Genomic DNA, 65,657 nt, shown 5'->3' on the forward strand with positions numbered 1-65,657 from the left:
AATAGCATATGTATTCAGGGAACTATGAGACGTCAATAAAATGGAAACACAACATTCATACTGGAAATGGTGGAAAATCAGACTGGAAATATAAGTGAAGATCAGTTTGTACTCCTCTCATAAAGCTGGGGATACATTTCTGTGGAAAAAAAGCAGCCAGTTTACCTGGCTAGAGCCAATGGTTCCTCACCTGCATTTTGAAGAGCATTTTGAAGGACAGGACAAATAATGCCTGGGTAAGCATTAGAATCTGAACTGAAGAGTACCTATGAGGCAAGATTAACTTTTTCAGAAATTTGCTGGAATGTCAAAGAAAGACTTGATTGGCTCACATGAAAACTGTCAATTTAGCGAGAACACAATTTAGAGAGGGAAAACGTAGCTCTGCTCACTGACGCATGTGCGAGATGAGATGCTGGCAGTGGAATTGTGTATATATGATAATTTTTCTATTGCAGGGCAAGGGAGGCCGTCTACCAGAGAATTGCAGCAATTAGATGAGGAAAGTGATTGTTCCATAAAACTCAGCTACAACGTTACAGTGGAGCTAAGAGAAATGAAGAATAAAGAGTATTTCCCAAATCAGAAAAGATTGTTTTATTGTCTATTTTACAAGCATAGTTAGGATGTTAAATTGGAAGCAAATCTAGCTGGAAAGCTGTAACATTCCAGATTTGGCCATCAAATTAATTCTATCATAATGAAATGTGAAATTTGACTGAAATGAAGAGGAATTGGATTTAGGTTGCCTATGCTGGTGGCTTTCAATTATAATATAATCCACTTCCTTTTGTTAAACATAAAAATAAATGCTGAGCAAACAGAGGCAACTAGTGAACACGAAACATAAAAAGAGTTGCCAATCCAGAAATTTACAAAGCTTACCTGGGAGGGCATCAGAAAAATGAGATTATCAGAATTGATCATATCCAATGTCATTTACAGCTCTACTGTAAATGACTATAGCCATAAATTTAGGTCTTAGGAGGGAATAACATGTCATAGCATGCAATAAAATATTAAAGTTGGCAGTTTTCTTCTTTATTAAACCTGTTCTAGATGATTCCTGTAATGATGTCATGCTTGCTTCTCCTGCTTTTGGCTATGCTTTCTAAAGATGAAAAGAAACTGGTAAAATTGTAAGTAGCAACCTGTGTAGCCTTTGTAGCCATGGGAACCGTTGGAGAATCTAGGATGTTCATATTACTTACTTCATGTTTTAGCCCTTGAACATAGCATAGGAAACCTATTACTGTTTTCAGGTCTTTTCCCTCTATCAGCTTCTCTCCTTGAGAGAGTATAACTGGCCATATACTTACACATTCTATTTTGACTTCCCCGTACAGGAGTAAGTGATAGAGGAAGGCTGTCCGACCTCATCCAAAGATCACTTTTCAGACCCAGGGCAAGGGAAAAAGAAGCATCAGTTACGCCCTCTGTTATAACTTTTTGTACTGACGGCATGTTAAAATGTTACATGTGGGCAGATGGCGTTAAGTAAAATATAATTAAATTCACTTGTTTTTCTGTAATATGGTTAACTAGGCATTTTTAAATTATATGTGTGCTGTGCATTTCTACTGAACAACGCTGATCGAGACAACCCACAGAATAGGACATTGGCCAACTACCTGGTGACACCGTGCTTCCTGTAGCTGAGGAGCAACAAGTGGCAAGTATGCTGGATGCCTTGGTAGAACACGCAACCTCTAGAATTTGGGAGAGCCTACAAGGGTTTAGGAGCCTGTTACATTGGTGAGGTTCTTAGGAGTCCGGAGTTCTGAAGCATGCTAACATACCCCCTCCAAAGTAAAGGGTGCTTATTGCACCTGGCACCACCTGTCTCTAAAAGACATGTACAACAGTCGTCAGGCCTCTTTCACACTTCTATACAGGGAATATTATTCTCATGAGCTTACTGGATGACATGGAAGGATGTTAATTTTGAGTTAGTCTAAGAACAAGAAGTAGCTCTGTATTAGTCTATAGTAAGAAAGCCCTATAGCTTGGTCCATACAACCTGACAGATCCCATGTGGTAGAGTTAGTACTGAGGGATCAAGTTTGTATCAATAATCTTCCCTTTCACATTTTCCCAGAAAAGGGAAGCTGGGCATGGATGGATTGAATTTAATGTGAAAAGCAAGTAGATCTGATTAATTCAAGGGGGTGAACTGTATTAGATGCTTTTGGTACTTGCCCAGATACCCTTCACTGCGCCAGTACACTCACCCTTTAGGTGTTATGTATGACTGTCACAAAATGCCCCCTACCTGCAGAGAGTTTTCCTTGAATGAATAGAGCTTCCTTTCCCAAGACATCACACTCCTTACAGGGACCAGTCAGCTACCAACAACTGACTAAAAAGGGGAAAAAATGCTAACACCCCTTGCCTCAAGGTGGGACTATCTCTGCGGTACAAATAATGGTCCAGACCTCCCCAAGACACAAGGTTTAAATTATTCCCAGCCACGTCTATATCTTTGCTTAGCTTTTTCCCCTGCCATACCCTGCTTTTCTTACCTGCCATATGCTTTTTCCCTTTCCTCTATTCTCTTAAGAGCACTCTTTTAATAAATCCCTTTAATAAGAATTCTAATCTTAGTCTCAATACCTTTCTGTTGTTGGACAATTAAAATACTGTCTATTGCTCAGTTTGTGCATCTACTAAATGAGATAAGAGATGTAAATCATCCCGCAGGGGCTCACATTTCTCATGGGCTTGGTTTACTCATCAGGCAAGTCACCGACCTAGACCAGTACAAGTGCTAGCCAAGGGGGAGGGAAGTCTAGAATGGACAGTAGACAAGGAATATAGTATCATTCAATCTATATTAAGTTATAATTTTTGTTATAATTTTAAAATAATGAATGCTAGAAAGGGGGCACTAGTGGTAATGTGAAGATATTTCAGGGAAGGCAATGTTAGAGCTTAGTTATAAATGAGTAGGGGTTAGCTAGGAAGAAAGAAGGAAGGGGGAAGATATTACAGGTAATGAGAATAGAATAATCAAAGAGGACACAAAAATAGGGATGTGTGCAGTCTCATCTCACAGTAGCTTAGAGCAGAATTCACCATTTGTGCCATGCAAAACAATATTTAAATTTAGGTTTTACAACATGGAAACTTCTTAAGCAGGAGAAATAAGATGAGATTTATTCTTCTCCTTACTTTCATACTGTAAGTAATATCAGAACAGAGACTGTCCCTGTTATTCCTGTTTCCCTATTGCTTAGTAAATAACATTAATTACTCTGGGTTCTTGCAACTGTTCTACACACCCTGTTCCTAAGTAATTTCATATTAGGCCATAGTTAAAAAAAAATACTGTGTTATCTCTGAAAACTTTAAAATTTCTCTCTTTCCCTGACCTCTAACTTGAACTCTATATTTGTAGACCCAACTGCCTACTTGATATCTCTACATCAACGTCTAATAGGTATCTATTTGTGAAATGGATGAATAACTACCTTCCAGATGAGTTGTTGAGGATTCCAAGGACTGGCACATAGTAGGTGCTCAACAAAATCAAACAAAATAATGTAGTGTGGTTCCAGAAATATTAGCCTATATTCTTTAGGAATGGAGCAAAAACAAAACCAATATAAAATAGTTTAAGACTAAGAAGGAATCAATTATTTTAAATGTGAATCTTGGGAATTCCCTGGCAGTCCAGTGGTTAGGACTCTGCACTTTCACTGCTGAGAGCCCAGGTTCAATCCTTGGTCAGGGAACTAAGATCCTGCAAGCCATGTGGCCAAAAATAAAAAAAAAAATGTGAATCTTATCCTCGTGTATGAACACTGTCATCTATTTTAAACAATGAGAGAAAGGACTTGTGTGCATGAGTATGTGTGTTTGTGTGTGTATCTGTGTTTGGGGAAATTTGGCATCACTGGAAAGGAAGGAGACAGAACTAACACATAGATTTGGCCGGTAGATGAAGCATTTCAATCTAATGTAAAGAATACTAACCTGGAAATTGAAACACTGAAAATGAAATATTTGGTGAAGCACAGAATTTCCTCTTTTAAAATATTACCATCCAAGAAGATGGAACAGATGTACCTTTCTCTGTTACTCCTGCTAGATATAACTGAAAACCTGAGCATTATAGATAAAAAAACGTAAGACTCTGACATGTGGAAAGAAAAAGACCAGTTAGGGACCTCAGAACTCAAGGAACAACATAGTGGTGAGTTCCCTGGGTTTTGTTTTTGCCTCACATATCCAGAATTTGGGGCTTAAGAAATCAGCAAGCAGAAAACATCAATGAGTTCTAACAACAATAACAAAAAGCCTCAAATGACAGATGTAAGCCCTAACTTATCAATAATTACATTAAATATAAATGGTCTAAAAACACCAATAAAATGATAGATTGGAAGAGCAGGGTTTTTTTAATATAGCCCAACTCCATACTGTCTACAAAAAATTCACTCCAATATAACTATCTAGGCATATAAAAATTTAACTGTATAGGCACATGAAAATTTAGAAGATGGAAAAAGATATATCATGAAATATTTATCAGTGGAAAGGAGTGGCTGTACTAGTATCAGATAAAATAGATTTCAGAGAAAAGATTACTAGAAACAGAAAGGAACACTAAAAAGGATAAAAGGGTCAGTTCACCAAGAAGACATAGTAATCCAAAATGTGTATGCACCAAGCAAAAGAGCTGCAAAATAGGGGAAGCAAAAATTGATAGAACTGAAAGGAGGAATAGACAACTCTATAGTTATAATTAGAGATATGAATGCCCTTCTCTAAACAATTGATAGAAGAACCACACAGGAAATCACCAATTCAGCAATAACATCAACCTATAGGACCTAATTAATATATTCAGAACAGTCTACCCAACAACAACAAAATATATATTCTTTTGGAGTGCACAGAGCATGTAACATGTTAGATTATATTCTGGACCACAAACAAACCACAAAAATTTCAAAGCAACTGAAACCATACAGTATGTTCTTTGACAAAACTGGAATGAAAATAGAAACCAATAACAGAAAGACAACAGAAAAATTGCCCAACAATTGGAAACTAAACGCACTTCTCAATAATCCATGGGTCAAAGAGGAAGTCAAGGGAAATTTAAAAAAACACTGAACTTAATAAAAATGGAACTGAATACAAATGAAAATAGACCATATCAAAGTTGTGGGACACCTCTAAAGCAGTGCTGCAGTGAACATTTATAGGAGTAAATGTATACATTAGAAAAGAGGAAAACATCTCCAATTAGTAATCTAAGTTTCTACTTCAAGAACCTAGAAAAAAGCAGAGCAAGATGAGCCCAAAGAAAGCAGGAAGAATAAATAAAGGTAAGGGCAGAAGTCAATGAACTGAAACTAGAAAAACAACAGGCAAACTCAGTAACACAGCTGGTTCTTTGAAAAGAGTTTTAATGACTGAAATACCTCTACCGAAACAAAGAAAACAAAAATTACCAACACTGAGAATGAAATGGGCATATCACTATAAACAGTGCCAACATTAAAAAGATAATAGGGAATACTAAGAATTCTACATATAAATTTGACAATTTAGAAGACATAAACCAGTCTCTCAAAAAACACAAACAACCACAACTCATTCAATATGAAACAGATAATTAGAAAAGCCCTATAAATACTAAGAAAATAGAATTCATAACTAAAAGCCTCCTAAAATAGAAATCTCCAAGTTTGGATGGTCTCATGGGACAATTCTGCCAAATACTATATTTAAAAAAGCAGTGGGCTTCTCTGGTGGCGTAGTGGTTAAGAATCCGCCTGCCAGTGCAGGGGATATGGGTTCAAGCCCTGGTCCAGGAAGATCCCACATGCCATGGAGCAAATAAGCTCATGTGCCACAACTACTGAGCCTGCACTCTAGAGCCTGCGTGCCACAATTACTGAGCCTGCATGCCACAACAACTGAAGCCTGCATGCCTAGAGCCTGTGCTCCGCAACAGGAGAAGCCACTGCAATGAGAAGCCCCGGAATGAGCCCGTGTACCGCAATGAAGAGTAGACCCCACTCGCCGCAACTAGAGAAAGCCACGCACAGCAATGAAGACCCAACGCAGCCAAAAATAAATAAATAAATAAATAAATAAAGCAGTGACACCAATTCTAAATAATCTCTTCCAAAAAAACAAAGAGGAGGGAACACTTCCAAATTCATTTTATAAAGTTAGTATTACCCTAATACCAAAACCAGAGACAGTACCAAAAAAGCAAACTACAGACCAATATTCCTCATGAACATTAGCAAACAATTCAATAACACACACAAAAAATTATACACCCCGGGCTTCCCTGATGGTGCAGTGGTTGAGAGTCCGCCTGCCGATGCAGCGGACACGGGTTCGTGCCCCGGCCCGGGAAGATACCACATGCCGCGGAGCGGCTGGGCCCGTGAGCCATGGCCGCTGAGCCTGTGCGTCCGGAGCCTGTGCTCCGCAACGGGAGGGGCCACAACAGTGAGAGGCCTGCGTACCGCCAAAAAAAAAAAAAAAAAATTATACACCATAACCAAGTAGGGGTTAATCCCAAGAAGAAAGGCTCATTGAATATTTGAAAACCAAGGAGTGCAATCCCCACGATTTTCAGACTAAGTAAAAAAATATATATATATGATCATATCAATACAGAAAAACATGTGATATAAGTCAATAGCCATTCACGGTAGAAGCCCTCCAAATACATAGTGAGTTACTTCCTCAACTCAGTAAAGGGCACATAACCTATAGCTAGTACTATACTCAGTGGGAAAGACTGAATGCTTTCCCTCTAACATCAAGAAAAGGCAAGCATGTTCCCTCTTACTACATCAACACAGAGATGGAAATTCTGGCCAGTTCAACAGGTGGAAAAAAAAAAAACAAAGAAAAATGAAAAGAAAATAAAGTACATTTCTATATACTAACAATGAACATAAGGATACAACATTAAAAACAATACCACTTCCAACTGCCCAAAACATGAACTGCTTAGGTGCAAATAAAAACATATCCAAGACTTTTATGCAGAAGATGACCCAACCTGATGAAACTAAAGATCTACATAAATGGAGGGACATGCCACGTTCTAAACTGAAAGAGTCAACATAGAGAAGATGTCAAGGCTCCCATATTTACACACAGGTTTGATGTAACTTCTACCAAATTTCAGCATAATTTTCATAGATACAGATAAGATTATTCCAAAATTTATACGTAATGGCAAAAAATTAGAACAGTCACGACAATTTTGAAAGAGAAGAATAAATTGGGAGGAACTGTTCTACCCGATTTCAACTGTTGTTATACAGCTACAGTAATGAAGACTATGTTGTGCCACCTCACACCAGTCAGAATGGCCATCATTAAAGTCTGCAAATAAACGCTGGAGAGGGTGTGTAGGAAAGGGAACCCTCCTACACTGTTGGTGGGAATGTAACCTGGTACAGCCACTATGAAAAACAGTATGGAGGTTCCTCAGAAAACTAAAACTAGAGTTACCATATGATCAAGCAATCCCACTCCTGGACATATATCTGAACAAAAGTATAATTCAAAAAGATACCATGCACCCCTATGTTCACAGCAGCACAATTCACAGTAACCAAGATGTGAAAACAACCTAAAAGTCCATCGACAGATGAATGGATAAAGATGTGGTGTATATATATACACAATGGAATACTACTCAGCCATAAAAGAATGAAATAATGCCATTTGCAGCAATATGGATAGACCTAGGGATTATCATACTAAGTGAAGTCAGAAAGAGAAAGACAAATACCATATGATATCACTTATATGTAGAATCTAAAATATGACACAAATGAACTTATCTATGAAACAGACTCACCAACATAGAGAACAGACTTGTGGTTGCCAAAGGGGAGGGGGTGGGGGAGGAATGGAGTGGCAGTTTGGGGTTAGCAGATGCAAACTAGTATATATAGAATGGGTAAACAAGGTCCTACTATATAGCACAGGGAACTATATTCAATATCCTGTAACAAACCATAATGGAAAAGAATATAAAAAAGAATCTATGTATATGTATAACTGAAACACTTTGCTGTACAGCAGAAATTAATACATTGTAAATCAACTATACTTCAATTAAAAAAAAAAACACTATGTGGTATTAGCTGAAAGACTGACACATTGGTCAATGAAACAGAATGCAGAACCCAGAAATAGACCCACATAAATATACCCAACTGATATTTGACAAGGTACAAAAATATTTCAACAGAGGAAAATTAGCCTTTTCAACAAATGATACTGGAGTAACTGGACATCCATAGGCCAAGAAGAGGGGGCAATTTCAACTTCAGTCTTACATCTTACAAAAATTAACTGAAAATAAGCCATGGAGTTAAATGTAAACTGTAAACCTATGAAAATTTTGGGGAAAAGAAAAGACGGAAGAAAATCTTCAGGATTTAGGGCTAAGCAAAGAGTTCTTAGACTTCCCACTAAAAGCACAATCCATGAGAGGAAATTCTGATAAGAGTTCATTTACATTAAAAACCTGTGAAATACTCTGCTGAGTGGATAAAATGACAAGCTACCCAAGTGGGAGAAAATGTTTGCAAACCATATACCTGACTAAGGACTAGTATCTAGAAAATATAAAGAACACTCACAACTCAACAGTAAAAAGCAAACAGCCCATTAGAACCTGGATGAAAGACATGAAGGAACATTTCACCAAAAAAAGATACGTCAAATAAGTACATGGAGATGTTCAACATAATTAGCCATTATGAAATGCAAATTAAAACCACAATGAGATCATTGCACACTGATCAAAATGGCTAAAATAAAAACTAATGACAATCCCAAATGATGACAAGGATGTGAAGAAAGTGGATCACTCAAACTTTGCTGGTAGGAATTTTAAATGGTACAGCCACTCTGGAAAACAGCTTGACAATTTCTTTTAAAAAAGCAAATATGCAACTACCATAGCTACCATAAATGCATTCTTGGGCATTTACCCCAGAGAAATGAGAACTTCTATTCACACAAATACCTGCACACAAATGTTTACAGCAGCTTTATTTTAACAGCCTAAAACTGCAAACAACCCAGATATCCTTCAACAGGTGAGTGGCTAAACTGTAGCGCATCTAGGCCATAGGATAATCCAGCAATAAAAAGGAATAAACTATTGATGCACATAAAAAGCTGGATGAAATTCCACAGAATGATGTTGACTGAGAAAAAGCCAACCCCAAAAGGTTACCTACCTACATTGATATGACATTCTTGAATTGACAAAGTTATAAATAAAGAGAAGATTCGTGGTTTAACAAGTTAAGGAGAGACGGGATGAGGACAAGTAGGTGTTCTATAAAAGAGCAACTGAGAGATCCTCGTGTTGATGGAAATGCTATGTATCTTGGATTCTGTGTTAATATCCTGGTTGTAGTATTGTACTATGATTTTACAACAGTTTACCATCGAGCGAAACTAGGTAAAGGATACATGAGCTCCTCTGCTTTATTTCTTACAACTGCAGGTGATTCCACAATTACTTCAAAATAAAAAACTTAATTAAAAAATATTTGGGGGCTTCCCTGGTGGCACAGTGGTCGAGAGTCCGCCTGCCGATGCAGGGGACACGGGTCCGTGCCCCGGTCCGGGAAGATCCCACATGCCGCGGAGCGGCTGGGCCCGTGAGCCATGGCCGCTGAGCCTGCGCGTCCGGAGCCTGTGCTCCACAACGGGAGAGGCCACAACAGTGAGAGGCCCGCGTACCGCAAAAAAAAAAAAAAAAAAAAAAATAATAATAATAATAATAATAATAATAATAATATTTGGGAATTCCCTGGTGGTGCAGTGGTTAAGAATCCGCCTGCCAATGCTGTGGACACCGGTTCGAGCCCTGGTCCGGAAAGATCCCACATGATGCAGAGCAACTAAGCCCGTGTGCCACAACTACAACTGCGCTCCTGCGCGCCTAGAGGCCGTGCTCCACAACGAGAAGCCACCGCAATGAGAAGCCTATATGCCACAACAAAGAGTAGCCCCTGCCCGGCTCAACTAGAGAAAGCCCGTGTGCAGCAACAAAGACCCAACGCAGCCAAAAATAAATAAATTTCTTAAAAAAAATAAAAATTAAAAATATTTAAGCAAAGTCCAGATCAACAGCAATCGTGGTTGCTATAAGGGAGGTTAGCACAATGGGTCATGATTGTACTAAAAAGGCCTGTGATGTTCCAGCCAATACAAAGGTTCATAAGGCAATCATTTTATGAGCAATCAATTCAGAGTAATTTGAAGACTCAAGAGAAATTACTTTCTTTGGCACCATATTTGGAACATAATTTTCATAAATACATGCTGAATGAGCACATATGTTTCATTTTATGAATTTAATTGAACTACACATATCTACTGGAAAACTATTTTAAATTATAAAATATATAATTATTTTATAAAGCGTTGGGCACTGACCAAGTGTCAGCATCATGATTAGTCACTTTGTGTAAAATTTTTCATCTGATTTTTACAGTTATCCTTTGTGGTAACCCTGGTAACTTTATGAATAAAAAAAACAAGTTCTAGAAGTTTAACTTTTCCAAGCTGATACAACCTTGTAAGTAGCAAACCCTAAATTTGAGCCCATGCTAATCTTGCTACATCCTATAGACAAGCACACAGCAGCTCAATAATAAGAGATGTCCTCTTATAAGCCAGGATGGTCATGAAGAATAGTTAGTATGCAGGTAAATAGAAAGAATCAGGAAGCACTCCTGATGGATGGACCAAAAATGAGGGAAAAAAAGGAAAATCAAAGATCTAATTGGAGGACAATGTTTGTACTCTGTGGCATGAGGAGAGCATTCGTACAAAGAGAAGACGGAGATGAGCAGGCAATGGCAGTTAACTGGCTCCTGTGTCCCACGAAAAGCACAGTTCTAATTTTTTTCAGAGTGGCAAACGCCTCAAACAGGACTCATTATACTCCCCCCAGATCTACCCTTCTCAGCATTCTCTATTTCATTAAGTGTTCCCACCATTTATCCAGTTGCTCATGGCAGAAGCCAAGAGCTAAGCTTGACACTTTTTCCTCCTGCAACTCAAATATCCAATCATTAAATTCCGTAGGTTTTACCTCCAAAATTTTTTTCAATTCCATTTCTATATTTGTATACCCACTGCCCAGTTTCTCTCCTCCTGGGCTGTAAGATCCTTGATTAAATTATGTGTTTCCTATTTACCTGTAGCACAAAATTTGTCATATAGCAGGCAGACGCCCCACTGCTTCTGTGTACTTCCACTGTATCAAGGTACAATTCTAAACACACTTTTAAAGCATTCTCTGTTCATTTGTTGTTGTGAAGATTATTGCCCCTATTTTGCAGACAAGGAAACTAAGGCTTAAAGGTTAAATTATTTGTCCAACTAATACAAGTGGGATCTGAAGTGAAACAGACTAACTCCATTAACTAGCGCTCTTAGCCCCAAATGACATTGCCTTTGCCCTGCACCTGTAGGGCTCATCTCCTACATCATCACCTTCCCAGAGGACACAGAAGGGCTTCCTAAGCCTTTTGGTGGCATCCTAAACCCAAGACTCTGACTCTTTTCCTTTAGGATTTTGATCCTAAATGAGAGATCAGCTAAGAACAAAAAGAATTTTGGCTTTGAGAGGCATCATTCAACCAGTGCAAGCTAATAAAAATGCCTAAAATGGCTTACAATAATCAATATCATGACAACCATGAAAATGTGTCACTCAGCTCTCCTGCCGCAGGAGCCCAAGATGCTATCCTTCTGAGTCTACCACCTATTTATGTAACTTGCCCAAAGTCAGAAAGTTAATAGGCACAGTAATAGTCTGACTTCACCATACAGGTGACGGCTACGCTGAGGCAAGTTGAGACAACCAGGATTAAAGGAGGCATTCACTTTCAGGTGGATGCAGATGCCAGCACTGCACTTGCATAACCCTGAAGATGAGTGCCTCCTTAGATGCTCACCCTCAGTGCCTCTGCCTTATCCTAGTCCTGACCCTGTCACAGTGCAGATGGAAAGATCAAACTTGCAATGATGGTTCCAGATCCTCTTCTTTCAGGGTTTCCATGTTGAATATATCTATGTACACAACGGACATAAAATGAGCGCTATCTCTGGTTTGAATCTTCAAGCTAATCCACCCCTTCCCTGGTTTCAATTGAGAATATGTGGATACGTGAAAGGTCATGGACTCCATCTCAGTATCATTAGTCAAATCTTTAAGATACCCTGTGACACCTCAACTTTCCCAAATGCTCTCCATCTGCTTTCTCTTTCCTCTGCCTTGTTTCTCTTCTCTATGACTGTGATGGTGATTAATTCACACCCACTGCCTACTCCAGCTCTGGCTGGGTCAAAAATGTGAAGCTTTCCTTTCTTATTGTTATTTGAAATCAGGGGAAGAGATTTGTAGCAGTGAACTTTTCTGTTGTTGAAATAAATTACTCAGATTCACTCTCCTTAATATTTTTGAAGTGTCTGATTTAGTGGCACCCCATCATCCATATACCCTAAATATTTATTTCATTACATATATGAATACATATTTATTTATAGATCTGGTTACGGATGCAAAAGGTCTATAACCTTAAACATTTTTAAAGTGGTTACTCCAAACTGAAATTACAAAGCTAGGGACAGAAACTAATGTCTCAACATGCTCGTTGCAGATAATAATCTTTCCTTAACCAATAAAATGACTAGTGAAAGAAGGGTTTCTTAGGCACAGTGATGTTGAGTATATCATGATAGGAAATTTAAGGTTCATGGAACCGCCCCTTCCATGTCTTGCCCCCAGTCTAATACCAAGTGTCTTCAGTTAGATGCTTTTATTATTAAAGTCTTTTTTCCTTTGGGAATTGCAATTCTGAAAGGCTTACGGTATTTTTTTTTAATGGCCTAGCAGTTCCAACTCAATGATATAACATCATGGCTTAATATTTAGCACAGAATATCGAAAAACAACAGAGGGGATAATTAAGCTTACCAAATGAGACACTGGAGTCCTTCATGAGCCAGCAGTAAGATGAAGACTACATTATTAAACTTACATAACAAAAGTTCCAGTCCCCAACTCTAACTACTTGAATATGTTGGCTCCTTTTGGTCATTTTTTATTCGTCAAAGGAAAACAGCCATGAAGTTGATAACGCAGAAAAGAAAACTTTACATATTGGAAGGAAAGTAATAGCACTCTTATTTGCATTTGCCTCAATCAATCATGCAACCTCAGGAACACAATAAATGCACATTGACTGTTTATACATCATTAATATTCCAAAATCAACTACATTATCATAAATTTCCTTTACTTATCTCAGAATATAGTCTCCAAAGACTGTAGTCTCCATGAAACAATTGTCCATCTGGAATTCCTTTGGCCCCCTAAATGAGGCTAGTTACTTTTTTCCTATTAGGAAGCCATCCAAAGTTTGATTCCTTTCACAGTCATGTCTCAAATGTCTATTTCTGAATTTATTTTGTTGCAAGCTTACAGTTAGCATTTGACAAAACTTTTACCTTTTTTATACCCACAATAATTTGACAAAACATTGTTTACCTTTTTTATACCCACAATTTGACAAAACATTTTTTTACCTTTTTTACACCCACAATAATTTTGTCCATTTTCAGTGTGCCAAACCTGAAAGTGGGCGCATCACATCTGCCTTTTTATTTTATTTTCCCCTTATTTTTAACACTAACTTTTCCTCTTCATTTTCTACTTGCTCCACAGGGATTCCTGAAACAATTTACAGTGGCTGCAAACCCATAGCATTGCCTTACAATTACTATATGTTGCTGCTTTGGGATTCACAACTTATACCTCCCCCTTAAAATTTTTAAAAATACCATATGAGAGGGAACGTTTTTCCATGGAGACTCAGTTGTATAAATCATTCTGTGTATATCTCAGGTCATTATGGAATTCTTTGGAAAGAGGCTATAATTTTACCAGACTCTAGTGTTTTCTATATATGCAGTTTATTAGAAGGTAGAACTGACAGTAACAATATAAGCCTCCAGAGATGTCTAGGGACCATGTAGAGGAGGTTGAAAAGAACTCTGAGGGCTAGAAATTTTGTCTGTGAAAGAAAATTTACGTATAACCCAGAGGTTAAAGGACTCTTTCTAAATAGCCTAAGGGCAATAATTATATCAACCTTCCTGAGTACCTTATGCTCTCAGTGCCTAGTATATTCATCCATTCATTCATTTAACAAATATTTTCTGAGCAGCCACAGTCTGAGAGAGCACAAAGACCAAACGTCTCATTTTCAAAACCTTGAAGAGAATGATCTGTGATCCTGTCATTCAACCTTTGTCAGCTTGATCCAGTAAACATTGTTTTGTTTCCCTCAGCTTGGCATTCTTTCCCAATTCTAAACCATTACCCAATAATAGGAATGCTAAACTTCAGGCAAGTTGCTCACTTTTAGGCCTAGTGCTAGTCTTCCTAGAATGTTCTTCCCTTAGTGAGAAATACCACCAAGAGAACTGAAAATGAAGAGAAAGACTGTTTGCTCTCTTCCCGGAAAAACCTAGTAGACAGTCCCCTCTAACATGTAAAAATCAGGTCAAAGAAGAGTATTTTTTGAATGTACCATATGTCTACCACCCTGCTAGGTCTTAAGAGGATTCTAAGAGAGGAATACTCATTCAAAACTGTTTTCTCTCCCAAAGAAGAATGTAAATAATTTGGGAAGTGATGATAATTATATGAAGGGAATAAAGGATTTAGCTGATGCTGATTTTGTCTTCTCTAAAAGCTACAGAAGTTATTCTTTAGAGGTTATATTCAAGCCATGTTTTAATAGTGGGTAAAACTGGGGGAATCGGAATATATGAAGCTGTAGGAAAAAGATAGTTTTGTTTTAATGGCACTAACGAGTATTAGATGTTATGATTTAGCTGAGGTTGGATCCAGGTTTCAGAGTTTCAATTCCAGGAAGATCAAATGGTACATGGACAAACTCTTCACTCTCCTCCTTAGAAAAGAGCAAAGTCTATTCCAGATGACCCATGTTCTCCCCCAACATTGCCATGCTCCCCTAGTAAGCTCTGCTCTGGCCATGACCTTCATGGAAGGAGATAAATAGGAAGAGTGCAAACAAGCTCCAGGATCCAGCTTTCCAACCACAGCTCTGTGCTTCTACTGTGAGTCTAGACAAAGTTCTCAGCTCCTTTAGCTGATGCCAACATTTCAAAGACAAGTTTTGAGTTGTTATACTAGGCTTAGCCTTATGCTGGGAAATGTCAAAATACATAAATGATATTGCCAGTTCCTACCCTTCTAGAGTTTACTTCTGAATAAAGGAGACAAGATATTTATAAAAATAAAGGCAAACATGAATCACACATCAAGGTGATATAGACAGACAGATGCTCCAAAGTTGTAGGTAATCTGAGTCCAATAACAATCAAGAGAAAACTCTAAGAAGCCAAATCTGTTCACTGAAGTCATAAAAATCAGGATGATTATGTATATGTAACAGGACTTTTCCCTTCAAAGAAACAGGCTGGGTGATAAAGCTGTGAGTGTGAAGAATCATCAAGTATCACATGGATTTTTTTCCCCCTCATTCTTACATTAACACCTGAAATCCCTTCACTGAGCACATATTTCAACAGCTATGCAAACAAAGTCAAAGTCATGTGTCTAACTGAATCTTCAATATCCAAGTCAATACCTCACAATTGCCTTTCAGATTGTACCCCGAGTCTTGCTGGAAGCTGCTAATGGTGAGGACTGCTACTGCAGAAGGCAGGCAGTTGGCACAAGTGAAAAGCACTTCACTTCTGACATAGTCTAGCGGAGGCAAAAATGAGCTTGCTCTTTAAAATTGCTGTGACCATCTCCCTCTCAAGTTGCTCTTCTTTTATATATAAATGAATCACTCTCCAGGGATCGCTGAAATGAGTAAAGCAAAAAATCCCCAGCTCGCAATTTCTACAGAGACCTGAATTCATCCTAGGGACTGCTGACTTGACTCCTTGCAGGGAAATAAGGAAGCCCTAACGTCAGTACTAAGAGATGTTTGGCAGTTAAATTTAAGAACGGGAATGGCCCTCAAAGCTTCCAAAGTCTCAGGGGAAGGTTTCTGAACATTCCACTCAACACTTTGGAATTTTACAGTATCACACAATGATCCAGAGCCTTCCTGAGACATCTACATCCTGCCACAGCCTGTGGAAGAGTTATTTAGCTTAACAACATTTATTGACTCTGAACAAGGGTGATGATTAGTTTTCATTCCAGGGGTGAACCAGTGGTATCACCTAATGGCTACTTGTTCTGTATTCAATAAACTACGTCTGCCTTGGAACTGGAATAGGTAGTAACAGGCATCATACTCTGGTTGTCCTATGTGAGAGATTCAGTAATTCAATGTGCCCAATACAAAGGCAATACAGCATTTGGAGATAGAACTTTAGGAACCAAAATGTCTAGGTTCTTACTACTTTCTACATAATTTTTCTAAGCTGGCCTTTCCTCATTTGTAAATGAGGATACTTATATTTTCGTGCCAGGGTTGCTGCAGATTACATTAGGTTAAGGTAAAATAAAGCACTTAGAATGGCACCCTGATGCACTGTAAGTGTCGAACAGTATAATTATAATTGTTCCTTTTCTTCACTATTAACATCTTTAAAATTTTACAGTTCAGCTTCTCAATGCAAATAAGTCATTGTGGCTCTCTTCCTCAACACTGTTGCCATCATTATCATCACCTAAATTTACATTTTCAAAGTATTTTACATTTATTATCTCATCAAATATTTACTGCTTGAACACCTCCAATAATAAGAACAAGAAGACAGTCTCATTCACAGATCAGCCCTTAGGTTACAAGAATTCTTCCTTGTATTGAACAGATACCTGCCATCCTCTAAGTTTCACTTATCAGTCCTTGGTTTCTCTTACCCAAATTCAAGTCTGATACCTCTTCTACATAATAATTCTTCTGAAATCTCAAGGTAGTTATTATTGCTTCTCTAAGAAGTTACACAGAATCATAGAAATTCTCTCATGGCCCCTGTTTTAAAATGCATATTAGAGGCACTGTCCCTTAGACTCAGCAATCGGTTTTTTGCACACACTCAGAATTCTGACACAGCTAGTCCTAAGATCTCACCACTGAAGGACTGAATAGTTTGTTGGATATCTGTAATTCACCTAAGCAGGTTTACTCCCCCTACCCTCTTCACCCTGCTCTGTGTTCTTGGAAGGTGAATCTGGACTATATCGATGCCTCCTTTGGCTTCCTTTGAGGTTCACATGACTGGAAGCACCAGCCGGAGGTCATGGACTCCCTCTCGTGGGTCTCTTCGGGCTGGACCAAAGGACAGCTCCTGTCAGGGGTCCCAGCTCATTCTTTCCGATTTCCAGGGATCACGTGTTTCCGCTGTACCTTCAGATCTCTGGATGAAAAAGACACCCTGTTCTTACTATTCCCAGAGAGCTGCTCTACACCTAGTGATTTCCCTGCACCCTGTCCCTTCTTTGTAAATGGTAACTTGATTAAACTCTCCGTGAAACTACCCAGTTAGATGGTGTTATTTCTTTCTTGCAAGTTTCCTGGCTGATACACTGGTTTAGACAAAGCTGTTCAAATCCCCTCTTCTCTAAGCATCATAAACTTGGGGAGCTTAAGATCCCAAAGCCTCAGTTTCCTCACTTTGAAATGAGGTAAGAAGACCTACATCCTGGAGGAGTCACAAAAATTGAGTACATGTATATGTGAACTGCTTAACCAAGAGCCTGGTGCACAGTAAACACTCGATGTAACTTGGCAGAACTGTTGTCATTCTTTTCCAGTCTAAATTGGACTTTAAACCCAGAGAGGCTACAGGTGAATTTACAAAACATAAACAAATAATTATATCAAAGGAGGAGAAATATAATTACAAGGTAAATAAATAGTTTAAAGGAGATTTCAATCAAAGAAATTAGACAAACATTTTTAGCTCAAGAAATTTCTGAAGCTACAGAAGTCCTTTCCAAGTAAATATTAGATGAGAATTTAGGAATACATTTCATTAAGGAGAGTTAGGATTCTAAATTAGAAATATAACAAGCTTTAGCTGATGTTTTAAAAAGTCCATTAAGATAAGAAGATCCCCAATACTAGTCATATTCATTGATTTAGTTTGATGAAAGCCAAAGATAAAAATGTAGAAAAAAATAAGGATTAGACCAAATCCCATATAATCTTTCCAGTAGGATTACTTACGTGTGAGGGTTTTTTCTCATCTTAAGATAGCACCTTGAAAATTCTGGGCTTACTGGGAACAAGAAGATAACATGAATCCTTTCAAATTTATTTAATTTTTAAAAATAACCCACATTGGCTACATGGGAGAAAGGCTTAGTCTGAGAATAAACCCTGGGGCAACACTAGGATCCACATTCATTGTAGTCTCTGCCAACACCATATCATTACTACAGGTTCAAAGCAAAATCAATAGCAAATCATTTGACTTTGTAATAGCAGAAACACAAGGCGCCACCAGTTTAATCAAAGAAAGCTGTCTGGAAAGAGGTAGCTACATGCACCACGTTTAAATACTGTGAAGGATTTCAGCATCAAGTGAAATAATTGTCTAAAATCTAGCTTTTATATTTGTGTATTATTTAGGCAGCTAAATGCCTTGACATAAATCTTAGTATTTGACAAATTACCTCTCCAGAAGACCATGTGGGTTGTTTCTGCTTTTATCAATTTGTCAAAAGCCAAAGGAACAATAACAACCACCCACCAAACAAGGGGATATATATTTCTCTGAACTGAAAAAGGTACTTTTATGTGCAAGAATCTCATACATGTGAGCAGAGATGGGCCTAGCTTCTGGCGGCTTTAGCAAGTTATTAGCTACTTGCCTATCCCTATTTTGATATTTAGTTCAAATTATTATTTAGTTCACTCATATGATTGAATTATCTTTCTACTGATGCTGGAAAGAAAAGGAAGGGAAGGTTAGCTATCGGGTGGGATTGGCATCTGCCATTTACAGTCTTGTCTGGATTTACAAATGGGCAAACCGGTTAATATTATAAGAAATAAAAAAGCTCGAGTGCCACGAGATACTTGTTTTCTTATCTGCTGAGATATTCCCATAGACTCTCCTCAGATCACAAACGTAGGGTGGACCTCCCATCCTAAGCATTAAGACTAGAAAAGAGGAGGTGGGTGTACTGGTGTGTGGAAAATCATTGGAAAGGTTATGTATTTCACAAAATAATAAATTTTAACTTCAAAGAACTCGAAGTAATGTGCAATTCTCTTTTTTTTTTTTTTTTTTTTTGGTTGGTATGCGGCCCCCTCACTGTTGTGGCGTCTCCCGTTGCGGAGCACAGGCTCCTGACGCGCAGGCTCAGCGGCCATGGCTCACGGGCCCAGCCGCTCCACGGCATGTGGGATCTTCCCGGACCGGGGCACGAACCCGTGTCCCCTGCAACGGCAGGTGGACTCTCAACCACTGCGCCACCAGGGAAGCCCCTCAATTCTCTTTTAAGATGAGGATGCTGAGGTCTGGGGAGGTCCGTGACCTACTAAAAGGCTTATATTTGTTAAAATAATTAAAGCACTTGAGTAGTCTAATTCATTTATTTCTCTTTACTCCAATTGCTCTTACCCTCTGATTAAATTTTTCTTCTCATATGCTAAAGGCATTTGCTCACCATAAAGACTTAGAATATACCGATTATCTTAGTGTGGCAGAGTAGATTAATAAATTTGCATTCTGCTTTTAGAAAACAACCAACCAAGCAAAGCATCCAGTTCAAAATTTATGCCTGAAAAAAGTAAAATAATAAAATTAAGCTATGAAAATCCAAGGTAGTTAGATAGCAAATTTTAATCCACTGGTCTAAGGGATGAGGTGGTGATTATATCCACTTGCTAGGCTCCTAGACAATACACAGGTTTTGAACATGCACTTTGTAGATTCATTCATTTATCCCTGCAATCATCAACCATTGTTGGAACTGCTGTCCTCAAGTCTAAGATGAAAAGGATTATAAAACAAGGGCTCTGCTCAAGGAGATCCAAGTCTGTGGGGCTTCTCGATAAGATCTGATAATGTTTCCACTTCAGAAATGAAGAAGCAATAAGAGGAAGGAGCTACATGCAGCTTCATAGGAAGAGGTGATTTTTTTTTTTTTTTAACTTGTTTTTCACTTATGTTTGAGAGACATTTGAAACTCTCCTTTGGCTATTATCACTAACTTAATGCCATGTGAAGAACGTTTTTACAGTATTTGTGAGGATTTTGAAGCTCCTGGTCTTTCCTACTATGGAAGAATCTGGCTCATTCCTAGAATACTATTATTAGTAAGTATAACACTAATATTTATTAAATGGCTACTCTAAGGGTCCCTCGTGTGTTAATGCACTTAGCCCTCACCACAACCTTGAGGGAGAGTTAAAAAGCATTATCTGGGCTTCCCTGGTGGCGCAGTGGTTGAGAGTCCGCCTGCCAATGCAAGGGACACGGGTTCGTGCCCTGGTCTGGGAAGATCCCACATGTCGCGGAGCGGCTAGGCCCGTGAGCCATGGCCACTGAGCTTGCGCGTCCGGAGCCTGTGCTCCACAATGGGAGAGGCCACAACAGTGAGAGGCCCATGTACAGCAAAAAAAAAAAAAAAAAAAGCATTATCTGTGCCATTTTAAAGATGGGGAACCTGAGACACAGAGTGCTTATATAAGTCCCTAAGTCACCCTGCTAGATCAGAGAACAACCAGGATTTGAACACGTGTTCTCTCTCCAAAGTCTATTTACTGCGCCGTGACATCATGCTGCCTTCCTATGCTCCTTTTGTTATTAAAGTGGTTAAGAGCTTGGGCACCAAGTCAAGCACACAGTTTCAAATTTTATTACCTCTTAAAAGTATAACCTTCAGCAAGTAACTACCCCTCAGCTTACCTATCTGAAAATGGTGATTCAATATATACCTCCCTCAATGGATTGTTACGAAAATTAAAGAAAACTGTATGAAGCCACTGATGTAGAACCAAAGTAAACACTGAATAAATGGTAAAGCTCTTCTTATTGCTATCGTTAACTGTGAGACGTGTTAATAGCCTAAAAGCCAACAGACTTGCAACTACCCAATAAAGTGAGGTATATAGCAATGGGGGCACAGAGGAAAAAATGGATAAATCTGACAGAGACCACCAAAGGGCATGGGAGATTAAGTGAAATACGAAAGGAAAGGACCACCTGCTATAGGAAAAAGAATATAGAGACTACTTCTGTCTTATAACAAATGGAAAGAAAGTTTAAAGAAAAAAAAAAGGTAATACAGCTGATAAATTAGGATCTGTTATAGACTGACTGTGTTCCCCTAAAATGCATATGTTGAAGCCCTATCCCCAATGTGATAGTATTTGGAGATGAAGCCTTTGGGAGGTAATTAGGTTTAGATGAGGTCATGAGGGTGAGGCTTCATGACGGGATTAGTGTCTTTATAAGAAGAAGAGAAGCCAGAGCTCGCTCTCTCAGCTGGAAGGTGACAGTTTGCAAGCCAGGAAGAGGGCTCTCACCAGAGCCCGACCATGCTGGCACCCTCAGACTTTTAGCCTCCAGAACGGCGAGAAAATAAAATTCTGTTGTTTAAGCCACCCAGCCTCTGGTATTTTGTTATGGCAGCTGGAGCTGACTAGGAGAGGGTCAAAAATCTGGAAGGCCAAGTGTAACTGAAGAGATGGTAAGAGTATCTGACAAGTAATCTTGACAAGTAATCTAACACGTGGCAGATGTATACTTTAAACATTCTGTTACTGTTCTAGATGTGTTAGTGTATTGCCTCTCTTCTAGTAAAGGGAGCTGAGATGAGAGACAGGGTAAGTTGTTTTGTTTTTAAGATACATATGATACAGATGGCCAGGAGAGTGAGGAACCTAATTCACTAACACGGCAGGGCAGAATGATTTGTTTAAATTGGTGCCTTCTATTTTTTCCTCCCTGTTTTCATCTTTTCGTTCACCAGCCCTTTGTTCAAGTCCCAGGTGTTGGAAGGGTAAAGAAGAAGCAATCTGAAGTCACTGGCCCTTGAGACCAAGCTGTATACCGCAACGTAGCAGGCAGGGTCCCTGCAGCAGTATGACAGCACACTCAAACTGGTCCACTGAGAAGCACTTAATGAAGACTGCTTGTTAACATCCAGGCAGAGTTTAGGGAAAATCACCATGATTAGTGCAATGCACCAAGGCTAGCAAAAGTGTGGAACTATTACCATGCTTAGGCTTTCAAACAGCCGAACAAAACACAGAGTAGGTAGCTTCATGGAAGATCTTCCCAAGAGGAGCTGCGGCCTTCAGTAGAGTGATGTAGCCAACCCATAGTAATTCAGCAAGGGCAGAACTGGGGGAATAAATACCTTAATCTCACTTCCCTTCCATCCCATTCTCTAATCTCCTGCCAGAACATCCATTGATAGCAGATGCTGGCCATATACATCAGGCTTCTAGGATACAGAGCAGGGTAGACAGGGGTAGAAAGTGGATTTGGAGGGCAAATAGAAGATAATCTACCACAGGAAGACAGAAAGAAGGGGGAGATAATAGCCCACTGAGAAAAGAGATAGTGCTGTAGGTTCCTTCAGCTCCCTGACAGTAGGGGAAGTGGTCCCTGCTTCCTGACAAGTGCCTCAAGGAAACTGCAAGATTTCAGAGTGGAAGTCTGCCTGCAAGCCTTAGCTAGTCAGATCTTAAACACAAGGCTTCAGAGTCCGCCAAGAGTGTGGCTTAGGAGTCCAAACGATCAGGAATGTGAGACATCTAGGGGCTTCAACAATGAGAATATCTTTTCCTGTCTTATGGTGCAGAGAAGGTAAGTCATTTGCTCAGATCACACAATCATCAATTGGAGAAACTGAGCTGTGTCAGTTCTGGTTTGAATGACATTTTTTCCCCCTTGTACCAATATGCTTTAGAAACATAAGCCCTCTGGCCTTTATCTTCATTTTCATAAAAATATTTTTACAATAATTTATATAACCATATCCTGTTTGATCAGTTGAAAAGACTCAGTGAAACATCTACGAAAGTGAGAAATGTATATTTGGCTGTCTTTCAATACTGTCAGCCTCATTCCCCAGAAAGAGACAAGTGATAAGTGTGGGTAAATTACATGACATTTTCTTCCTAATAAAATTATTTATCTGGATACTGTGAATTCTTAACTGAAGCAAAAGGATTCAAAATACTTTTTGGCAGCTGGATTAAGAGATAGATTCTTAGATTTATGATCTACAGATTAAACCTTAACAGGATTAACAGATTTGTCCAAATAGTACTCTAGGCTTCTGGAATGGGGATGAGAATAGAATTAGAAAACTTTGCAGAAGTGAAGATATTTTCTTTGGGAAAAAGCATTGAATATTTAGAAAAGGGCAAGAAAGATTATTGGGTATCCTTTCAGAGGAGTGGGGACCCTCTGGGGATTATCTGATTCCATAGGATAAGCACCTTTGATTGTCTTTCAGTTGGCTTGTTTATACTCCTCTATAGTGGTAGGAGTTGTAGAAAACTGAATGTCATGCAAATAATTATTGTCCACAGCGATAAAAATGAATGTTGTCTAGTAAAGATAAAATCGATTTTCCAATCTGTAGAAAAGATGACTCCAAACATTACATTTTATCACCCAATAGCCTTTTAGCCAGTTTTGCACTTATTAAATTCATTTCTGCATTTCTGTTTGCCTGATTATATCTGTCTTCCAAATTCACCTGTGAACCCAGTTTTAGCATCTTCCTGGTTCCCCATTAATGTTACATACATCTTTGACAGGTTTTCATTTTACATATTTGTATAGGAGTCATGATATAACCTTCTTATAAATTTTACTTTAAAATTTTATGCAATCACTTTAAAGTTGTTTAGTGATTTTTGAGTAGCATTTATTTTTATTCAACAGGTACTTATTGAGTGCCTGCTTTGTCCCAGCTGGTGAGACTCTGGGGACACAAACAGTGAAGAAGACAGCAAATATTCCAGCCTTAATAGATGTCACAGTCTACTGCAGATAGGCAGTGGAATAATTTTTTTTAAACGTACAAATAAAATTCTGGTATATGTCATGGAGGAAATAAATACTGACTTTTAAGGGCAAATAATAGAAGAACTAGACCTGGTAAGGCAGTTCAAAATGATGTTCCTACTGTTTTGAGCTGATATCTGGGGAAAAGTTTCTAAGCCACTGTGAGGTAAGGATGAGTATGAAGGAGGATATTTCCACATAGAGGATTTAATGCATGTAAAGACCTAGGCATGGAAAAGGAAAGTCACTTTTGATTAGAAAGCCAAGAATAATGTGATGTCAGAAGGAAAAAACATAAAGGGCCTTGCCGCCCATGTTAAGTATTTTGGTCCTAAAAATACGAATTGTATATATATGCTTAAAACTCTACAGTAGATTCCCATTGCTCCTATGATTAAGAGAAAAATCTTTGTAGCAGTATAGGGAGGGTGGAACAGAAGGGAATAAAACAGATGTGGAAAGTGTGCTTTTGTTTGGTTTTGTTTAATGGGAACACTGAATTGGATTTCACATAGGATGAGTAAAAGACACTTTGAGATTTTCTAATGGGCACTGATGTAGGTCATTGTACAGAAAGGTCAGCCTGTTAAAATGAGCTAAGATGAAAATTGGATGTAACGAAAAGAAGGAATCCAGTGTAGACACATTCAGGAGCTCTGACAACTTCAATATTTGACCTATTAATCCTACATGTAGGCAATTCTTCACATATTTGAAAGATTTGACCAATTTAAGAGCTGAATTTGAAATTATTTGCTGTTGTGTAAACAGCGAGGCAGAGAATGAACTCAGCTGCAAGGAAGCCTTGTGATATCAGCACTATCTTAAAGGGCACAGTACACACAAGCAGGAAGCGTGGACAGTATAAGCATCCCCTGAGCAGTTTTAACGCTCAGGTTGGATGACGCAATGCAAGGTGACTTGGAAGTCTCTGTTAATACAAAATTAGCTGTGGCATTCCTCAGTTTGAGGGAATGAGGATTATTCAATCTTCTAGTTTCTCACAGCTTCAAATTTTTATACCACATTAGAGCTTCAAAAAGTTATTTGGCCTGAGTTATGTTATACAAGTTCCCCCTAAGCATGCTTCTGCATTGTTTTAATAATCTTGGCCTTGGCCACTATACACAAATATATATTCTTGATTACTGTTGATATAAAAAGGCTTTGACCAATATACTGGCATTGTTCACAAAACCAATGTCAGTGACAACATGGTCCCCTTTGTGTAGAAATTTTCCTTCCTTTTTCTTTTTTTTTGGCCACAACGTGCAGCTTGTGGGATCTTAGTTCTCTGACCAGGGATCGAACCCAGGCCCAGGCTGTGAAAATGCCAAGTCTTGACCACTGGACCACATGGGAATTCCCAAAATGGTCCCCTTTGAGAGGATATCTTAAGTTCTTTTCCAATTTCTTCTTCAAATAAATGTATGTCTGTCATTTCAAAGAATAAGGAGAACTACTGAAACTGAATTTTTTACTTTCCCAAAACAGAAGTTTAAAGAAAAAACCAAATTACCATTATAGTTATTAACTTGTACTAAATGGTTTGTAAAACAATAATATAAAACATATCAATAATAATGACAGTTCTTAGTATAATACTGATTACTAGACATATGTTAAATAAGCTTTAATCTTTATTTGTATTTGTTAATTTACAAGTAAATACTGGTCTTGTTTATAATGTGATTTTACTAATTTATCAACATATTTATTGCATGCCTTCCATGTGGCAGGCTCTGACTTAGGTTCTGAGAATTTTTTAAAAAAGAAAAAAGGTCTGATACATAGTTCCTAACTGCAAACATTTTTAAATTTAGAACTGAGTTCCAGCTGCTGGAAATAGGTGAAATAAAAATTAATATTTTGAAATATGATTTAAGGCCACTTCCTCTTCTTATAGTATATTACCCAGAAATTCCTAACCTTCTAAGAATTTCTGTTAGAACTCCAGATTCCCTTCTCTCCCGAATAAGGGCCAACTTATTAAAATAATTCAAGCAAGGAATAGAAATCAAAGAGAATTAATTGGATATTCCTTAAGTAGTGTATAGGACATATTGAAACCTTCTAAAAACACAAAGCCTTTAGTGCAAATATTATCTATCTCAAAGTAAGGAAATGAAGATTCAGAAAGGCTAATTGTCAAATGCCATGCAGCTTGTTAGTTCAAGAGCTAGAATGTAAACCACATCATCTCTTTTCAAAGTCCGTCTTGCTTCTCCTACACCATGTGGTCTTATGTTGCTATGAAATTATTTTTTAGGGTTCCTTTGAGGAAGATAATGTGGAATCAACAAACATTTTAGTAAAAAGTGGCCAGCCGCCTGCTTTAATCTCATGTGTCATCTTTTCTTTCAGTTATAGCTGTGGTGATATTGCCTGGAGCTTCTGACCAAATACCGCAACAGCTCCTAAAAGAAATCACATTATAGGGAAGTCTGCCTGTTTTGAGAAAGCTGTTCAGATGATCCCTTACTAAAAGGAAAATTTACAATCATGGAATCCCCAGACACTGCAACTAAAAGCAGTGTCTACAGCCCTGTTATGGAGAACTATGGTTGTTTGAAGTGCACTGTTAACTGTGAAGATGAAATTGATCATGTCTTTTACTTTCCTGTGGCCTTTCCCATTTTTTTTTTTTTTTTTTTTTACAGGTTATCTAATTTGCTAGACCAGTCTCTCTCACACACATACCAATCTAAATGTGTTCATGCAAACACTCTTTATACTAATTTTTTCTTCCTTTTTTTTCCAGTCCCATTATCTTAGATTATAATTGACTCATTAGTGGGGAATATAGACAAATTATCTGAAATCCCTCTGGTCTAGAATTGTGGTTTGCTCGTTAACATTTTTTTTTTTTTTTTGTACGGAACGCGGGCCTCTCACTGTTGTGGCCTCTCCCGTTGCAGAGCACAGGCTCCAGACGTGCAGGCTCAGCGGCCATGGCTCACGGGCCCAGCCGCTCCGCGGAATGTGGGATCTTCCTGGACTGGGGCACTAACCCGTGTCCCCTGCATCGGCAGGTGGACTCTCAACCACTGAGCCACCAGGGAAGCCCACTAACATTTTTTAAAAGCCTGAGATACTGAATAAATGTTAACTGAATGAACAAAGAAATGAATGAATGCATCCTTTTGGATAATGTAACGTGCAATGCCAAGTCACTGAGCAATTTAAATCAAGGACAACATGATTTGATTTATGTTGTAATTATGCTGTATTTTAAATTCACTTGAAGTGGGGTGACGATGGTAGGAGTGAAATACTAGAATATTATAATAGTCCAGGTGAGAGAAATAAGGCGCTTGAGGTAAAAATTCTTGTTACGTATAAAATTCATTATTAAGAATATATCTTATAGTTTCTATGTGATATGTGTAAATTTATCTTCATGAGTACCACCAAGTATTTCATGGTAGATAATTATACCCCCGTTTTGCACAAGAGGCAAATGAGGCTCAAAAGTTTTAAATAATTGTCTCAAGGTCTCACAGCTAGACCTCTGATCAAATTCCAGCTCTGCTGCTTTCTGCTTCAATGCTGAAACCCTTGGCCTGTCAACTGTAGTTAAGTGCCTACAGTAATTACATAGGAATGCATACTAAACCCGAGGCCGGAGACCTCAGCAAGGGCTAGGTTCTGGTCCACGTAATGATACTCTTGATAATTTATTTAAACTACATATATTATCAACACTTTCAGACTTCCTTTATGCTAAACTCATTTTGAGGGACCATCTCAGATTACTTTTCAGTCCCCTGAGAAGCAGTTAGGTTGGCCTTGATGGGGCTATTATTCAAGGGACACTTTTACCTGACTGTGGCAAGCAGAATAATGGCCTCCCAAAGATGCCCAAGGAACCTAATCTCTGGATCCTGTGAATATGTTGCACTACGTGGAAAAGGGGAATCATGGCAGCAGATGGAGTTAAGGTGGCTACTTAGCTGCCATTTAAGTAGAAAGATTATCCTGGATTATCTGGATGAGCCTCATCTAATCACAAGGGTCTGTTAAAAGTGCAAGAGAGGCAGAAGACACAGAATGAAAGTGATATATTACAAGAAACACACAACTGGCTGTTGCTGGCTTTGAAGAGGGAAGGTGGCTACAAGCCAAGGAATGAAAGCAGCCTCTAGAAACTGGAAAATGTTAAGAAACAGAGTCTCCCTAGAGCATCCAGAAGGAACCAGCCCTGCTGGTACCTTGACTTCGGCCCAGTGAGACTAACTTTGGACTTCTGACTTTCGTAATTGTATGACAATAAATTTATTTTGTTAAAAAATGAGAGTTTGTGGTAATTTATTACAGCAGCAATAGGAGACTCAGACACTGACTCTGATAAAACTGTTGAAAATGAAAGATTTTTTTCCTAGGAAAAAGCACAACGCAACAGGCTCAGTCCCTTACAGGCCTGCATTCAGCCTATCTTCTACAATCCACCATCACCACCCCAACTTGCTGAAAAGTGACTAAGCTAAACTCAATGGTTAGTCTTTCTGGTATCAAATAAGAACATCTGGACACAGGTAAGGAGAGATTTTATTCACAAAAAGTATTCTAATAAGGAAAAGAGGATTATAGCAATAGGGAGAATGCTCTGGCCATAGCATCTGCAAGGATCTCAAAGGTCAGACAGAAAAGGGTTTTTCTTTTATAGGGAGGAGTAAACAATTTTATTGATCATATCTTCCTATTCTGCATTTCTGATGCTTTGTTATCTTGAGGACTTGCTGATCTTGCAGAGACTGGCCCAACTAGGGCTAGCCAGTTCCTAGAGATAGTAAACCATTTGCCTGCTAGAGAGTGAATGCCTTTCATATGCAAACCAACCAACGTAGAGCAGAGAAGACACTCGAAGGCTCTGGGGCTGGTGAGCAAACAAGTGTGGTACCCACAACTGAGCCTACTGTGCTCACTGCTTTTCTCATCAGTCATGGAATTTGAAGGTATGTTTTTTTCCTTGATCTGAGCTCACGCCCTCTTTGCATTTGAAGCTCTCCCCTTTATTTGGGCTCTATTTTAAGGTTTTGTTCTTGCTGGTTAGGGCTTTGCTCTGTAACCAAGTACTCATTTGACACGTTGGTCTTGCTTTTGAGATCAGCGTTTTAACCAAAGTTGGCTGAGAAGCCATCAGCCATTTCTTCAGGAACAAGGGCTGTTTCACTGAAACTGTGCTAGTTTTTCACCTTTCTGTACATTCCTTTGGAATAGGGGCTGTTCTCCAGATACTGGCTGAGAAGCCTTTAGCCTGGTTCCTCTCGGACCAACCTATTTCCTAAGAACTGGCTGGTGTTAGCTTGTGGGCTGCTTGAGTTGAAAGCTGTTTGAATTGAACTGCTTGATCTATAAGCTATTTGAAAATTATTCTTTGACGCTGGAGAAAAACCGCTTAAAAATATGATCCCAGCTATCTAAATATTTTAACAGCCTCCCCCCCAACACACACACACAGGGACTCTGGCTGATTTTATGTTTAAGAACTGCAGTCCTTCCTCATGCACATTTCTAACTAAATGGACCCACCTGACCTGTCCAAAGGCAATTTAACATATCAATGGTCATTATGGAGAACTTCTGAAATCTTCCAACTTAATTTTCTTAAACTCAAACTGGACTACAATTGCTCAAAATTTTCCAGCACTGAGTGGAATGCTTACTTTGATTAGTGTTTCGAGGCTTCCAAATGTTATCAGGGGCCAAAATTGTCTCTCCGCAAAATAAGATGTTAAGATGAACTGAGGCAAACAAATAATTAAAGGTAAAATGGCTCCTGAAGGCTCAGCCTCTTCCTCCTCGACTTGTCTCACACTCTGCCTCCAGTGTCATCTTCCTTCTTCCCTTCTATGCTGCACATGCCTCCACTGTACCCTCAATTCCCCCCACGCTAATTCTCTTGCTAAACTCCCCGTGTTCTCTCAAACTCTCCCCACTCCTTTTTCCTCTGAATTTATCAGAAACTGTACCTTTAAAATTAGCTGTCTGAGGATCCAAAAGCTAATTCCTTTCATTTCTTATATTCTCTGGATAAAGCTGAACTGTGAGCCAGTCAAAGGTTTTCCCAAAGTAACAAAAGGTCCTCAAAGATTTGCTGAGGAATTTAATAATATAATCATTCAAACTCATCAAGCTTGTTTCTCAGCTAGTTCGTATGCTTGTCCGTGAAGGACAGGGCCAGCAATTGAATGAAAACCATTAATTGGGTAAATACTGAAGGGTCCCTAGAATTACAACCAGAGGACCAGCCCACTAACTCATATGATCAGGCTTCACCGATCACCAGACGACTTCGCTGATCAATTCCTAGGGCTTTTCCAAAGTCTGTTGACTGGAAAAAAAAATTCAGGCTTGCACACACAAATCTGATAGACCTGTTCATGAGTATTACAATTGACCTCAGTTTGTAAAGTAAATTCTGGTCTTCCTTCAGATGTTCATTCATCCAGGCAGCTTTTAACTCTATGTTTATTAACGGGCTGAAACGAGAACTTTCCCTTCTAGTAAAAAAAAAAAAAAAAAAAACGACCAGGATGGAATGGGAAACTGTCCACTGCAGAGTTAATGTAGCAAACCAGCTTTCTTACACTCTTGATGAATCACCTCAAAGGAAGATGGCTAAAATTCTTAATCTTATACTTCAACTCCAGTGACTAAAGGCTCCTAAATGAAGGTAAAACCCTCCTAGTTTCTGCTATTATTGCAAAGAGCCAGGAAATTAGAAAAGAGATTGTTACAAATTCAAGTGCTTCAGGTACCTCCAGCCCTCTAACTAGCTTTCCCAACATCCTCCCAATTCTCAATGATGGGGCTCCAGGAACAACAGGGGCTCTTCCCAATCCTCCCTCTTAATCAGCTCGGAGGAACATTTCTCCAGAGGGGATGAATCTCTTCCAGTCCTAATGGACCTGGAGTCATGCTTTCAGTGCCTGACCCCACTACTATAAAGCAGCCCCTGCCTCAGAGTACCAAAACAGCTCAAATAGTGGGGCTCTCTAACGGACCTCAAGAGGTTCCTGCCTCTGAATGTTTTCCCTTCTTTCTAGACCCTTTGATAGATACACACCCTTTTCTCCTTAGTTCCTATGCTCCTACCCATTGATTAGGCTGAGACTTAGAGAATTATGGAAGGTGAAAATAATTCGAGAATTTGATAATAGTCAAAGTAACCAGCCAGGTGAATAAATGTCCCTTTGATATCTTTCGTTTGTTTCATCTCTGACAGTACTAGAGCTGATTCTTGAAAAGCTATCATGTGTCCCTACTGAATCAGCTATCACCTTCCTTATGAGCAAAATCTACAACCGATATTGGCAAAATTCACAGCACGTCTCCCATCAAGATTCAAGTAGACCCCTCACCTCTTCCCACAATTAATCAATACCCTATAAGTAAAGAAGCTCTTTATGGCATAAAACCCATAATAGATTACAAGACTCAAGGCCTCACCATCCTTTATACAAGTCCCTGTAACATTCCTATTTTACCAGTGAGAATCTAAGGGCAAAGGATGGAGGTGTGTCCAGGACCTCTGAGCAATAAACAACATTGTTATCCCATGACACACTGTTGTTCCTAACCCTCACAAGTTACTAACATTCATTCCCACCAAAAGTAAATTCTTTACTGTAATTGATTTATGCAGTACATTCTTTAGTATTTCAGTTGATGAAGCTACCCAATATGTTTTTGCTTTCACTTGGGAAGAAAAATAATTCACCTGGATAGTAAAGCCTCAGGGTTTTACTGAGAGGCCTTCTTATTTCTTGTAAATCCTACAGGCTGATCTGGATGATATAAAGTTCCCTGGAGGTTCTATTTTGCTGCAATATGTGGATGATTTGCTTCTTTGCTCTCCTTCTCAAGCCTTCTCACGGGAAGAGAGTATCCACTTGCTAAAGCTTTAGCCTTAGAGGGACATAAAGCTCGCCAAAGAAAAACTGAAGTTTGCCCAAACCCAGATTCAATATTTAGGATATCTGAAACCAGAACAAGGCCTACTCCTAGATCCAGATAAGCTTCATGGTGTCCTAAGCTTCCCCAAACCCAAAACTAAGCACCAACTGTGAGGTTTTCTTGGGCTAATTGGTCATTACTGAAAACTGGATCCCAAATTTCTCTCTTACAGCCAAACCTCTGTATGTTTTACTCATCAATAACAATCCCAACCCAATTTTATGGGAAGAACTGAATGACATAGCTTTTAAGGCCTCAAAGGAGAGTTTGATGAACCCACCTGCCGTTGGGCAGTCCAATGATCAGATCCCATTCTTCCCCGTTTATATCCGAAAAGGAAGGGAATGCTTTTGGGGTATTCACCCCAAACACAGAAACCACCATCAACTCATAGCCAGCAACTGGACCCTGTGGCATGGGGATACCATGCCCTTAACCACTGCCCTTTTGCTTAAGGCCACCAAGAAAGTGATCATGGGATCCCCTTTAACCAGCTGTGTCCCTCATACAGTAGAAGATCTTCTGAATTCTCAACACACTCAACATTTCTCCAGCTGCCTCATCTACCATGCAGTCCCTTGGTAAACTGGTCCTCACATAACTCTTTTACACCGTAGTAACCTTAACGCTACTACTCTTTCCTCCATCATCAACAAAGTCCCTCACGACTACTTAACACTGACAGACCACATGCTGACGCCACCTGGTATCTACAAGAAAGTCCTCTGGGTAACACTGACTTCTCATGGTTCTCTGACGGTTCCTATTTAAAATGTGGCAATGGCAAATACTGTGCTGGGTGTGCTGAACTGCCAGTATTTACATTGTTAGTATACGTGCTTTTGAAGGAGCTCATGATTTGGGGATGCTGTGGGAGCAACATGATTTTCTTACTTTCAGCAGAAATAAAATTTTAAATGGCCCCTATGTTTAGCAATTATAGCGTGCAATACTTTTACCTGCCACTTGAGCTATTATTAAGATTACGGGGCATTCTCAACTTCTCTCTGGAAGTTTAGAGAGATCATGTTGCTGCTATTTCCACAAGGAATGCTGCCCTTCAAGGGGCCAACAGCAGTCAAACCTCTGTCATGGTCCAAAGGGATATTTCCCCAAATGATAATTTAGAAAAACTGGCTAGAGAAGCCCAACAATTGGCTTCAGAAAAGGAAAAACAAGATTGGAAATTCAACAACTGTTGGTTTGATAAAAAGAGAAAGCTCTCGTTTGGACCAAATAACTCAGTCTTACTGGAGACTCTAAAATTCCCACTCCTCGCCACTGTACATGCATGAAACCATGGTCTACTAACTCATTCATGAGTTAATATTCGTGGGGAAAAATTAGCAAACCTACAAAAAGTGCCTACCTCACTTGTCCCACTTGTCTGAAGTACAACCCAGGGAAGCCTCTTCACATGCTCCCAAATATTTCAAACTGCCTAACTGACCATTTGAGTTCTGGTAAGTGAATGTCATACAACTTCCTCCTCCATCTAATGGATAAACATGTTACAGTCACAGTTCATATGTTTTCACACTGGGCTCAAGAACCTTTCTTTGCAGATAGGCTACTGCCTCTTTTGTGGCTCATGTCCTTTTGGAAAAGATTATCCCCACCTGGGGAACTCCTCACAAACTTCAAAGTTACTGAGGAACCCATTTTACTGGCCACGTGTTTCAACAAGTTTGTGCTGTTTGGCCAGTTTTACAACACTTGTACCATGTTTACACCCTCCCTCAATCCTCTGGTTTAGTTGAACGCACTAACAGCATTATTAAGACTCAATTGGCAAGATTTGTAGAGGTCCTCCAAGTACCCTGGCCAAAAGCATTTCTGTTGTTCCTTCTAAATCTCAGATCCATTCCTTGTGGAAATCCAACTCTCCTCTCACCCTTCGAGATCGTCACAGGACACCTAATGCATTTGGCTCCTGCTTCTTTTCACCCACAACTGACAAAAGGAGAGATACTCCAATACTGCAAAGGCCTAATTGCTTCTATTAAAAATAACCATGTTTTGGTGGAGCAATCTTTTCACAGCATGCTCTCGGGGGACAAAGACCTTAAGCATCATACCTTGTAAACCTGGAGATTTTGTCTGGTGGAAAGGACACCTCCAGAAGAACCCTGCTCAGCCTTACTGGAGAGGCCCCTATCAGGTACTGCTAACCAATCCTTATCCCACCAAACTTCAAAGAACAGACTCTTGGATTCATGTGACACACCTGAAGAAAGGAGAGAACGCTGACTGGACCTGCAAATCACCTAGTGACCTGAAAATAAAGATTTCCTGGAATTGAAGCAGATGATATCTGATGAGACAGCTTTCCCAAGATATCCAGACCAGGCATGTTGGAAGTTTGTTGCCAAACCTTTGACGATGACATAACACTTTCGATAACCTCTAATGCCTATGACCTTGATAAGATATGGACTTTAGATTAAAAGTGCTCAAGAGTTCTCCCTCCTACCCCCTTTTACTCAAATGTGACCTCAATAGGTTTACAATCTGTGTACTTTTTCTCTGATGTGAGACACTACACTTAGGAAAGGTCCTTCCTGGCACTGAGGGACAGAAGCTGCTGAAACTAGAAAACCTGACTCTTGATCAACAGTGCTTTCAGGGAAAGGTCTTGATCAAAAGGGGTAAATATAAAAAAAAAAATTAATAAACAGAAACCTCAACCAAATATAGTCAGGGGACCAGAAGGGGGAGATCTCATGCCCTGCAACAATAGCAGACCCCAAGGAGGAGAAGAAAGACCCCTCTTCCTTCCCAGCAAGGACTCAGCCAATTAAAAAAACATGGACTCTTTCTTTACTATAACCCTCCCAACTTTCTTTATCCCTCTGTAAAAGAGCTATCCTTCCCTTGCCATGCAGGGACTTGCACATGGCTCACCATGGTTGCAGACACAAATAGCAATTCTCTGTTAATCCCCAATAAACCCATCTTTGCTTATTTATTTGCTGTAGGTCAATAAACCCATGTCCCAACCACCTCCTTTATCAGGCTCCCCTCATAGGACTTATACTCTGGGCCACTTACTCCAGGGCCAAGTACCAGACAACTAAGAACAGCCTCCATGCCCCAGAGCATGCCGAAATTATTCATACTAGCCAACTCTAAACCTGTTTACCTACTCCACCCATTCCTTCTTGCAGAAATCACTATAAAGTCTCTTGTTCACTCACTCTGCCTCCTGATTGACCCTGGGGCTTCTCTGCATGGCCCTGCATGGCATATCATGCTTTTTGTTTCCTGTTTCTAAGGAGCTGTAAGTATAAAAAACTTCTTGCAATGACAGTAAGTTACATGTCTGTGTGTCTCACCATACTTGATTAAAGCAAATGCTGGGCACTCTTTTAAGACAAGGCTAGAAAGAATTGGATGTGAGGGAGTGATGAGTGTGTTGCATGACTGGACAGTTGATCAAGGACCATTTAAGTGGGGACCATTTAACTTCAACTAATCATTTATGAGACAAAGGATGGGAATTTAAAGGGTCTATAACTAGCCTTGTTATAGATACATAAAATTTGAAGATAACTTCTTGTTTAAATCATATGGTAAGAGTGGATCTCTGCAATAAACAATTTCCAGAAACACAAAAAGATGGGGGAGATTTCTTGACTGTTCCTGTTTTCCAGGAGAACAGGGCTCAGGTAAAGTTCCATGATGTCACTAGCCTTTTTAGAACAGAATTCTTATCATGGCAGGTCATATTGTTTAACTTTTTTTTTTTTTTTTTTTTACTTTTTTCTCTACCCTTGTGAGCTTTAACAGTGCTTTTGGAGTGGGACAATATAAAATTTGAGTGTCAATTATAAATATTGTTTGAGATTCCATTAGACTCAAAACCAACTTTGCTGAAACAAATAACTTAGGGTTAATACAAAACAGAATAAAAATTCCTTCGTATAGTGATTATTGCGCTCTGTCTCAAAACACTTGTGGAATATTAACTCATTCTACATGTTATCAGACTGGGCTTCAAAACGTTAAAACAACCTAGATCATTACTGAGATTCTTCCAGGGTCTAATACAGATGATTCTAAGATAAAGATGCCTTTATGTTTCTAAGTCCCTGACCCATTAAATTCCACCATGGTCTGTCTCCGTTCCATAGAACACTATGCCTCAACCCCTACCCTACTGAGAAAGGGACAGTTGGTGAAGGGGAAGAGGTTGAGAAAAGAGGATGTGCAAAGAATTAACTCTGATGTATGAACTTGCTTCCTACAGGGTCTCAATCACAGAACAGAGAGGAAATCATAACATAATAAAATCGCATTCATGCATATTCACTTAGAAAGAATTGTATTTAATATTAACAATATCTTAAGTCGTCATGATGTAGCTAATAAACCAGCAAACAGCAATTCATATTGGAATTGTTTGACTTCCTGTCAAATAGCAGCATTCTTGTACATGTAGAAAGAGTGAGATAAACAACTTAGCTGAGAATTAATGAATTAAGAAATACCTGAAAAGCTTTGTCTATGATCTGGGTTATTGGAAGAACTCCAAGGAGTAGTCTTGATTGTGATTAATATTATAATTTATCTAGTTAAGGAAGTACCTCATAAATACTCATGAAGCATTTTATTAGATGACTGTAAATACTTAAAATCTTATTTTGCAGTCCTTTTCATCACAAAGAGGAACAGTCTGTGAGCTGTATATCATTTAGCCTTGTTCACTGACAGCCAAAGTCACACTGTTTTAAAAACAAGATGTTTCAATACTCATGCTGCCTTTGCATAAAGTTGGTGTTCTTATAGATCTGCCCTTGTACTAATGTGATATATAGAACTGAATTCTGTGATGACACATGCTCTCCTACACCCTCTAGTGGCACATTTTCCCGAAGGCCATCCCAATGATGAGCTAAGGACAGATGGGGTCTATTTACAGCAACTCAGTGGACATTTGATGGCCCAATATATGCCAGCAGCTTGGAGAGAGAAGGGCTAAAAGCAGTATCTCAAACCTACCTCACAGGAAGTAAGGCTCTGCAAAACTTTTAAAACTTTCATCCATCTGCCCTTCTCCACTTTGCAATAACCATCATCTCTCTGCTGTCCAAACCGTACCACCACAACAGCTAGTGCCCTCTGGTTTCTCCTCTCCATAGCTACACTCTCATCATCATAATAGTACACATCATAACACAAAAAAGCAAACACTTTCATTCATCTATCAAAGGGAAAGGAGTAATGACTTTCAGTGATGCCGCCCATCTACAGAACAGGTGCACTTTTGATATGCCGGAACTTACAGATCTTCCCAATCTCCATTTACAATCCCACTGCAATTTCATGGACATTTTCATGCCAGTGATACTTCTGTCCAACATCCATTTATAAACAAGCATGTATTAGTTGAAATTCATCTGAACCTTTTTTTTTTTTAACTCAAGCCTTTTTGGGTCTTCCACACACTTTCCACATTTTCAAGCAAATATCCATAAAATCTCTGCTTTCTCAACTCAATCTGATCCACTAAGCCCTATAAGAAACCTGACCCTTCCACTCAATCCAATTTGTTCACTGTATGAAAAGTCTCTATAGGTTCTAGGACCGATTTGAGAAATTATCCAGAACATTCCTTCCATCTACAAGTTTCCCCAACTTGCTTTGTCCTAACCAGCAACTGAGAATGCTTATTCAAAATATAAATCCCAAGGATTGACATCCACAAGATGACAGGAATTGTTTTTTTAAAAAAAACATCCTCAAATAGAACATTGATTTTAACATCCACCCCTACCTTTGTAGGAGTCAAGGAGTCCAGCGGAGAAGTTTCAGCACACCACCAAAGCAAAAAAAAACCCTGAAAATAAATGCATTGAAGAAAGTGAGAACAGTTTCAATTTACCCATATCAGTCCTCCCCCAAGGGGACACATCTCAGTGCCAAGAGCAATTTCTTGGCCCCCAGCAATTTCTCCTACATGGGAAAGTAACAGTGTAGTGAGTGCCTTGCTTCCCTGGCTATGTGAGATACTGCCCAAGAGGCACCCTTCTTTCTCACCCAAACCAGAACACTAAGGTGATCAGCACCACCAAGGGACTGAGAGAAGCTAGGAGCACAGTAACCAAGACACAGAACTCAAAGGACTTTGAGTCCTATGACAAACTCCATCAGGAAGATGCCCCATAAGCCACTTGGGACACCTGGCTTACAGGTCCCCCCAGCTGGCCCATGGATGCCCTTGAAGCTCTGTCTGCCTCACTCACCCGAATCCTCTTCCCCACCACCCACACGGCGGGCTCCCTAAGCATGCGCTGGTAGATTATGAATGCAAGTTTTTGCAGAAGGCTTGTGAGCACGTGCATAAAGTCAAGCTGACTGCAGGACTGGAAGAAGGCACAGTTAGGGCACCACCCCCAGGGAAAACGAATGGGAGGCTCTCAAGCATCTGGCCTGGCTTTCTAGAATTCAGAGAAGGCACACAACTTTAGTAATTCACTCCCAAGAGGGAACAACAGATGTAGAGCGGGTGATTCCATCGAGAGCCTCAGAAGCCTTAGCCAGACTAGTGAAACTATTTTTCTCCCGAAGCCAGTCGTCAAAGAATAGAGAAGGCGACTGCTCCTTCAGTAGAAATCATAAAAAAGAACCAAATAAATTCTGGAACTAAAGAATACAATGAAATAAACAGTGGAGTAGAGAGCAAGCTTAAGAGTCTGTGAATTCAAAGGTAAGTCATTTGAAATTATCCAGTCAGAGAAGAAAGCAAGATGGATGAATAAAACCCTGCAATTATTTACTCTCATTATTCCACGACCCCTGCCCTGTCAAGGTGATGACATTATTTTGGAACTATTGGTTCACACAAAAGTGTGGTTGCTTGTTGTTATTGTTTAAATAATTTTGGAAAACCCATCACACCAGACTTCCCTCTGGGATTGTGGTTTTCCATTTTTTTTTTTTTGGTCTCATGAAAATTCTACATTCTTAAAAATAAATGAGGACTCTAATGAGGTTTTGTTTATGGGGGTTATATCTGCTAATATTTAATGTATTAAAAATAAAATAGATGAAAAAATTTAATTTATTGATTCATTTAAAAATAATAAACCCATTACATGTTAACTTAAATAACCTTTATTTAAAAAGAAGAGTGAGAGATGTGGTATTGTTTTACATTTTTTCAAATCTCTTTAATGTCTCATTTAATAGAAGACGGCTGGATTGTCGTATCTGTTTCTGCATTCAGTCCATTGTGTAAGTCATTCTGGTTGAAGTAAATGAAGAACATTTGACCTCACAGAGATAGGTAGTTGAAAAGAGAGGGACCCCACTGACCTCCTGAAAAGGTCTCAGGGAACCCCAACCTTCCCCAGACCACTCTTTGAAAACCTCTAAAAACAAACAGACAAAACCTGTTTAATATCCTTTAACCAACCATTACTAAAGCTATTGGAATAACCACGGTTATTGAACTAAGGACATGCTATGTTGGGTTTGAATTTCAAAATCTTAATTAAGGTTTATTTGCCTTTGTTATTGTTTCCTAAATGGCTTTCCTCTTTAGGCTTGAGTTTGCTCCAGGACTAAGTCACTTAACTTCTCTAAATGCCATTTAGTGTGTTCCTTTCCCCATCTCTACTTTCCTGGGTATAGCAGAGGAGTCTAAAAAAGAATCGGTGCTGCCCCTCTATTGGTGCCACAAGTGGGATCTCCCCAGCCATTTTCTTTGCATCCTGTGACAGTTCATTTGTAGTACATTCATGCTTTTTAGTTCTCTTGGGGAAACATCTCAGCTAGAAACTTAAGCATAAGGTGTGTGTGCACAGACACAGACACTGTTGTTTGCTATTATCTTAGGAAGATGTAGTAGAAGTAAATAAGTTTTATGGTGCAAATATTTTACATTCTGATAAATACAAGTCACTTCCTACTTTATCCTTTTCACATCGACATTCTTACCTGAACACTCTTTCCATAACATAACTAATCTAGAAGTGGTGAGTATAAATTTTGTAGATTAAAACAACAACAGTATGTCTAATTACATATAATTACCCACACCATTATCTGCCACTACCAACATCCTTTGAAGCACAATTTGGAAAATCTATTCTAGACTATACCTAGGAGAACTGCTATTAAGATAGTGCTGGAAATCGCTAGTGGGTCACTGAATGCTCCTGAAATCATCTCATTAGCAAGTTCTAATCTATCCCTCCAGATTCTACATTTCTACTTTAAAAAAAAAAAATGTAGTGATCCATTTTATACAAATTGGGTAAAAACTTACAATAATATTGAAAAACATGCAGAACATAGAATAGATAACAAATTACTAATTTGGTAATTCTTGCCAAAACAACACTCTTAATTTTGTTCAGTTTCTGATGTGTTTAAAAAATAAGCAAACAAAACTTAACAAAATTAGAAAAGATGCCCAATTCGCAAATAGGTATAAGAGGAAAGAAAAATATATTCCTCCTACTGAGAAAAATTTTCTTAGATACCTACATAGGAATGACATATCAAAAAGAAACTATGAAAGACAGGAAAGCAAACTGAGATTAGTTCAATTAGTACGTTGATTATTTCATGCAAGGCACATGTGTACTGAGGGATTCAAAGCAAAATAAACTATGGCCTGTGACCACCTGGAGCTTATGATCTACTGAGTAATATAAGACTTTACACAACTCAAATTGCCAAATCAGATTACTACTATTATTGCAAATATTAAAGTATACTGAGTGAATAAAGAGGAAAAAATAAGTAATTCCAATGAGTTCTAAAATACAGTTTATAGAGAAAGTGACATTCAATTAGTTTTTTATAAAACAGACTGAAGTGTGACCAGTGAATCTTCTAAGTTAAAAAAAAAAGATGGGACCAGAGGTAAGAATGTAAGAAAACGCAGGGTATGTTTAGGTGTATTTGGGGAAGTTTCTGCTTCAAAGAATTGTTGATTATAGTCAATGCATTATAAAGCATATTTTCCCTTATGACCTGTATTCACTCACAGATTAAGGTCTTTATAGGTCAGAAGTCATTCGAACTCAGTACGGATGAGCAGCTGTGGAAAGTTAATAACTTGCACGGATTATTTATGATCCCACTGAAGTTTCTTTAATTAAGCGAATTTTCATAATCCCTTTCTAATGCTTATCAACTTGATTTTTATCTATGTAACCACTGGCTGCCATAGACCAGGGGACCTGTTATGAGACTCAAGATGATACCAAAGAATTTTAGACTTAAATGAACAATTGATGGCTAGCTACCCACTCAGCAGTGGTTAGGGCAAGAATGGGTCTGACTAAAGCTTTCTATCCTGAGCTTCTGGTACATAACGTTCCACTCCTGAAACTGGATCAGCTGTCCTAACACTGCTAGACAATCCTTTGCCCCGTCCAATGCATGGACTTAGAAGAAATCGTCTTAACCTCTTGACTCTATCAGGCCATCATCTGTACATCCTTTTCATACTTAGTATATTCTCCTCAGGAGGCCCAATGATGCCCTCTATCATGAGTTTAGTAACGTTTGGCAAACTTTTTCTGTAAAGAGCCAGATAATATCAACATATATTTAGGCTTTCCAGATAATAAACAGTTGGTCTCTGTTGCAACTGCTCAGCTCTTCATTATAGCACAGAAGCAGCCACAGACACTATATACAAATGAATGGATATAGTCAGATTTCACCTGGGGGCTGGCTGTAGTTTCTGATTCCTGCACTAAGGTGTCTGATTTATGGAGGGAAACCCTTATAAGATCCTGGTAAAGCAAAATTAAGAGGGAAAGAAAAAAAAAAAAAAAAAAACTATAAAGGTACAAAGAGGGGCTTCCCTGGTGGCGCAGTGGTTGAGAGTCCTCCTGCCAATTCAGGGGACCGGGGTTCGTGCCCCGGTCTGGGAAGATCCCACATGCCGCGGAGCGGCTGGGCCCGTGAGCCATGGCCGCTGAGCCTGCGCGTCCGGAGCCTGTGCTCCTCAACGGGAGAGGCCACAACAGCGAGAGGCCCAAGTACCTCAAAAAAAAAAAAGGTACAAAGAGGAAGTACAACAAAGAACTTTTAGCTGCAAGCAACTCATACTCGAGAGAGAAAGAAAAAGAAAATACAATTAATACGTGTTCGGCCGCAGCCCGCAGGCCTGCAAGCCTTGTAGTTGCCCAACCCCGAGACTGAACAAAGAGCCCCTAGACAGTGACAGAGACATAAACGGTTTATGGAGTAGGGGGGCTCTTACATACCCGAAGGAAGGTCCCAGAGCTACACCCCACCGTGTGAGGCAGACTGCGAGCAAAACATGGCGTCAGTCTTCATTACTCAAGGGAGGGGCCAGGGCAAGGACGCTACCATTTATAGGGGGAATTGGCATCAGATGCGCTCAGTTACCAGGGATTAACTAGGCCCTATAATTAAGAGGATTGGATAGTCATGTGAGTGAAGCAGGGCCTGGTCGAGCAGGGGACGTACAGAGAGCCAGAGAACAGCCACGTTGAACGGGCTGACCATACAACAGGTAACACAAACAAAAGAGAAAAAGTCATTGTGCCTCATCACCTTCATTTCTATGCCTCAAAACAGAGTTTGCCAAATACCCCCATCTTAGATTTGCCTGGGAGTCTCTTGAGACATGTAATCCTCAGGCTCTAACGCAGGCCTCTTGAATTAGGGTCTCCAAGGTGGAAGATTACCATGTTTAACAAGATTCCAAGGTGATTCTCATATATGCTTAAGCAGAATTGTTGTATAGCTTCAAGAACTTTCTCTGCATTCTTTAGCTCCCTAATTAACTCTTCTCTTTATCACTGCATGAAGTCTCAGTGAAGAGGAGAATGTATTATCAGCTCCCTTTGAATTGATGCCTTGGTCTGTAGCTTCCTAAACTTACTCTCACCCCTTAGACATAGGTCTTTGATTCTATTCGCTGTATTTAGGGATCACCCCCACTAGCAGACACACCTGATGCTGATCTCCAGACCCAATCAAGATCAGAAACCCGTGCTTTTCACTTAATAGGATTCCTCCTGTTATATGTGGGATGAGCATTAAGGAAACAACTTGTATCAAGATTCTTAATAACACTGCTTTCCTATGTAAGTCTCTTCAAAGTAATACAGTTTGGATTCTGGAAATGTCCCACTGGCTGAAAAAATATCAGGAGAAAATAAAACTTCTAGACAAACATGAACTGTAAAACATAACAAAATAAAATCCTTAGAAGGGAATGCTTTCAGTTTTAGGCTTGAGGCAAAAACAAATGTATATCCAGTAAAGAGACAGGAATTCTGTCTTATCCTACCTTTAAGTCAACAACAAACTTGCAATTTTGGACGACCTCAGATGTGTTATTTTTTTTTTAAATAGACAATCACCATGTAACTAGACACTGAGGATACCAATTTAGAGACTTGGCAATTTATAGAAAAGTGAAATTATCAAGTGGATGGAATCTTAGATAATATTTTTTGAAAGAATTGACAAAAGACTTATGAATAATGGTAAATTTTCTCATAATCTGGTATCTTCCTGCCAAAGTGAATTTATATATTCTTTTAAGCCAATTTATTCTTAGAAGCAAAGTTCAATACAAATTGGGCTGAAATTTAATTTCCTTTTGTCCTAGGGATGGATTTTAGAAGTGACTTTTGTTTTCTTTGATTTCAGAATGGCTTTGAATGATTTCCTCTTTAAGGATTCAGAAATGGCTTTGCAGTCTTCTGTTTCTTTGTTAATCCCCAAAGACTTGTGAATTCTATGTTGGTTTTTTTTTTCGCTGTACACGGGCCTCTGACTGTTGTGGCCTCTCCCTGTTGCGGAGCACAGGCTCCAGACGCGCAGGACCAGCGGCCATGGCTCACGGGCCCAGCCACTCTGCAGCATGTGGGATCTTCCCGGACCGGGTCACGAACCCACGTCCCCTGCATCAGCAGGCAGACTCTCAACCACTGCGCCACCAGGGAAGCACAAATTCTATTATTTTTAATCTCATTTTTTTCCTTGTCCACTTTTCTCTGTTGGACTTTGGGATTTATGCAAATCTCATCAAAAGTGGACCATCCTGCTTAAGAATAACACTCCTTTTTTTTTTTTTTTTTTCCTACTTCTGTTTCAGCCCGTTTCTTGATCCAGTCACTTTTGGTCCAGAAGCTCAAGTTCATCTTGAAGAAAAGTTATGTATTTCTCAGGAGATATGATTATATTATTTTTCTCTCTCCTCAAATGACCTGTTGAAATAGATTTCTGGGGACTAATTTATATTAGTTCCAAAGTATGACTCTGAGAGCACGAGCATTAATTGAAAGACTATTTTTATCACCTTATGCTCTCCTTTAAAAAATAAATGACATTTTTCCTAGATTTAATTCAACTTTCACTTTTGACTAGGATATTAAATGTCAGGAATTATACTTCTGTATGTATGTATGTTTAATAATTCTCTAAGGAATGCAATTAATATCAAGAGAATCAGGTTATAATGCATTTCCTTTAATACCACAAAATTAAAAAGTCACTTTTAATGAGGTAGAAGGTGCCTGGAAGTACGTTAGCCTTAAGCAATGAGTAGCTCACAAATACACATACCTATAAAAAGCAGACATTTTTTGAAGGCCATGAAAGCAAACCTTTAAATAATTTGGATTTAAGGTATATGGCACAAATGCATCAAAGAATTATGACTGATATACAAACCTTTAGCTTCAACTAGAAAAAGTTATAACTGTTATGCTAACATTCGTCGAGTGATTACTAAGTGCCAAGCATGGTGCCCATTTGATTTAATAATTACAAAAACTTTATGTAGATATTATTATCCTTAATTTATGTAAACTGCCCAGAGTCACACATCTCATAAGTGGTCGAGCCAGAATTCAAATTCAAGTATTTTAATTCAAAAACTTCTATCTTTAGCCCCACATTATACTTAGATATATCACAAGGAAAAAAATTTTTTTCAATTAAACCAGTGTTCCTCACAACTCTACCCGTCTCCAGAGCTGAACATGTTTGTCTGCAGGAGAGGATTCTGATGATGGCATCTATACCAGATCAAGGTGTGTCACATTCAAACTTGGTTAGATAAAGAGTTCGTTCTCACCAGGATTCTGCTTTGGAACAGCTTTTGCATTATAAGATCCATTTTATCTGTAGAACTGTGATGCTACTACCTGCTCATCATCTTCTTTGGACTTCGCTTCCAAAAAAATCACTAAATTCAACAAATATTTATTCATGAATGATTGAAAAATGAACTCATGAAATAACCAATGACTACTCAAATGAAAATATCCAAAATGTATATACCCAAATCAAGGTAACTGGAGAAAAAATGCTGGGTAGGGTATTATCTTTTCTTCCTCAAAAAGTAAAACTACATTCTATCATTTCATAGCTCAAGAGCCCTTCTTTCTGCTCTCCTTATTCACACGCACATACATACCCACACACCTGTCCACACGCACGTGTCAACAGGTGCTCAATCTTAGGGGAAGTTCTATTCTATGCAGGGAACTGTGGCACACTATGTGCCACTGTAGGGCATGTTTCCAGTTTATATTTATGTATTTCTGGTGTGAGGAGTTCTAGCATCTACTTCCACCAAGAACACCACTACTAACCTCTGCCAGAGCAAGAGAGTAGTCATATTAGTAGAATTCTAGGATACAAAGCATTGAGATTTTCATTTCCTATTTTCTCCCCTGAAAGTGGTGGTATGTCAATTCTTTAAAGTCTCTTTGATATTTAAACATCTGATTTATCCTAATACATTTAAGAATTACAATAAAAGGTAAAGTTTCTTAAGAATCCTAGAAAATCACAAATAGTCTGAGTACCATTTAACCACTGAAGACATTTGGAAACTTAGGTGCAACCAACCATGTTAATTTGCTCCATGTTTATTTGTGAGATTTTATTCAAATTATCTGATAGACGAAAGCCTAAATTTATCAACCTCAGGGATTAATCTGGTGCCGTTGGAGAGAAGGAAAAAAATTAGCCACGAATTCCATTCATACTCCTGTACGCAGAATTCCTGTGGGAACACATTCTGCACATCCAAGTCAACCAAACTCACTTTGAGGTCAAGGACTACTTCAGGTGAGTTTCAGCAGAAATAATTTTGCCATCTGTTTGATATATTATTCATTTTAAATATTCAGAGAATTGCAAATGCCAACAGAGGACATTAGATTGAATGCAAGCCCTCCTAAGCATATTCAAACAGCTTTATATATCCTTCATGAGCCAAAACAAAGTGACTAAATGAGAAGGTACAGAGAATAGACCATGGTGAACAAAAGGATGCATGAAGTCTTCCGTGTGAAATCTAAATAACATTAGGCCAAGGCAAGATCTTCAAGGTCAGGTATAATAAAGAAATTTAATTTTGTACCAGGTGTACTATAATCTTCTAAAAAGTTTTTTTCTATATATGAGTTAAGCTATGACTTAAAATGTAATTTTTGTCAGGTCTTCAACTTGTAATGTGCCAAAGGATGCCTTAAATTTTTCAGTTTTAAGGCCTTCCAAGAGATTTTATATTTGGAAATATTTTCTGTCCTATATGATCCTCAATTCAATAACCTCAGATATCAGGTTAACAGAAGAATGAAGACTCTGGCCCAAGGATGCACTGCTACATATGTGTGTATATGTGTTTGTGTGTGTGCACGTATATTCATATGTGTATTTATATAAATGTGTATTTATATAAATGTGTATTAAATGTGTATTTATATGCACGTATTGTGTGTGTGCATGTAAATGTGTATTTATATGCATATATATTTTTATATGTTTTAGATTAATGTATATGATTAATAGATAAAACCACAAATTCAATATAACTGGCAGAATAACTCTCTTAAAGACTGTCTTCATAAAATAGCCCATTGTATATAAAATATGACAGTTGGATTGTATATTAATTAGCCACCTGTAAGGAGGATAATACATTTGTACGTACAAAGCTAAAGTGAACACTGGATCTTAAAAAAAAACAGCATCCTTAAGCAATGAAATACGTATCTTAGTTTGTTTCCCTACTTAACTATTTTGCTCTCTGATTTCCTCATGAAAATTTCCAAGTCTACAGTTTGTACTTTTTTCACAAAGGGGCAGTAATGGCTGTAAAATCATTCCAGGTCAAAGTAGACCACTTTTTCTCACTTTCCTTACCAAATATCAACTTTCTTCTTTCAACTAAAGTGGTTTTACCATATTTTATTTACTTCCTTATCCAAATATTATTTGTCTAGCAGTCTCAAACCTATGGACCCACAAGAAGTAAAAAAATAAAACTATGGACAGTGAAAATAGTTGTCTCAAATCCCATGCAGATGGACTTTGATGCATTCATGCAGAAGCTTATGACGCATCTCAAACGTTCTTTGGGCCAGCTGTGAATAATGGCAACTAAGAGCACCAGGAAACTAGAAATATCCAGCATGCTGTGCTCCCTGAGAATAGAAGCAAATCCACCCTACTGAGCGATAAACCCAACAGGTGTTCCAAATTATGGAATTAGAATTCGTAACAATGTTGACCCCAGTCTGTGAACAACTGAAAGAATTTACTGAGGAATTGTGTGTTTGATGCTCCACTGTAGTCTCAACCTCTGGAATAGTAAGCATTCATTAATTTATTTAGCAAATATTTATTGACCTCCAGTAACAAATAAAAGACTCTGTCTTAGGTATATAAGACTCTGTCTTACATTAGAATGCAGAAGAGTGTGCATTTGTGCATGCACAAATGTGTTCATGTATATGTACATACATATATACATATTACATGTACATCTATATATGTGTGCATGTATGTACACATATATTTGTGGGTCTGTTTGTTCTGTGATGTTAAATATTTCTTCTTCATATAGAATATAAAGAAGAGATAAACATCTGTCTCACAAAGAAAACACTGGTTTTTTTTCTTTCCTTTCTGGTGTTTTGCTAATGCATTGAAATGATCAAAAAATCAGCAGCCAAACTCTTGTCTAATGTGAACCATTAGTATTACTTAAATTATTTCCTGAAGTTCCGTCTCCAGGATGATCAGTGATCTCTAGCTTGTTCCCTGCTTGCTTCTAGCTGGCAAGGTTTTTCATGATAATTACCCTCTTGCCTTTTTAGCTTTCAGCAACTTTAGAATTTCTGCACTAATTTATCTCTGTTTGGGATGTAAATTGCATGATATCAGTAATAGCTATGATTATAGATCTGATAGTACTTTCAAATCCAGTCTCAGGATTTGGTCTGATTTAGCTGGATTTCTGGGTGTCCTGCACTGTCTGCTTGACAAGTAGCCTATGTCTAAGCTGTGCTGGACCATGTTCTCTGATAGATGTATTATTCCTATAAATTGAAACAGACTTCTTTCTTGCCAGAGAGACTTATTTTGAAGTGTCATGGCTTCTACAAAGGACCCATGTGCTCAGGGAATGAGACCTTCTGTTTAAACAGGAATAAATATAATGCTTGCTATAATTGTCTTCCATTATGACTTATCTGCATTTTTTTTTTTTAAATCATGGGTTCTTACACAGAATTTGAAGCTACAATTTCCTACCCAATGCCTGAATTTCCTCTGCTAATTCTCCAACCAAAGGTCATGCAGCCTTCTGCTTGACCACCGTCTGTAATGGGGCAGCATTCTTTTCCTCGCAGGAGACAATCTGTTAGGCTATTTCCAAAGATAAAATCGTTAGATTGTAATTCTTTAATCAAATGAAAATGTGCCTTCCTTTTTGACTCAGGTTTTTCATTCTAGTTCCACACAAAATACATCCTACCCCTCCATTCCAGAATAAATCTTACTTCACTTGGTTAAGCACGACCTTCACTGAGAAACACCTATTGAATTGCACCCCAGTCCTCAGCAGGATAGGCAGACCCTCCTCAGAGATAGCTAACTGGGGAACAGGACCACAATTTAGCACTTACGTTACAATTTAGTAGAGAAGCCATTGGTACTCTGATACTTTGTATGTCTGTTAAAACTCAGAGAAACATATAAAAGGCCTGATACTTGGAACTCTGGTTATACTCATTATCTCCTTTGTCAGAATTTTCCCTTCAGCAAGTTCTTAAGTGAGCATAAGAAAAAAAAAATTAAATAAATAAACAAGAACATCCATCATCTAGGTGGGCTATATCAGGTGCCCTAGTGAAGCCATCAGAGTTCTGTAGTCTTCATTTTTCACCTCGACTTCCTCAGTGTGTGAGTTCAATTACGTCAAGTGCTTCTTCCATGCAGTCAGGGAAGATGACCATTGGAAACTCCATGCTCACAGCCTGTGACCCCAGCAAATGCACTCTCTCTCCTATTGTCCAGATGTTACTACATTGCCTGAAAGGACCCTGATTAGCCCAGGCAAAGGACATGGAGCTACTGGACAGGCCCAACACAGCTGCATGGGATGGAGAGGGAAAATTCTCAAAAGGAAAGAAATCTGGGCAATCCACCTAGCTCCATTACAAAAGGGTGAAAAATTTTAGAATACATGAATAAACAAGCAAAGGCTGTCACCTGTATCTCATACAGTCCTGAAATCTGGCTTTGGTAAACTAGTGGGAAAAGTGAAACTGCCTTTTTCTTTTTGGAAAGTTTGACAATGGACAGCAGCTCAAAATCTGTAGAAATCCCATTGTCCTTTAGTCTCCTGACATAATACCAATCTCATTTCTCGCACCTGGAAGACTTTCCATTCAATAAAGTCAAGGAGAGAATAAAGAGTAAAGCGGTCAGTCTCAAATAATAAAGGAGCTGGAAGATCACAATTTAGCAAGCCTCTGGCATGACAAAAATCAAGACCAGACGAGTGTGCAAGCAAGGATCTGGAGGTTAGTACAGGATTACATCAGAGGAGGTTTTAAAAAATTCCATGTATGGCATTAGGGCCATACAGAACACATAGGTGTCCCTATTACATAGGGACAAAATCAGTTTCCACAGAAGGATTTCTAAATATTTTGTATTCTACCACAATATGTCTATCTTCCCCCATCCTAAACACTGGATTCTTTTAATCCATAAAAGGTGATTTGGGTTCATATACCACACTCTATTAAAGTATATACACAGAGCTAAGCCTAGGAGATAAGTGCCTTAGGTACCTGACCTGGTCTTTGCCATCAACAGTACTTCACTCAGCGATTGGCCCACAGTATTTGCTCAGAAAGTGTTAAAATAAGACTGAAAATCTTGGACTAGTTGACTTTGAAAATCCTGACCATTTCTTAGTATCTATAGTTCTATTTGTGCAATAGTAAATCAATCCATGAAATTTGTATCAGATCCTTTTTACTGTTTTGGTTTCTGCTTTGTTTTAGAAACAAAGCACATTTTCAGAGCTACAAATTGGTGAAATATATTCTAATGCCATGCTATGGCCATGTTTAATTTTTCAAAGAATTCCCATGACATTTCTTCCACGAAGCAATTCTATCTTTGTAGTGGATATTATTGTTGTGTTTTTCAGATGATGGAATGGGTTCACTATTGGGCCTTAGGAAAACTCCTAAACTACTGAATTTCAGTGATTCAGTTGGAACTTACTTCACTCTCCTCTTCCAATTTCTGACTGGGAACAATGTTCAAATGCCTTCTCTGCGTATAATATAGGGAAAAAGATACTGTTGACAGAAAAAATACTTCCTGTCTAAAACCAGTGCCAAACAGGAACAATGACAAAAAGAATGCCTAATTATGTAAAGGTTACTGCTTCGTTTAAAAGCCTTTCTATTGTACAGGATCCTTTTAATTACTGCGGTGAACTGCTATCTCCTGTGATCTTTCACGTACACTGCCATCTGTTTTTAAAATATCTTATGATATTGAAATAACATTGCATGTAATTTGCTGTCTTTTATTCGGTCTACCAGGACAATGTGAAGGACCCCACACAGTGTGACTGGGAATCTCGGGGCTTTCTATGAAAGAAGGAAAACGAAGTCAACTACAAAAACCCAGTATGTTCTCAAACTTCATCTGGACTGCAGCATCTGGATCAATAAATTATAAAAAACAGTCCTACCACTAATTAGCTATATGACATTAGGTAAGTTAATGTATTGTGCTGATTTTCAGTCTTCTCACTTGTGTAAAGAACAGATAGGCTAGATGAAAACCAAAGGACTTGTGGCCTCCAGTATCGTGGAGCGTCGCCTAATCATCTCTAGGAGCTCTTGCTCTGCCTGCAAACACACACAATTAAATCAAAGCTTTGTCATAATCACAAAATAATATCTTTGCTCAATACTTAATTCCAGGCTTGGTTTTACAACATCCAGACTTTCTTTGGCTGCTGAAATAATACTGTAGCGGAAAAACATGAACAAAAGTAATCCTAATGCATTGCACAAAAAAATACTCATGTGTGTTATTATGTTATTGTACATGTTTATGTTATCTGGCATATGGAGCATAGGGAATCATTAACTCAACAACAATGGAAACTCAAAACTCAACTATATTGAGTCCATAAGGTGAAGGAAGTTGGGCAAATCCAAGCTTATGTCTTATTAGAGCTTACAGCTTTGCCTTGCACATAGTAGATGATACATAAATATTTACATGGAATTTCTTTAGAATTTTATGATTTCATGATAATAATTATTTGAGTGGAAGAGGTAAGTTAATACATAACAAAACAGTGCAGTCTGCTCAGTACCTGATACATAGCAAAACTGAACTTTTAATTAATTAATCTATTGATTTGAACAAAGAAAACTTGTCAAAATATTTTTCTAAAAGACCTAAGTTTTTATTTCCATCTGAGATTATATTATGAACATTTAAAGGAAATAATTGAAAAATATGCAAAAGATATATAGATAAGAATGATCAACCCAAGGATTAATAATAGCAAAATATTTGATAGGTTGTTAAAAATTGGGTTGATTATGGTAATCATGGGGCATCTATATGATGCATTCTTAGAAGGGTAATAATATACATAATAGTTAAGTAAAGGAAAACGTAGAATAGAAATTGTATAATTATTGCCTGACACTGATTTAAATTTATTTCTAGAAATATGACATAATTTGTTAAGATAAATACATTAATGTTTTATGTATAGTAAAATATTTGGTTATTTTATCATATAAATATTATATTTATTGCATTTAACAAAATTAATATATTATATATAATAAATAATATATAATAAAATGAAACACTATGTGACAAACTAAAATTCTTTAATATTAACAGCTATCTCAGGTTCTAGAACCATGGGAAGATTTTATTTTTCATAAGCATTATAAATTTTCCCTGCATAAATATTAAAAATAGATTTTTTCCCCTATTCTCTTTTTTTTACATACTTTTGTTTTAATTTTAGTACTACTACTCATTATTTGTGGGGCTTAAACAACTCAAGTTTTCTCCTGTTTCTTCTCCATAAAATGCAGGAGATGCTCAACTGAAAATTGCTTGGACCAATGATCTAATCAAAGATGTGAACCAGCCAAATGCAGCAGGCTCATCACCCAACCATTATACAATTCTTGTGGAAACACAGCCTGAAACACCGTATTAATTCCAGAAGAATGTTTGAGCTGCACAGGTAAACCATCCATTCATTATAAGGCCCTTTAATGCAGAAAGAACAAACTTAAATGTCAACAAAAAATGGAAAGCATTGCAAGGAATGCCGAAGATTGAAGCGAGCCCTAAAGCAAAAGAGAGGCCATAGAATTGATGCGTGTGGACGACTGGAAAGTGCACCTTCCTGGTGTCCAAATGGTACAGACCCACGTAGCTTCCATGGCCTGTTGCCAAGTGGGAATGTGGGCTCTGCACTGACAAATCATTGACAAGAAATCCAGAATTTTTGGTAGTTTCTCAGTGCTGACCACCAACTATGTTGGTAACTTTTGTCTTTGCTGTTATTTTTAACACCCTGATGGCCATTATTTTGTGTTCAATCATGTAAGACTACTAACACCAGAAACATGGGAGGGGATGAGAAAGAGGATGTTTACTAGATATGGAAGCACAGAATCCTAAAGACTTGTTTTGACCAAAACAGGTACCTCCAACTGAGGGACAGTCACTCTCAGGAAACATCACAGGGAAGGAGTGAGTAGAATAATAACCCTGACATCACTGCCCTCTCTCCCTCCATCCCCTGGACCTCCAGCCAGAACTCCCCATTAGCCAAGCCCAAAGATAAGCCAGAGATGGAGGGGGCCCATTGATGTGGTCATACAGGTCAGCCCGCTGGGCAGAGAGCAGAGTAAGAGAATCCTCATGTAGAGAGGATATGCAGGCCAAGAGCGGATATTTGGCACAAATCCTAAATTACTATTCATAAAGTATTAAAGCCAGAGTTTATCTCAAGAGTGCTCTGTACCTTTCAGTTAGCCCACATTTTTTCATTCCATCCAGGATATTTGTAACCAAATACAATCATCTGCCGAAGTGTAACCAAAGATAAACTAATGTATGACTTTGTAGCACCACAATCTAACAGGCTGTTAAACAGCATGATCGAATTAGAGGTCCTGAAAATGGCATAACTAATGGCACTGTCTTGGAAAAACAAAAAAATTGTGCTAATGCAGAGGTTCATGAAATGTGTATGAACCGTATAACATATTCATGCCCTATTACTGAGAATTTCAAAGTGTCTCACTGCTCGAGATAATAGGCCTCGATTCAATTCAGTCTGATGTGGCATGAATTTCATGCGCTAATTAGTAAAGCATTTCTTAATGATTAAGGGGGAAAAATCAGATAACGTTTGACTGGAAACACAACTGTCAGAGATAAAACATAGCTACAACTAAGGTTAGAAGGAATGCCATACATTTTGACTTCAGGTGTCTTAATTATGACAATTAATGATTGTATTCTCTCTATAAATGAATTCAACCAACATGGTAAGCATATGGTAATTAAAGTGATTTTGTAGTGCAAGAAATTTAAACAAATGACATCAATAATAATTGTGTCCTTTCTTGCATTTTAAGTTTAGTTTCCTATCAAATCTGTTTTCTCCGTCAGTCATTTATGAGTTTTATATACTGTTAGTACTTTAATAACAAGTATACTTCTAGGAGCTGATATCTGTTAACACTGGATTTCTGGCAAGAATGTAAATTATTTCCCATTCATTGAAGTTATAGATAGTGAACCCTGCTTTCTATCAGTGCTATGGAAGTTTGTTAAAAATAGTGTCGGATTATCAGACTACAGTGCCTAGAGTTAATAAAAAATAGACCATTGACCCAGTAGATATAGGTTAATGTGGATAGCATTACATAAGGATAACTACATAAAATTTGAGAGGTCATTTAAATTCGGAATATTCTGAGTGTAGTCTAATCACAGGAGATGGTTTTAAAGGCTCACATTGTTATTGAAAGCGTTTTCACGCTGACACATTATTGATCCAGACTTCATCACCTCTTGCCTGGCCTGCTGCAATAACTGCCCTGCCTCCATGACCTCACAACTCCATTCCTACACACGTTACCTAAGACTTTTTCCTCACTTCAGTAGATAGTAAAGAGCCTCCATGATAAGACGCCAACCTCTTTTCCAGCCTCATCTTCCACTTTTCTTCTGTTCGTGCCTTACTCTTCTGGTCAATTCACTTGGTCATCTGTAAGTCTTTCACTCTTCTGCCACCTTGGAAGTCCCTTCCTCCTCCACCTGATTTGCCCCCATCCTCTGGAAAGATGTTTGCAGACCTTCAGAAAGACCGTTCAGAAATATCTCTCTGGAATCGAGATATCTCTGATTTGAGTAGCACAGTAAACATATTCACACTTTGCTTCCACACAAGACTATGATACTTGAGTATAGGTGTCCTTTTCTCTCCTCAATGCTTGGAACATGTTTTGACATAAAATAGATGTTCAAACAATATCCTCAGCAGTAAGATGGGTCAATCAATTGCCTATAACTTGATAAAACAAGAAAAGCACCTTTAAGGAATTGTATTATTCACTAGTCAAGAATACATGCTGAGGTTTATTCATTTATATTTAGAACAGTATGAAACTCATTGCATATTGCTCCCATGTGTTGTTGGACAACCATCAACTACTAATCTACTAAGAAGAGAAGAGAATTAATTGCTATGGGAGGGGGAGGGGAGAGCAGGTGACAAGGTGATGATGATAAAGAGATTATGCCCCCAAGCCCCAAAACAAATTTATCTGTAAAAACAAAGAAAAAGTCTAGCTCACAAACAGTCTGTCTGAAACAAGAAAAACTGAAAGACTAAAATTTTATTTGTTTGCTCTTTTGCAAAGAGATCCATTCTTGATTCTGGGTGGCCCAAAAACAGTCATAGAGAAATAGAAGCTGGTCAAAGGAACGGAGAGACTGTTCCAAAGCTGAAGAGAAAGGATGCTGTGACCCTATTTCCTGATGCAGAGCTAAAATTTAAGTAACCACATAATCAAATGAACATATCCCTCAGTTCAAAGTGTAAATTCATTCATTCTTCAACAGAACTTTTGTTGATTATCTAAAACCCTGAGTTGAAGAAAGTGTTTCTGTCTGAAAATGTATCAGGCAAATAACCAATCAGGGTGGATCCCAATGTACAGTGAGAGCCAAAGTTCCAGTATATTCTATGTGTGAAAAATGGGACTCACGTAGATATTCGAGTAGCCATAAGGGGTAGAACTGCAATTTCTCCATTTTCTTTCTATTCCACAGTAAATGTTATCTATTATTAGAATGTTTTCATATGCAAACCACACTAGTCTGTTACTTCAGTCAGGCTGGCCTAAGCCACTACTAAATCCATAATTCCTAAGTCTTGACGTTCAGTAACTACACTTGTTTTTAGCATGTTTCACATGCCTTTACCATAATCTTGTACGAGAGAATAATATTTCTAACTCGATTTTGGAAAACCAGTATAGTGTGCACAAACAGTAACTTATAGAATAGCCCACTTACTCACTTTCAATACAAAGTCTACAGAGAGTCAATACTGATCACTATCCTTATATGGCATGATGATTCTCACTGGGAGAGCAGTAATGGAGACAGGGGGTAGTTGCGATTTATCTTTCAACTGTTCCAGTAAAATACCTGTTTATTTAAATCTACTTCTTTCTTGTCATTCTGTCTGAATGCAGTACAATTTAACCATAGTAGCAATAAGTTCCGGATTTTTGCCACAAAAATTTCATTTTATACTATATTATTCATTAAATGAATAACTTTAAGGTGACAGACATTTCTTCTACTTGTAAGACTTTTCATAAAGCTAAATCTACAAAGCAAAAATGGGCCAGCAGATGCATGTTGGAATATATGGCTACTGTTACTGTTACATAATTTTAATACAATGGAAGACATGTCTATGAGCACACAGAATCCAGAACCTTTTAGCAAAGATGCTTCCAATTCAGAAACAAAAATAAATGCTGATTTGTACCGTGTAGCATTGAGGCCAAAGCTAATGCAGCTCAAAAGCCATCCGTGTTGTATAGGGAAGCAAGGATACGCATTTCTTCAGGCATTTGTGACAAGACTGCCAGTATCCTGACCTCATATGCATTAATCCTATCAAACTGATCACTGAATACATTTTTTTTCTTAATAGTAGAAAAATTCATAAACCACAGAATTCTAAAAATTAAGATGCATCGGTCTGGTGTCTTTTTCTGAAAATAAAAAATAAAAAGAAACAGGAGGAGAGACAAAACCAAAGTCCTACAACAAAGACACAAAAAATTGTTGTTTTCTTTCTTTCCTATGAAGCAGCTTCTATCTATTGAGGTTGCTTTGCAAAGAGAAAAGTATGAGTTAGGGGCCGACAAATTGTGTGTTTTCCCAACTCAGTTCCTCTGCCTTTGCAGTAGGAATATCCCCTGATAGCTAAAGCCTTCTAGAGGCCATAATTCTTGTTTTTCCACCCCTACACACTTTTACATAAAACAAGAAAGACTGCCACTGCATGCACTTCGGAACAGTCAAAACATGGTCCTGGGGAAGTTATTCTGTAGTTTTCTAACTTTCCCTTATCTCTCCTCTGCCGAATCACAAAGTACACATGTTCGGAATTATCGACCTATCGCAATATCTATCTGAGGCAATGTGGGTGGAAGAGGTCGGTGTTGCCTTACATGTTTCACTTTGTGACCATTAGTGACACCATCTTCCTCACCTTCATTTGCTTCCATAATGCAATTGAAACCTTGTGCCCTTTCTTGCCTGAAAAATAACTTTAAGAAATGCTTTGGGAAGATTGGTCCAAGATGGCAGAGTAGAACAACGTGCACTCACACCCTCCTGTGAGAGCACCAGAATCACAACTAACTGCTGAACAATCATCGACAGGAAGACATTGGAACTCACCAAATACGATACCCCACATCCAAAGACAAAGGAGAAGCCACGGTGAGATGACAGGAGGAGCACGATCACAGTAAAGTCAAATCCCATGACCACTGGGTGCGTGACTCACAAATTGGAGAAAATTATACCACAGAAGTCCACCCACTGGAGTGAAGGTTCTGAGCCCCACATCAGGCTTCCCAACCTGAGATCCAAAAATGGGAGGAGGAATTCCCAGAGAATCTGGGACAACATTAAACACACCAACATTTGCATTATAGGGGTCCCAGAAGGAGAAGAGAGAGAGAAAGGACCCAAGAAAATATCTGAAGAGATTAAAGTCAAAACTTCCCTAACATGGGAAAAGAAATAGCCACCCAAGTTCAGGAAGAGCAGAGACTCCCAGGCAGGATAAACCCAAGGAGAAACACGCCGAGACACATAGTAATCAAACTGACAAAAATTAAAGACAAAGAAAAATTATTAAAAGCAACAAGGGAAAAATGACAAATAACATACAAGGGAACTCCCATAAGGTTAACAGCTGATTTCTCAGCAGAAACTCTACAAGCCAGAAGGGAGTGGCTGAATATATTTAAAGTGATGAAAAGGAATAAGATAAAACCAAGATTACTCTACCTGGCAAGGATCTCATTCAGATTCAACAGAGAAATCAAAAGCTTTACAGACAAGCAAAAGCTAAGAGAATTCAGGACCACCAAACCAGCTCTACAACAAATGCTAAAGGAACTTCTCTAAGTGGGAAACACAAGAGAAGAAAAGGGCTTACAAAAACAAGCCCAAAACAATTAAGAAAATGGTCATAGGAACATACATATCAATAATTACCTTAAATGTGAATAGATTAAATGCTCCAAACAAAAGACACAGGCTTGCTGAATGGATACAAAAACAAGACCCATATATATGCTGTCTACAAGAGACCCACTTCAGACCTAGGGACACATACAGACTGAAAGTAAGGGGATGGAAAAAGATATTCCATGCAAATGGAAACCAAAAGAAAGCTGGAGTAGCAATACTCATATCAGATAAAATAGACTTCAAAATAATGTTACAATAAGGGCTTCCCTGGTGGCGCAGTGGTTGAGAGTCCACCTGCCGATGCAGGGGACACAGGTTTGTGCCCCAGTCCGGGAGGATCCCACATGCTGCAGAGCGGCTGGGCCCTTGAGCCATGGTGCTGAGCCTGCGTGTCCGGAGCCTGTGCTCCGCAACGGAAGAGGCCACAGCAGTGAGAGGCCTGCATGCCACACAAAAAAAGAAAAAAATAATAATGTTACAAGAGACAAGGAAGGACACTACATAATGATCAAGGGATCAATCCAACAAGAAGATATAACATTTATAAATATATATACACCCAACATAGGAGAACCTCAATATATAAGGCAAATGCTAACAGCTATAAAAGAGGAAATCAGCAGTAACACAATAATAGTGGGGGACTTTAACACCTCACTTACACCAATGGACAGATCATGCAGATAGAAAATTAATAAGGAAACACAAGCTTTCAATGACATAAGGCCAGATAGATTTAATTGATATTTATAGGACATTCCATCCAAAAACAGCATTTTACACTTTCTTTTCAAGTCCACATGGAACATTCTCCAGGATAGATCATATCTCAGGCCACAAATCATGCCTCGGTAAATTTAAGAAAATTGAAATATCAAGCATCTTTTCCGACTACAACACTATGAGATTAGAAACCAGTTACAGGGAAAAAAAACTAAAAAAGAGAAACACATGGAGGCTAAACAATACATTACTAAATAACCGAGATCACTGAAGAAATCAAAGAGGAAATCAAAAACTACCTAGAGACAAATGACAATGAAAACATGATGATCCAAAACCTATGGGATGCAGCAAAAGCAGTCCTAAGAGAGAAGTTTATAGCAATACAATCTTACATCAAGAAACAAGAAAAATCTCAAATAAACAATCTAACCTTACACCTAAAGGAACTAGAGAAAGAAGAACAAACAAAATCCAAAGTTAGCAGAAGGAAAGAAATCATAAAGATCAGAGCAGAAATAAATGAAATAGAAACAAAGAAAACAATAGCAAAGATCAATAAAACTGAAAGCTGGTTCTTTGAGAAGGTAAACAAAGTTGATAAACCTTTAGCCAGACTCATCAAGAAAAAGAGGGAGAGGACTCAAATCAATAAAATTAGAAATGAAAAAGAAGTTACAATGGACACTGCAGAAATTCAAAGCATCATAAGAGACCACTACAAGCAACTCTATGCCAATAAATTGGGAAACCTGGAAGAAATGGAAAAATTCTTAGAAAGGTATAACCTTCGAAGACTGAAACAGGAAGAAATAGAAAATGTGAACAGACCAATCACAAGTAATAAAATTGAAACTGTGATTAAAAATCTTCCAACAAACAAACGCCCAGGACCAGATGGCTTCACAGGTGAATTCTATCAGACATTTAGAGAAAAGCTAACACCCATCCTTCTCAAATATCTTCCAAAAAATTGCAGAGGAAGGAACACTCCCAAACTCATTCTACAAGGCCACCATTACCCTGATACTAAAAACAGACAGAGATACTACAAAAAAAAAAAAGAAAATTACAGATCAATATCACTGATTAATATAGATGGAAAAATCCTCAACAAAATACTAGCAAACAGAATCAAACAACACATTAAAAGGATCATACACCATGATCAAGTGGGATTTACCCCAGGGATGCAAGGATTCTTCAATATATGCCAGTCAATCAATGTGACACACCATATTAAAAATTTAAGGATAAAAAACATATGATCATCTCATAGATGCAGAAAAACCTTTTGACAAAATTCAACACCGATTTATGATAAAAACGCACCAGAAAGTGGGCACAGACGGAACCTACCCCAACTTAATAAAGGCTATATATGACAAACCCATAGCAAACATCATTCTCAATGGTGAAAAACTGAAAGCATTTCCTCTAAGATCAGGAACAAGACAAGGATGTCCACTCTCACCACTATTATTCAACATAGTTTTGGAAGTACTAACCATGGCAATCAGAGAAGAAAAATAAATAAAAGGAATACAAATTGAAAAAGAAGTAAAACTGTCACTGTTGGCAGATGACATGATACTATACATAGAGAATCCTAAAGACGCCACCAGAAAACTACTAGAGCTAATCAATGAATTTCGTAAAGTTGCAGGATACAAAATTAATGCACAGAAATCTCCTGCATTCCTATATACTAACAATGAAAGACCAGAAAGAGAAATTAAGGAAACAATCCCATTCACCAATGCAACAAAAAGAATAAAATAGCAAACCTACCTAAGGAGGTAAAAGACCTGTACTCCGAAAAGTATAAGACACTGATGAAAGAAATCAAAGATGACACAAACAGATGGAGAGATATACTATATTCTTGGATTGGAAGAATCAGTATTGTGAAAATGACTATAATACCCAAAGCAATCTACAGATTCAATGCAATCCCTATCAAACTATCAATGGCATTTTTCACAGCACTAGAACAAAAAATTTCACAATTTGTATGGAAACACAAAAGACCCCGAATAGCCAATGCAATCTTAAGAAAGAAAAACGGAGCTGGAGGAATCAGGCTTCCTGACTTCAGACTATACTACAAAGCTACAGTAATCAAGACAATATGGTACTGGCACAAAAGCAGAAACACAGATCAATGGAACAGGATAGAAAGCGTAGAGATAAACCCACACACCTATGGTCAACTAATCTATGACAAAGGAGGCAAGGATATACAATGGAGAAAAGACAGTCTCTTCAATAAGTGGTGCTGGGAAAACTGGACAGCCATATGTAAAAGAATGAAATTAGAACACTCCCTAACACCATACACAAAAATAAACTCAAAATGGATTAAAGATCTAAATGTAAGACTGGACACTATAAAACTCTTAGAGGAAAACACTCTTTGATGTAAATTACAAAAGATCTTTTTTGACCCACCTCCTAGAGTAATGGAAATAAAAACAAAAATAAACAAATGGGACCTAATGAAACTTGAAAGCTTTTGCACAGCAAAGGAAACTATAAACAAGACGAAAAGACAACCCTCAGAATGGAGAAAAGATTTGCAAACGAATCAATGGACAAAGGATTAATCTCCAAAATATATAAACAGCACATGCAGCTCAATATTAAAAAAACAAACAACCCAATCAAAAAATGGGCAGAAGACCTAAGTAGACATATCTCCAAAGAATACATACAGATGGCCAAGAGGAACATGAAAAGCTGCTCAACATCACTAATTATTAGAGAAATGCAAATCAAAACTACAATGAGGTATCACATCATACCAGTTAGAATGGGCATCATCAGAAAATCTACACACAACAAATGCTGGAGAGGGTGTGGAGAAAAAGGAACCCTCTTGCACTGTTGTTGGGAATGTAAATTGATACAGCCACTATGGAGAACAGTATGGATGTTCCTTAGAAAATTAAAAATAGAATTACCATATAACCCAGCAATCCCACTACTGGGCATATACCCAGCGAAAACCATAATTCAAAAAGACACATGCACCCCAATGTTCATTGCTGCACCATTTACAGTAGCCAGGTCATGGAAGCAACCTAAATGCTCACTGAGAGACAAAAGGATAAAGAAGATGTGGTACATATATACAGTGGAATATTACTCAGCCATAAAAAGGAATGAAATTGGGTCATTTGTAGAGACGTGGATGGATCTAGAGACTGTCATACAGAGTGAAGTAAGTCAGAAAGAGAAAAACAAATATCATATATTAATACATATATGTGGAATCTAGAAAAATGGTACAGATGAACCTCTATTTCAAGGCAGAAATAGAGGCACACATATAGAGAACAAATGTATGGACACCAAGGGGGAAAGTGGGGGAGGGGTGGTGGGATGAATTGGGAGATTGGGATTGACGTGTATACACTAGTATGTATAAAATGGATGACTAATAAGAACCTGCTGTATAAAAAAATAAATAAAATTCAAAAAGAAAAAGAAAGAAATGCTTTGGGGACATCTAGCAAGGAGTTCACTGTTTTCCTATTCATTTCCTAGAGATTACTTCTATCATGTGCTTAAGATGCTTCTAGCAATGCTAACTGCACAAGGTTGAAATATACTGGCCAATGGACTAAATTACAGCACAGCCCATTTTCGAAAGGGTAGCTTATCACTTCACTGGGCAAAAATACAATTTAAACATCTTAGAAGTGTGGTTTTCAGTAACATCAGCACCAAATGGGGTGTTGGGAAATGTAACTGAACCACTTGAATCTTTTTTGTTGAAAAGTAACTTGAATGCCAAGCTTTAGGAAGATTACATTTTACTATTCTCTCAATGTGAGTAAGAATATACAGCAACTGCTGTTATTACAGCAAATAATAAACATTAGTCTTCAAGAACGTAAAAATAAGCACAAACCAAAGCAATGTTAACAATGAATAGAGTTTATCTCATCCCTTCCTATGTATAATTCCCTGCAGCTTTTTTTTTTTTTTTTTTTTTTTCCCAATACGCGGGCCTCTCACTGTTGTGGCCTCTTCTGTTGTGGAACACAGGCCCCGGACGCGCAGGCTCAGCGGCCATGGCTCACGGGCCCAGCCGCTCCGCAGCACGTGGTATCCTCCCGGACCGGGGCACGAACCCGCGCCCCCTGCATCGGCAGGCGGTCTCCCAACCACTGCGCCACCAGGGAAGCCCTCCCTGCAGCTTTTGAATAATAATGGGGACTATGATGGTAGAAAGTGCTAGCAAGTAGTAGTGTCTACACAGGCTTTATACAAAAAGTTGTGTGTGCACTATTTTTTTCAATGATCACTTTACAAAATCAGAGAGCTGTTGATATAATGCTAAGAGATACAAGAAAGAGGAGTAATGGGCATTGTCCAGTGATTGAAGGCTTTATTCTCTATTCAATAACTGAGCATGGCTTTGAGTCATTTTGGTTCGGGGAAGAGGCATGCATTTTCATCTTTATGTGAGCTAGTCATAATATAAATATGTTAAGCAGAAGCACTATGTTATGGGAATTCTGCCAGTTGCCGAGTATGTCTATTCCAATTATGCATTCCAGAACTGGAGAAATAATGTCATCATGGGTTCAGAGAACCACTGAACCCACTATGAGATAGATCTAAGCTAACACTCCATTGATCACTTGGCCTCCACAAGCACCAGTTCCAACGGATGGACCAAGTGATATTCTAGGTCTCCTGGGATTGGTGTCAGTTTAGAACAAGCACCCATTAATCCCTGAAGAATCTGATTATTTCCTTTTCCCCAATGCCTGACAAAAAGCCATATAGGTCCCTTTGGGGAAGGCTGGGAGTGATACTAACAGTATACACTTTTGGCGGTGTAACAGGGTCCTTCCTCCAGGGCATTCAGCCTCTCCTTCATTCAAGGGATTCTAGTTTTATAAACTGGTTCGAGTCTGGGAATTGATCGAGGGGCTGTGACACTGTTTTGATGATTCAAGTTAGAATTTAGTTCATTTGACTTAGGATACTTCTTTTTAGACAGTTCAAGTAAAAATTTAGTAGGCTACCCATCTATTTCTTTTCTAGAGACACAATGATAAACTAGTTGATGCCACAGGTCTTTGCAAGTCAGACTATTGTGATTACTGTTTGGACTCTGCTGTCCATTATGATAACCACACCCACCTTGTCCTTGGCGATTAAGTGCTACCTCTTGGCCCCTGCCACCCTGGAATCCAATTATCCCTATTGCATTTAAGGATCCCAGTTCAGTGACAGTGGTTCCCACTGCAATTTCTGACCTACAGAGAAGAGTGACCACAATGCTCTGCAATGACGCTGGGCTCCCCTCACAAATTTACTTCTCACAGTCGTGGTGAAAGGTGTGTCCTCTGGACCCTCCCAGGGTGGGTGAGCAGGTCTGACATGATAAATCCACTCTAACATTCCAATCTCCCTAAGCCTTCGGATCCTTTCTACCACAGTATACCAGGGCAGTTCTGGAATTTCAACTTCATTTAGTATTGGCCACTTTTTGATCCACGTTTCAGCCGAACAACCAAATAAATGTTAGCATTCTTCCTCACCCTTTGAGCTACATCGAATCTTAAATTTCTGCTTAGTGGACCCATATCAGTAAGTTCAGCCTGATCCAACTTTTTGTTCCTTAACTATTATCCTACATCCTTACTATCCATCTCCACCCATATTCTCCAGATCTGTGCACTAAAAGAAGCTTGTGTGTATATGTTTAGTGTACATGTACATGCTGCTCAGTTAAGAAATGAAATATAGTGATAGACTTTTTAAAAAATTCCCCTTTGTGTTTTGTGATGATTCTTAGTATTTTCTATTCTTATGTCCTTTTAAGATGAAAATATTGGGAAGATTTATATCTGACAGGTGTAGTTTGGTTTGAAAACCCATCTCTCCATGTGTGTGGACCTGGGGGGTTTAAATAAGTTTTATTGAGAACACTAATCTTATCCTTTTCATAATTAGCTCTCCTCTGCTTTACGAATCCTGAAACTTTTCTTTTTCTTTTAATTGCTATTTTAATACTTAACAAATTAATTCATAAAAGTAAAAAGTACAAATAGCCAATAAGACATGAAAAAATTAAAGTAATTCTCAACCTTACTAACAAACATGTTAATACCTATGAATAAATACAGACACCATTTTTTCCTTCAGATTACACACATGCACACACAGAATAACAAAGTGTAGCAAAGGGAGAACTCTCAGGCACCGATGGCTGAAATATAAAGTAATACAAAATTCCCAGCAGAAAGGTGGCTCTTTTGTCATTATTTTATTTTGGTATTTCTGTAAATATTTTATTCAAGGATAATCTTTGCAAATGTATGGATAACGTCCAAAAATTAGGGAAGAGTAAAAAAATGTCAAGTAAATCCATATGGTGTAATATAATGCTTCAAATATAAAGCCTATCTTAAAAGTTTATACAAGGAAATGTACAAATCTTCATGTACAAAAATAAAATCATATATTTCATGCAGCTTTCCAAAGAAAATATATTAATATGCATGAAAATACTGGATGATATATATCAACATATTAATAGCTGTTGCTTCTGGGAATTGAAAATATTATAAGTTTCTTTTTCTTTTTAAAGAAATCCATAGTTTTTAATCTTAATGTTTTGCAATGAGCATATATTGGAAACAAAGAACTAAAAGCAACCTTATATTGGAGACTTCTGTTATTTATGTTGTGTTTCAGAATTTTTATCCTAAACTCTTCTTTTAAAATTTTCTATCCATTTGAATTTAATACACAAATTA

General features: G+C 38.3%; 1 long non-coding RNA gene across 1 annotated transcript; it reads left to right on the forward strand.

Annotated features, from left to right (window-relative positions):
• The first annotated feature begins 35,090 nt into the window (after positions 1–35,090).
• LOC117197009 (uncharacterized) lies at positions 35,091–56,437 on the forward strand. The gene is made up of 3 exons (XR_004477476.2): positions 35,091–35,305; positions 50,898–51,073; positions 52,431–56,437. It is a non-coding gene; the product is annotated as an uncharacterized LOC117197009 (long non-coding RNA).
• The last annotated feature ends 9,220 nt before the right edge of the window (positions 56,438–65,657 follow it).

This window comes from Orcinus orca, chromosome 20 (genome assembly GCF_937001465.1).
Source record: "Orcinus orca chromosome 20, mOrcOrc1.1, whole genome shotgun sequence".
NCBI lineage: Eukaryota > Metazoa > Chordata > Mammalia > Artiodactyla > Delphinidae > Orcinus > Orcinus orca.